Raw genomic sequence first — 72,089 nt, 5'->3', positions numbered from 1 at the left:
ACCTCATAAAACATTACATAAAAGGTGGTTGAAATTGCATATAATAGTATAAATTCATGGATCCCTTTACATTTTGATAATGTGCTTGAAATTGGTCATTTGAAGTATATTGATGCAATTACAGGATGTAATTTAATTTTTTTTGAAATAGAAGGACAATATGATCAATTAAATGATATTCAACATAGTTCTTCTTACTTAATTAACAAATCTCAACCTTTAGATAATGTTCACACACATGAGGAAATACTTCAAAATGAGTTTAGTTTAATTATGGAATTCATAAATGTGTGTGCTGAAATTAATCATGTTGAATTACATGCATTGGTCATTCAAGCATTGTGTGAGGTAACAAATCCAAGCCTACAAGATCTATCTTTTCGTATTTTTATGCTCAACTATATAGATCTTTGGAGGCTTGTGGTAAAAATGCATATTCCTCACATACTCATTGATTTAAGCCCACTATTCATTGAAGGGATTATGATGAAACTCTATGCTTTTGATGGTATCATTTTCATCATCCATATAAGAGTCTCATATTCTATGGTCCTTATATGTAGCTGTTCAAAAGAAAAGAAAAAAAAAAAAAAAAAAAAAATGCAATAATTTCTAACAATGAAAACCTTCGGACATTGTTAGACAACTACAATTTGAAAACCAGTTTCTGGCAGGTTGTAGTTGAAATAAATTCTTAATGGTGAAAATTGTTTTCACAGTGCGGCTAAGTAGTGAGTGACTGAAAATTGGCTTGCCAGAAGTCACTTGTCATTATCAAAAATGCAAAAAAAATTATTTAAAAAAAAAACACAAATTCAATAATTTTTCTTCCTATGGGCTCATCAATTTCCAGGTACACTCAGATGCTTCTATGGTTGTTTCACTCAATTTGAGTGCCTTCAACACCTCTTGTCACTCATTTGTGTAGCTCTAATCTCGGATGTTGCAATCAACATTTCTTTAATCACTATAGGAAGTGCTCCAAATTCAGTTGAGGTGTTACACCAAGTAAGATCAGCTGGAAGCCACATGTTTTATGATGCTTCATTTAGATCAAGATCTTTCATGGTATTGCAATCTACGACCAAATTTTGGGTTCCTTCTTTGCTCGTTGTTCTACGTTGGTATAACTAGACATGCAAGTTGGTAAAACAATCAATTTTATTTTTCATTATTTTATCTCTTAACTTTATTGATATTTCTTATTATATTGATCATATATGCAATATCCCTACCTATCCCCTCCTTGTTTGTTGAGGACGGTCAACCCTTTAAGTTGAGGGGAGGTATACCATCCCTATTACATATCTTTTCACCCTTTATTTCACTTTATCCTTTATCACTCCATCCAATATAATTTGACTTTACATACTCATTTCATATTGCTTATCCTTTCACCCTTCAGATTCCTTATATCATTTCATCCCTCTTATTGCATATCATTTCACCCTTTTCAGTTAGCTCATTCAATTTGAGATAAAAATTTATAATTCCTCCTCGAGATAACATTTCCAACAATAAAGCTATGAGAAATAACCAAATTGAAAATATGAGAAAAGGGAAATGATAAAAAAAATAAAAAATAAATTTGAAGGAGGTATAAATATGCATTATGAAGCCAAGAAAAATGAAGGGCATTATGATTATGTATGAGCTATAATAGCCAGGGGTGACAAAGAAGGCCAAAGATATGAATCCAAAAGGCTACTAGTTCAAATCAAAGACATCTCGATCATAATGATTGCATGAGAACACGCAATATCTTAAGTTGGGATGAATGATGAGAGCCATCCATGTCTCATTTTATGCCACATTTTAGCCATTTTCATATGCCTTCAATCCCATTCTATTATTTCATTTCTATTTCATTCCATACCATTTCACCATTTTATGTTGCATATGATTTAGTATAAATAAGTAATATCTAATTTATGTTTTAGATAAAATATATGAATAATAAATATTAGATTGTATTTACTAATATTCACTTCTATTATGTTGAGAAAATGTATCATGCAACAACTTCATGTCACCTACGTGGGAGCATTTTGCAACACCTTAATTTCAATCATGAAATTATTTGTTCATAAAATAATTTGGTTATATAATTATGACCAATTAATATTTAGTTTTAATAGGTGGAGGATATCTCCTCACCTTCAAACTAATATTCTATTCCTCTATTTTAGGATCCTATATTGTTTCCTTCATTTTAGGGTGATTTGTTTCCAACAAATAAACGAACTAAATGTGAACCACAAAATAATAGAAAAGTGGCATGAAAATAGGAGCAAATGCAAGAAAATAGGTGTCAAGAAAACCATATGAATAATGTTAAAAAAATTAAGGCAACGTGAGAATATAATTAGTTTAGAATTTGTTATATGCCTTCATTATATAAAGGCAATATCATAAAGGAAAGGGGGAGACAACTTGTATCTTTTTTTAATAATAAAATACTATTATTTCATCTCATCCAACCAACGTAGAAAATCTTCTATTATCTTCTATTTCTTTTGTTGTGCAGACCAGGAGTAAAGGCCCACTCCTTTGGGAAGCTCAATCATACTTATTATTTTTGTGTGTGTTATTTTTTTTTTTAATTTTATTTAATTATAATAGACTTTACAATTTAAAGGTAGTGTGATATTTATTATTTTTGTGTATGTTATTTCTCGTTTTAATCTGATTTAATTATGATAGCTTTTAAGATTTGAATGTAGTGTAATTTATATTTTAGTATTTTTACTAAAGTTTAGTTTGATAGGAGATTTTGTAATTTAATTTTGGTTCATAATTTTCATTAATGTTTAATTTGGTGAGGTGTGTTTTCATTTTCATTAATATGTTATTGTTGTTATTACATAATTCTTATTGTAGAATTAGAATCGAAGAACTAAATTATATTTTTATTAATATATTTTTTTGTGTGTTTTATTAGCTACATTTCATCCCCACTCAATTCACTATCTTCATCCCTTCGACAGATAGCCTTAATACCTTTCACAAGTCTATGATCCCCAGATTGACATTTTAGGAACAAACCGAGGAAGTTAATGTAATTTTTTTATAGCAATTTAATCTCAAGTCTTGATCCACAATTTTGTCCATCATCTTGTATGTAGAAGGCCTAATCCATAATCTTTTGAGTGTTGAATAGATGGTTGACATGGGATATGATTTGTAATTCAAGAATTGCAAGTGTAGAATCTTAAGTAGTTCCAGAATTGAGATTGCATCAGGAACAAAGACTAAAGGTAATATCTTTCACTTAAATTCTAGTGGTAAAAGTTGTTTGATTGCTCAGATTGATGAAAGTTCATTATATCATAGAAGGATGTGTCATGTGAATTTTGATTGCATGGTTAAGATAAGTTCTGTTAGGATAATCGGTGAGCAACTAAGAGGGGGAAGGGTGAATCAGTTGTTAACAGATTATGTGAATTAAATAACTTAAAACCTTATACCAGAATAACTTATTAAGCATTAAAGAATAAATGAAAACCAGAGAATCAATACCATGCAACCATAACACATAAAACCATAATTTGTATGTGGAAAACCTCAATGAGGAAAAACCACAGTGGGAAACCCTACCCACAGTCAGATGATACTTTTGTATCAAGTATATGATTACAATAGGGGCTTGGGCATGCAGGAAGGCACACTACCTAGAGCGCGCTGCTCATCACAATGGAGTTTCACTTACTACAGGGATTTCAACCACCTCAAGATATTTGGACTACAATCTAGAAAGAAGAATTCTCAGTGATAGCATCAAATATGCCAGATTACAATTTTGGTTAAGCTCAATACTGGAGGTCTAAAACCTCTTACATAAACCCAACTCGATCACCTATGATCGACCAAATCCTCTGCATAAATGATTATTACATTAAATTCTCTCCTTGTCATTCCCATATATGATCTACAATGAGATCTTACATATATTTATACCAACCCAAGACCTAACCAATTAGGTTGACCACATAAATGATAATACAATAGATCCATTACATAATCCTTAAATAAAATCATAACACATGTTGGCCTAAGGCCAAACAAATATCATCCAATCAATAAAATATCCTGAAAGTGCATCGGAGGATCCACCAACATGTTTCATGCAAACCGGTCCATAACCTAAATAGCACCAGACCTAAATTAGATCCATACACACCAAAGTAATGACACCAATCAGACTAGGCATGAACACAATCACCATCAGTATCCTGAATCCCTTATAGAAGCTGCACCAACACCACTTATGCATTACATCAAAGATCTTCAATAAAGCTTTGCCGATGAAACCCTTATCAGACCTATAAAGAAGGCTTACTAGAACATGAGATAACATCTTATCATTAAGTCAATACCAACTGACTGAAACATACTTCAAAAGCATATGAACCATCCATACATACCTATTCCATCAACCAGATCATATTGGTGACAATTAAAAGATAGTCTTCCCAATCCAATCCATCTACTAGAAGCCGATAAAGAACCATAACAACAAATGTTGACATCAATGACAAAACATCAATGCAACACATAATCAATTCCATCATATAGCCAACAATATCCCCCTTTGGCATTGATGGCAACACTAGATGTGAAAAACATCCAAGTGCTAAGAAAATGCCAAACAAGTCTCCCCTAATGGAAGATAGCCAAAAATATCCCTTGAAATGATGTAGCAATGAAGCTCTGAACCAAATCTGAAACAAAAGACCAAATACCGCCAAACTCCCCCTATGGAGTGCAATGAGTCTGAAAAATAAATAGCAATGGTTTTTCAAATATATTCATCCCCCTTTGACAACAATACCAAAGAATCAAACATAATATGAAAAATCTAAATCTCAAGGCTGACTACTCCCCCTGAGTAGTAGCATTATTTCATCTATTTGGAGAAAAATATAGCTCTAATAATGCATACCAGACTTATGCACATCTACATCAATTAAGTCTCTACTGGAGGGGTAGAAACCCCCAATCTGTCTCTCAAATACTCAAAAGATTCGTGAGACAAAGGTTTAGTGAAGATGTCTACTATCTACTCTTTAGTGTTCACATAAACCAATCTGACTTCTTTTGCTTCCACCTTTTCCTTCAAAAAGTTATACTTGATGGATATGTGCTTAGTCTTAGAGCAAAAAACTAGATTATTTGATATGTCAATAGCTACAGAGTTATCACAATGGATAAAAACTAGATCATTACAACTCACTTTTATATCTTTCAACATCTGCTTCATCCATAGAACTTGAGTACAATTGGTTGCGGCTACAACATATTCAGCTTCAGCAGTAGATAAGGAAATGCATGACTGCTTCTTGTTGATCCATGAAACCAACTTCTTCCTAAGGAAGAATGCTCCACTGAATGTGCTCTTCCAATCATCAACATCACTTGCCCAATCTACATATGTATATGCACATAAAGTAAAGTCATCATCTTTAGGGTATCGTAAACCATATTCAGTCATACCTTGCATATACCGAAATATCTTTTTTATTGCACTTTCATGATTTTCTCTTCGATTACTTTGAAATCTTGATACAATACTGACTGCATTCATTATATCTGGTCTAGTCTGAGTTAAATATAGCAAACCATCAATCATTGATTTATATCTTGTATAATTTACTAAAGGGGATATATCCTTAATTGATAATTTTTCACTTGTAACCATAGGAGTACTAACTGGTTTAGAATTTTCCATTCCAAATTTCTTCAACAATTCCCTTAGATACTTAGTTTGACAGACAAACATGCCTTTGTCAGTCTGAGTAATCTGAAAACCTAGAAAAAATCTTATTTCTCTTGTCATAGACATTTCAAATTCACTCTGCATATTATCAAAAAATTTCATGCACATTTTTTTTTCACCTCAAAAAATAATATCATCAACAAATACTTCAATAATCAAAATATCATCATCAGTGATCTTATAATATAGGTTATTGTCAACATTACCTTTTATAAAATCAAGATTCAAAAGATTACTTATCCAACCTTGCATACCAAGCTCTAGGAGCCTGTTTTAGTCCTTATAGGGCTTTCCTTAATCTGCAAACCATTTTTTTGTCATTTATCAGTAAAAATCTATCTGTTTTCTCAATAAAGACTTCCTCTTCAAGTTCTCCATTGAGAAATAGACACTTGACATCCATCTGATAGATCTTGTAGTTCTTATAGGTTGCATAAGCAAGAAATAGTCTAACAACTTTAATTCTAGCTACCGGTGCAAAAGTTTCACCATAATCAAGTCCTTCCTTCTGAGAATATCCTTTGCAGACCAATCTAGCCTTGTTTCTTACAACTTGTCCATCCTCATTTAGTTTGTTTCTAAAACTCATTTCATTCCAATAACATTCTTATTTTTAGGTCGGGGAGCTAAAGTCCAAGTATTGTTCTTTTCTATCTGATCTAATTCATCTTCCATAGCTTTCATCCAACATTCATCTTTACAAGCTTTGATTACTGATGTCGGTTCAATCTGAGAAATGAAACATACCTCTTGATTTTCCAATTTTGTTCTTGTCATAACTCCCATGTTTTTGTCTCCAATGATCTAATTTTCAGAATGATTTATCTTTACATACCTTGGTTTTCTGATTTTTAGGTTCTCTATGCTGCTTTTCAGTTACAGTTGATTTTTTTGATGATGTCGGGGTAACTGATTTAATATTCTATTTCGGTATAGGCACTATTGGTTTAGTTATGATCATTTCCACTGCTAGTTCATTGTCATAAGATTTAGCTTGGTCTTTGTACGGCTCATCCACTTTCACATTAGTGCTCTCCACAATTCTCTGCAATCTTTTGTTATAACATCTATATGCTTTTCTTTTAGTTGAATAACCAAGAAATATTCCTTCATCACATCTAGGGTCAAACTTTCCAATGGAATCATCTCTTTTGATATAACATTTACTTCCAAAGATTCTGAAATATTTAAGAGTAGGGGAATGACCAAACCATAATTCATAAGGTGTCTTATCGGTATCTCCTTTGATATGAACTCTGTTGAATGTATAAACTATTGTACTTACTACTTCTCTCCAGTATATATGAGACAAATTAGCTTCCATCAGAATGCTTATAGCTGCATCCAAAATGGTTTTGTTCTTTCTTTCCACAATGTCATTCTACTGAGGTGTCCGGGGTGCAGATAACTGTCTCCTAATACCATTTTTCTCACAATAGTTGTTGATCTCACCGGATGTGAATTCACCACCTTGATTTGATCTTAGACACTTTATTTTCATTCATGTGTCTATCTCAACCATAGCTTTAAAGATCTTTAATTTCTCAAAGGCTTCAAATTTCTCCCTTAGAAAAGCAACCCTCATCATTCTAGAATAGTCATTAATGATTAACATTAAATATCTATCTCCTTGAAAGCTTCTTGTATTAGCAGGACCACATAGGTCAATATGAATCAAATCAATAACATCAATAGATTTATCGGGTATACTATTAAAAAATGTTCTGATTTGCTTACCCATTTGACATTCTTTACATACCGGATTATGAGGCTTCACAATCTTAGGTAAATCTCTAACTGCCTTAGTTGAATTGATCCTTATAATGCAATCAAAATTTACATGACACAACCTCTTATGCCATAGCCAACTTTCATCAATATGTGCAATCAAACATGTCTTTTCACCGAAGTTCAAATGAAAGATGTTACCTTTTGTCTATGTACCGGTTGCAATCTCCAATGATTTGCTAATAATTTTGCACTTTCCATCCTTGAATTGTAATTGAAATCCTTTGTCTACCAATTGTCATACACTCAAAAGATTATGCTTTAGACCTTCAATATAATAGACATTATTAGTGTTATGCTTACCATCCAATGAAATGGTTCCTCTTCCTTTGATCATGCATGCCTTGTTATTACCAAATCTGACTCGACCACCATCAAATTCTTGCAGGTTTAGAAACTATCCTTTGTCACCTGTCATATGATGAGAACATCCACTGTCTATTACCCATTCATCTATGTCTTCAACTTTTGTTGCAAGGGCCTTTTCTTCATTTTTGATAACTAGTTCTAGATCATATTCCTTCATAGCATAAAATACACAGTCTTTTCCATTGTCAGATCCACTAGCTGAATCTCCTATCGGTTCTTCTTCCGAGTCATCAGTTACTCCTTCCTCATCAGTATAGTAGCATAAATTGTTTTTTGTATTTCTTGACTTATGCTTGCTCTGATATTTAGGGTTAGGCTTAAAAGATCTTCTTTCTCTTTCTTCCAATTTTGAATTCCTTTCAAGATATCTAGATGCAAAATGACCTATCATATTACATGCAAATTATTTGAAAGGAGATTTTCCTTCATACTTACTTCCTAATGGACCTTTATGTATCCTTATAGAAAATAGGGTTTCAAGTTGCTCAATCTCTTCATCTTCTTTCCTAATCTCTTTCAATTCCTTTTCATACAAAACTTTCCAATCTTGCTTGTTGGTTGATTATGTGGATGCCTTAAATGCAGTATCAATCTTTGTGGCTCTAGGAGGACCAAATACCTCAAACTCAAAAGTAGATATCTTCCCAACAAAAGTATCTCTATTCACATAAGAACTAGGCATGGTTCTTAGCTCATTAATTGCATTTACCTTCATCTAATATGTCGGTGGAAAAACCCTTAACACTTTTGAAACAATATCTTCCTTGCTCAGAGATCCACCACAACACTGAATTCCCAATACAATTTCATTGACCCTTTCCATGAATGCAGAAATTCTTTCATCTTCCTCCATCTTCAAGCTTTCATATCTTACCCGGTAACATTCAAGTTTTTCAATTTTAACAGTAGGATCACCTTCATTCAATGTCTCCAACTTGTCCCATATATCTTGTGTTGATGGTTTGTGTGATATTCCAATGATTTGTTGATCTAATAAGGTGCTTAAGAGGGCTTCTCTAGCTCTGTGGTCATTCTCAATGTTCTTATCCAAGTCTTCCATTGCAAGAATGCCAAATGGTGGATTATGAGGAGTGTAACCATTATGAGTTATTTCCCATATTTCCTTTCCAATTCATCTTAAATGAGTCTCCATCTGAATCTTCTATACTCCATAGTTTGTTCCATCAAGCCTAGGGCTTTCCTTCTAGAAAACAAGGGTTGAACTATTAGTTTCCATAGGATCTTCCTCAAGTGGTTAAGCTTCTGCAAAAAGAGGACCAATCTCTAATACTAATTTTAAAGACAACCAGTGAACAACTGAGAGGGGGGGTGAATCAGTTGTTAACAGATTATCTGAATTAAAGAACTTAAAACTTTATACTGGAATAATGGATTAAGCATTAAAGCATAAATGAAAACTAGAGAATCAACACCATGTAACCATAACATATAACACCATAATTTGTACATGGAAAACCTCAATGAGAAAAAACCACTATGGGAAAACCTACCCACAATTAGATGATACTTCTACAACAAGTATATGATTACAATAGGGGCATGCACATGTAGGAAGGCACATTGCCTAGAGTGCACTACTCATCACAATGTAGTCTCACTGACTACAAAGATGTCAACAACCTCAAGATATTTGGACTACAATCTAGAAAGAAGAACTATCTGCGATAGCATCAAACATGCTTGATTATAGTTCCAATTAAGCCCAATACCGGAGGTCTAAAACCTCTTACATAAAACCAACTTGATTACCCATGATCGACCAAATCCTCTGCACAAATGATTATTACATTATTTGCTCCTTCCCATTCCCATATATGATCTACAATGAGATCTTACATATATTTATACCAACCCGAGACCTAACCAATTAAGTCGGCCACACAAATGATAATACAATAGATCCATTACATAATCCTAAGATAAAATCATAACTCATGTTGGCCTAAGGCCAAACAAATATCATCCAATCAATAAAACATCTTGAAAGCGCATAGGAGGATCCACCAACACGTTTCATGCAAATCGGTCCATAACCTAGATAGCACCAGACCTAATTTATATCCATACATGCCAAAGAAATGACACCAATCAGATGAGGCATGAACACAATCACCATCAGCATCCTTAATCCCTTCTAGAAGCTGCACCAACACCACTTATGCATTACATCAAAGATCTTCAATAAAGCTCTGTCGGTGAAACCCTTACCAGACCTATAAAAAAGGCTTACTAGAACATGAAACAACATCTGATCATTAAGTCAATACCAACTAACTGAAACAAACTTCAAAAGAATATGAACCATCCATACACACTTATTCCATCAACCAGATCATACCAGTGACAATCAACTGATAGTCTTCCCGATCCAATCCATCTACCGGAAGCCGGTAAACAACCATAACAATAAGTGTTGACATCAATGAAAAACATCAATGTAACACATAATCGATTCCATTATATGGCCAACAATTTCTACTCAAGCAGTGAGAGATCTTCCTAAGTTGGTAAAGCCTACTAATCCAATATGTAAGGAATTTCAGTTAGGGAAGCAGACAAGAGTTACTTTTAAAAGATAATAGTATAGTTCTAATGGATTATTGGATCTTGTGCACACTGATTTGTGTGGTCCTTCTAGAGTGAGAAGCTTGTAAGTAGATAGGTATTTCATGTTGTTGATTGATGACTATTAAAGAATGAGGTGGGTTACTTTCTTAAAGGAGAAGTTTGAAGCCTTGGAAAAGTTCAATGTTTTCAAAGCCATGGTTGAGACAGAGACAAGATTCAAGCTAATGTGTCTGAGATCTAAGAGAGGTGGTGAATTCACTTCTGATGAGTTCAACGCTTTTTGTGAAGAGCATGGATTGAAGACACAATTATCTACACCTAGAACTCCTCAATAGAATGGTGTTATAGAAAGGAAGATTAGAACAATTCAAGAAGTTGCTAGAACCATGATGTTGGAAGGAAACATTCTGCATATCGATTGGAGAGAATTTTTAAGTACTATTGTATACACTCTTGTAGCATCATAAAATTGTGACCCTTGTAATTTTTTACTGCATTTGGGTCTTCGCATTAGTGGACAAATCCCCAAGCCTGATCGGATACCCAAAACATGCACATGTCATCAAAAACTTGCATTTTTCATCATTTTGCACTACCTTTAACTGTTGCTTGTCCTAAATTAGGGTAGGATAGGGGCATGGCACCCCTGTCCTCTCAGGACAGGGGGTGGCACCCTTGTCCTAGCCCTATTTTTGCCCCCCCCTTGCATTGGGCCTGTCAATTGTTAAGTGGGAAAAGTTTCTCTATGTCACCCTAAGACAGGAATTTACCTAAACACCCCTAATTGACAAGTGTATAAGGAAAACCTCCCCTCCTATTTGAACAAGTGGATGACAACTTGATGATAAGATACGTTGACCATAAGCATAAGGAGAAATTAAAGGTGATATTATCATTATCAAGCACTAAAGAATTCATTCAAGTATTGAGCATTTCAAGTCTCCTTTCAAGGCTAGGTGTTGCATTCAAGTCAAGGATTCAACCATTGAAGAGGAGATTTCTATCAACATTCAACACATTCTATTTCACATATCCATTCAAGCAAATTCATCTACAAAGGTATCAACATTTCAATTGCATCCCCTTCTTGAGGTGGATTTTACTTTAGACATTTCCTTTCATTTACTTGCATCATTTTAAAACCATTTTCTTAATTCCAAAATGGGGTTTGACCTGAAGGCAAACCCCCAATCCCAACAACATTTTCCTCTCTTTTCTGTGTGTAGCTTGTTGATGCATGACTGTAATTATAGGTTTAGGCTTCATTTTCAGAGATGGAAAAACCCTTTTTGGTGCACGGATTTTTTGGAGGGCCATGCATAACTTACACATGGTCCCTGCAACTTTTTGTCGGATTTGCAGGGAAGCTTCATCTCAACTTTCTATTGCTAAATCCAAGCACAAAACTTCATCCCACTTCTCTATCTCAAAATATAATTCTTTCTTTGTCATTTATGCACTTAGTCTTAATTTTCTTAATTCACTTAGTATTCAATCTCTTACCATTGGGGATTTGATCTAGTGAATTCAACCCCTCTTTTGAATGTAACATGTGAAAAATTGAAGGGAATCCTTTGTGAAACTTTCATCCCTCTTTTGAGGGGAGTAAAGCTTTCCACTTGATCTCCCCTCATCATTTTTCATCATATTACATTTTGGTAAACTTGACATCTTACATGCTTTACATTGAAAATTATTGCATACTTTTCATTTACAAATTTAATTTTCTTGTAATTTACACAAACTTAGTGGTTAATTCATTCAAAAACCTAGTTGCCAAAATTGAAATTGAGCTTGTATTTTTCAAAAGTTGCTATCTATTTTCTTAGATCTAAAAATTGCATTGCTTGTCAAATTCAATTCTTTCATTGTCTTGTTGAATTTGCAAATCAAATTTACAATATTAAGTGGTTAATTGTCAAAACCCTAATTTTCAAAAATCATCTTGAACTTGTGCAAAAATTGGATTTACATTTAATTTTCAGATTTGTGACTGTTTTTAGACTTGTCTTCTTGCATAAAAATCAAATTTTCAATTTCCCTCCTATTCCCAAAATTCAAAATTTCAAAATTAAGTGGTTAGGTCCTAAAACCCTAATTTTCAAATTTAATTGGATTTTGTGCAAATTTCAATCAATTTCAACCAATTTCAGTTTTCTAAATATTATTTAAGGTGGCCCTATTCATTAAATTTGACCTTTTTCAAATTTGTCCTATTTCAACATTCAAACCTTAATTTCACCTATCTAGAGATCGAAAATAAATCAGTTTTTGGGGGTTAGCTGTCAAATCATCATATCTTTCATCCCTAAAAATTTCCAAAAAAGTTGAGAGGACAATGCATAACTTATACACGGTCCCTGGTATTTTTCTTAAAATTTTGGGAGACTGTTATGATTGTATTTAATTGCTTAAATACAAAAAATTAGCTGATTTTGTCAAATTTTGATCCCTCTAAAATTGAAAACATTTCCCAATTTCAACATTGCAAGTTTCAAAGAAACATTTAAAATTAAGTGGTTAATTATAATCTGCCCTAATTTTAAGATCTTAATTTTGTCAATTTTAAATTTGAAATTAAGTGGTATTCCATTGGCCCTAATTTTAAATTTCAATATCTTTTTATTAATTATAAATCTTTCTTGGAGATTGTGTCATTTATTCTTTCCACAAAGTTCAAATTGTATAATCATCATTTTCTTGAGTTCTCCATTATTCAATTTTGCAAACTTTGTTCCCAAAATTCAAAATTAAAATTAAAATTTCAAATTTTCCCTCCAGTGCATGAAGTTTACAACTATTAGTCCTACCTATACTATCCCCATTAGACGAAGCATTAGAATTAAGGCTTCCCAAGGTTTAATTCCCGAAGGGATAGAGCCTAATTTGGGTGACTTCTACAATGAGAATATTGCTAATTCTTCCAATCCTAATAATATCTCTACCTACCTAATTGATTATTCCCATGATGAAGAAGAAGCTTTGACTAGAGTTTCCATAGATCAACTTTCAAAATTGGACAATCAATTTGACAATTTTCAGCAATGGATGTCCCAAGAATATCCTAATAGTGAATCTCTTCCATTAATTGAAGGTCTAAAACACATGATTCAAAGTGATAAGAATGGAATTGATATATTGCATGGTATTTCTCACATTGTTGATTCTAATGTTATGCCTATGAAGTGTTGTGCTAATAACTTAGGTTATTCACAACCTCCTACACAAATCAATCATTCTACTCCTTTGACGACTTTTATGTCTAGTATTCCTACTTTCACTTCAAACATCATGGCTACTTCAACTCAAAATGTCATACCTACAACCATTAGTCATGGTGGCAACCCCTCTTCTTCATTTAATCCTCCATATTTATCTATGCCTTCAATGAGTATTCCTATTGTCTCTCAACCAATCAATGTGACACAAGGGGGTAATTCATTCAATCATTTTACTCTTCATTTTAGTGTTCCATTCCCTACTCAATCATCACCTATGACTAATTACCATAGTGTCCCACCACCTTATTTTCAATCAATGCCTTCTTTCAATAATATCACACCACCTTCTCAATCAAACATGTCTAACATAAATTCTTCAACCGAATAAACCATTAACAACCTTGCTCAAAATGTGTCTTCATTGCAACAACAAATCGCTTCAATGAGTCAATCCAAGTTTAGTGTGCCCACATTTGATGTTGCAAGCCCACTTTTTCTTGATATTGTTAGATTTGTCCCTCCTAAACATTTTGAAGTCCCTCAATTGGAACTCTATAATGGAAAAGGTGATCCTTTAACACATGTCAAAACATTCCAAACTTTGTGTACTGACTTTTCTCACGATCAAGGATTGCTTGCCAAATTGTTTACTAGAACATTAAGAGATAAGGATTTACAATGGTATTGCTCTTTGCCTTCTTATTCTATTACTTCTTTTCAATAATTAGCAAATGCTTTTATTCAACAATTTCAAAACAATATAGGCCCTAAAATCACTTTGACTGATTTAATGCATTGTAAACAAGGTGTTATAGAAAAAGTGACTGATTTCATTAGTAGATACAAGCATTTGTGTTCTCAAATTTATTTTCCAGTGCATGATAATGATATAAAAAGAATTTTCATTTCTAATTTACAAAAATACATTAGGGAAAAACTTCTCTTTTCTATGTTTACTTCCTTTCAGTAGTTGTGCACAACACTTCACAATTATCAACTGATTGTGAGTCAAATTGAGCAATCTACTCCTATGGCTCCGAGTGATAAGGGTGAGAGTGCTCAACAACCATTTGCAGAGTTCAAACTAAACAAAGGCTTCATCAAATTCAATGACACCATCAACAACAACAATGTGAATGCTACAACAGGTGTTCCTCCTATTTCTAAATTTTTTAAAAGAGAGAAAGAATTTACTCCTTTGAATGAATCTTTATATAGCATCATGTCTTGTTTGTTACAAAGAAATGTTATCAAACTTTCTCGAATAAAACTAGTTGACCCCTCCAAGGCAACTTCACCTAACTTTGATATTGATTCTTTTTGTCAATTTCATCATCAACCTAGTCATGATACTAAAAAATGTTTTACATTAAAATGTAAGATTAAAGAATTGATTGATAATAATACTATATTTGTGGCAGGTGTGACTGATAAGGGAAACAAATCAGTAGCTCCTCCTAATCAAAATCTTAATATTTTCACTGATCTGTTACCTTCTCATACCTCTAATGTGATTGAGACTGAACACACCTCTTTCTCTCTCATTGATGTCACTTTCATAGCTCAAGATGTGGTTAATATGGTAGAGAAACAAGAAACACTTAAGGATCCATGTATCACATTTGATCCTAGTGAGTCCATTAGGGAACCTAAGGGCCCTTTATACATAGTTGTGAAGATCTAAGGCAAACCTTGTCGTGGTGTGCTTATTGTAACCTCTTGCATGGTTAATGTCATCACTGAAGAATATCTTTATACTTTACATTTGCATCAACTAATCTATGATGGTACTAATGTGGTCGTTAAGTTATTTGATGGATTTTATTGTCCTACTGTTGGTTCTATCACACTTCCTATTGAGGTTCATACTAAATATATAGATGTCAACTTTGTTATTGTTCCTTCATCTGAACAATTCCGTGTGAATTTAGGTTACCCTTGTCTATCTTCCATGAAGGCTATTGCTTCTCCAATCCATATGTGTTTGAAATTTCCCCACAATGGAGAAATCATAACTATTAACCATAGCTTATTTCGACCAATCCAAAGAAGCCCTGGTGTTCCTATTAATAACTTTTTGCCTCAACAATTTGAATCTCTTCCACCAAGAAGTGATTATCTCTTTCAATCTTATCAAATATGGAAGAAAGATATGATTTTATCTTTAAGCCAACCTATAACTCCAAAAAATGATATTCCTATCATTCTTGAGGATGAAGTTCTTCCCCTAACGGATAGAACTAATCTTCCTCCTAAGGAAAATTCCCGAACTATACCTATGGATGAGACTATTCCTTCTCCTAAGAAAAAATAAATATTCCTCCTACGGTTAGACCTATACCTCCTCCTCATGATGGACCTGGTCTCCTTCCTACACCAAACATTCCTCCTTTATGTGGTGTAGTTTCACCTCCTCCCTCTTATAGAGAGAAGAGACTTGCCTCTCCCCTTGTCCAACCTAAAAGACCTCAACCTAACCATCCAACTACCAATGATGAGAATTGTAATGGTGGGAAAATGGTGAATGATAGATCAAGAAGGAAACTACCCTTTCCCTCAAAGAGAGATGGGAGTTTCTTTGTTGATTACCATTCAAGAGCTTTTCACCATGGTACATTAGAAAGAGGAGAGGATAATTCACTAGATTCAATCTCTCCACATTGTTACCACTTATTAAAATGGGCTTTTCCTTTCCCATAGTTGACTATGATTTTGAAATCTTGAGTAAGGCACATTTTTCAATTACTTCAGCTCTGTGTTAGGTCTTAAGGGTTTAGGGTTTTTGATTTTAAATCACCTAATGTATGATAAAAACCCTCTAGTTTCTATTCTTTCGTTACTTTATCCACTTAAGTAACGAGTCCTGGGATCATAGGAAGTGTCCCCCCTTGTTTTTTTTGCCTAGGTAGTCATGTGAATTAATCGCAAAAATTTATGCCTTATTTGTTTTCCTCCTAAAGTTGTCAGGCCTAGTAAGTAGTGTGCATCTCGCAGATGGATCTATGGCTTTCACTATTTTGCTAGGCAAAGTTGCATGTGGTTTAAAACCCGCGAAGTTGCGAAAAGGCTTTGTGGGCTAAATGGCAATTTTGGTTCGGTCTAAAGAGGTCTCATCTTGTCCAAGATCCAATGGCTAGCATTATTTCGCAGTCTGAACCTGCAAGCAAAATACCTTTTGCGAAATAGCGAAAGCGTTTGGTGGGACCCTACATGCGAGGATTTTCTAAGTGATTAAAAGGTGATCAAGTCCCTTTTGATCTGACGGTTTGCGTTATTTCGCAGGATGAAAATGCTCGATAGTTATCTTTCACGAAGTTGCGAAATGACCTGGCATTTCATGTAGACAGTCCAGCTAGTCAAGAGGGCGAGAAAGATGGTGGCACGTGGCATAAGCTACAACAGTTAACAAGTCAGGATTAAAGGTTAAAAGGTGGGTCCCAGAGGTAAGTCAGGTCAGAGGATAGGAGACGACCTGGCCAATACAGGTGTCAAGAATTAATTGGAACCCAGTGCTTTCTCTCAACAAATGAAAAACCGACATGCTAGCTTTGAAGGTGACTGGACGCTAGGTGTTGAGTCAAAGGGCCCACCCCTCTTGGAGTCTATTTAGATGGTTAAGCACCAAGCAACTAGAAAATGATTTGACGGCCCGTGTGATTTCACAAGGGTAAGATGGTCGTGCTTTATACCCTGCAAAATAGCAAAAGTAAAAGAGAACCATCCATGTGTCATGATAGATGGTAATGTGTCCATGGACACGTGGTTTTAGAAGAAGTCATGGCCCCACCAAGGTGGAAACAGTGGTATAAAAGAAAGACACGCGACCGAGGTTGAGTTGAATGCGAAAGGTTTTTCAAAGCCAATGGTTGAGTGCCATGTGGTAGCACATAGCCAATAAAGAAGCGGGACCCAGTGCAGAGCCAAGGCTGTTAGTTAGTGTAACAGCCGATCAAGTTTCTTTTGATTGGACGGTTGGCGCTATTTCACAGGACTGAACTGCTCGATGGTTATGCTTCACAAAGTTGTGAAAGAGTGAAAGGAAATAATTGTAGGAACGTTGCAGCCCATTGGAGCGAAAAATACGAATTCTCCCATGAATTCAATTTTGAAAGGATGGCCGAAGCATGCAGAATCAATGTTGCAGTTAAGACCTTGGGTACAAATATATGATTTCCTATCAACCAGATGAAGGTATCTTTTTAAAGAATTATTGCAGAGGAGCAGATACAGAGCTATTTTCTTCAGATACAGAGCAAGTCAATTCAGTTGTCGAGCAAATTCCTTCGAGTTAAGAACAAGTTTTCTCATACTCTCATGTAGCAATTTCTGTGTGGTGTGTTTTAGATAAGATATTGATTTGTAATAGAATTATTTAGGGGCAGTATTCATCTCTTACGTTTTCAAAATGGCACCTAAGAGAGAATTTTTTGGGAAAGTCAATTATCCGAAAAGAGCCATCTGTGATGATTTTCTTGAACAGTTGACATTGTCAACTAATCAGGCATCGAACGCAAAAGAATTAGTGCCTAGAGCTCCCCGTTTAAAAGTAGGAGAAGGATTGTATGACAAGGGTAACTAGTTGAGAGACCCACAAGTCGGATTGTCTAGGTTGGGGTTATTTAAGGTTGGATTTGGAATGAGAAATTCTCTGGCCCTGCAAAATAGTATTTGGGAATTAGATGTTGGGAAGTTGGTAGTCCCAGGGGTATTTATGGACATGGATTTGTTGACCCAAATTGCACTCAACTATGATCTAGTCACAAGAAGCATTCGAGACATAAATGGAAAAACCCTTATTGAGATGCATCTATTTATTTTCAAAGGTGGTGATTACTTTGCTAGTGGATTGGATCTTGTCAAAGAGAAAGAAGGAGAAAAGATGCTAGTACAACTATGGAGTACTGTATTGTCATGGGATAGAGAGGATGCCATCTTCTTGAATTTTGACAAATACTTTGCATCCAAGATCAGGACTCTTCTCTACTCAGAGAACCCAAGAATCCCCAAGGTTCTTTTGGAATTCATAAGACGAAAAGAATTTGCAGAGAACATAAATTTTTTTCACAATTGGGGTGACATTTATCTGTACCTAGTCTCAATAGTTTTCAGAGTGTTTGGTTTTAGAGGCACCCCATTCTTGTTACCCTATCAGGTCCCTCTCAAAGTGGGAATTACAGAGATCCTTAGACAAATTGGTGGTGTACAAGAGGCAAAACTGATAGTCAGGGGTAAAGGGACTATTTTCCCTACAGTTACTATATCCCACCAATTTGTAATAACAAAAGGAGGTTGGAATTGCTTTGAGGATTTTCTCAAGCCTTATCATTTGTCTACCACAATATCCAGGTGTGCTGATCCAGAAGACTTCTTCAATGACATGTTTAGAAAGAGAGCAGCGTGCAGAGGTAGGCCCCATCAGTTTTAGTTTCCTGAAGACCTCATCAAAAATGAGTTTGATCTAGATGAGCAGGAGCTAAGGAAGGAAAAATGGGTGGCTTATAAGAAAGCCTTAGATTTTGTGCATTAGTTTGATGCCAACTATGACCTATTGTCTAGCTTTTTCCCTCTGGAGGAGAAAATAAAGTTTTTAATTGTTTGCTTTGAGGATGTGATGTAGACCCTGAAGGAGAAGAGGGAAGTTGTGATTAAAGGCAACCCTGAAAAGGCAAGAGTGATCCTAAGTAGGTCAACTTCCAGCAAAGCAATCCCTCCTGGTGATTATACACTGCACAAGAAATCTAGTTATAGTCTGTTGATGCCTACAATAGGGGAGCCCTCTACCTCTAAAGGGAAGAGGAAGATAGAAGATGTCATTGATATCCAAGAGAGCCCAAAGAAGCAGAGGGTAGGGAAAGAAGTACAATCAGGTGCACCTTTGTATTCTCCATCCCAATCCCCTATCCACATAGGAGATGAGTAGGCAGCAGCTGAGCAACTCTTATAGTTAGGCAATCTAGAGGAAATTGCCTACACTTATGATGAAGTGGAATAAGGAATGCCAGAAGAACCCCTTGCTACTGAAATGGACATTACCACCACTGAACTCAAAGGCCAGGAGTGGGATCCTAAGATAAGGCAGACAAGTAATGTCTTTTTGGCTGACAACAATTTTGTCACATCAGGAGCATTTATGCAATTTATATGGAAACATAACATAGATAAGCACAATGCTAGATGTGAAAAGAGAAAAGGTGAGTAGCCTAATAAAGATCTAGCCCTGGTAGAGGAGGAAATAAAGCAAGAGATGTTGGAAGAATTCAAGACCATCACCCTTGAGCAAGGGAGAGATATGGTGGCACAAGCTGGAGTGCTTATTTTACCTGAATGGGATATAGCAGATGCCCTGGTACTAGACACAGTGAGAAAAGAGACCAAACCCATGGAGGGAATTACTTTCAGTAAGGATAATGCTGCACTTGTCATGTGGTCTCTCAAGAGAAATTAGAGTAAGAAAAGCAGAGATACCCTAGGGTCAAGTTACCTTGGTGGGATGATGGTGAAGAGAGTGCAGAGTACAGGAGTGGTGGAAGCTACTAGTACTATGCTAGAGACTACAAAATTTAGTGTTGCAGTAGCAGAAAAAGAAGCCAAGGAAAAAGAGGTCCTCCAAGTCAAGTTGGAGACAATTTTGAAGGCCTACAATAGTGCTAAGGAGAAGGTAAGAGGTAAGGATAGCATCATTGCTAAGCTTCAGAGCCAGTTGACTGGACAACACCATCAAGGTGAGTCTTCAACACTGATGATCTCCTCTTCTCCTGCAAGACCTCCACCTACTAGCCCTATCATTGAGTTTCCACCATCTCCAGCACCCTCTAGCTCTCAAATGGTTTAGATTACTCCTCAAGAACTAGAAAATTTAAAACAGGCTTAGGCCTTGTATGCAAAGAAGTATGAGGAGAGATTAAGGGCTACAATTTCTAGTTTTGTAGATATGATGAGTGCCTCATTGTTATATAATAACATAGGCAAGGTTTTGGATATGAGAAATGAGCTCAATGGGGATAAGGCCATTTTGGCACCTATTCTTGACAAGCGGAAGCCTAGAGAGTAGGACTTGGAAGCTATTTGTGCATCTTATGATGAAGCTAGGGCTGATCCTTAAATCCACTTGTGACACCACCAAGGATCTATTAAAATTGGTAGGAGAGGTAGACAATGTTGACAGGAAAGTCAACCTATATAAAAAGGAATATACTGATCAGGTTTTTGAATTGATTCTTGAAGTTTTTGCTAGCCCAAATCAACTAAAGGACAAACAAGTATGGCTTAAAGAACTAGAGGCCAAATTGTTAGCCAGAGTAAAAGGAATTGTTGATTTAGATGATGCTTCCTTTTTTGTTGTAACAATTCTGGAGATAGAAAGAGTTAAATCTCATTATGGTTTCCTCAATTCATAGGTGAACAAGATGAGGAATTCCTGGAAAAGGTTGACCAAGGCTAAGACAAAAGTAATTGCTTTCACATGGCCAACTGATGATGTGTACAATGAATGGATGATGAAATATTCCATCCAGGAAGCAGAGCAGTTAGAGGGCGCTTCAGAATAGTTGGAGGAGGTTACAACCAAATAGCAAGTTGAAGAAGCTGCAGAAGTCGAAAAAGACTTGTAACTATTTTGTAAAAGGCTTTGTAACCTCTTTTGGGAAAGAAATGGTTGTAACTAATTCTCCTAGGAAATTCTGAAGCTATGTGCATCAATATTGTTATAAATGGATACCAGGACTATGTAAAAAAGAGATCGCAAAGACTTGTAAGAAAATGATGCAAAAATTTATTTGAACTTTTCTGAGTTTAATGGGGAATATTCAAAAGCTTCTTGTAATACTTTTTTGAAGATAATATCAATATACAGACCATCGGTTTTGAGTAAAGCTTTGTGTCATCTTCAAATATGTTTGCATTTATTCACTATTTCATACTGAATAATCCAAGGTTATTCTGTTTGAATAGGGGTTGTAAGGCAACTTTCAGTAGGTGTGTTTGCTAGCTTTTCTCTTTAGGAGGGAAATTAAATATGCAAGGATCACTTCTACTAGTAAATTACTTGTGAAACATCTTGAATCTTGATGAGCATAGTATGATTTGATATGTATAAATTCTCATGTATGTTAGGCATATATAGGGATTAAAAGAGGTCGAGCCAATGGGATGTATGGAGATATTCTGTTTGGGAGTATTGTTTGAATTTTGGTGACTTTGTGATCTTGGATAAGGCACTGGTATCGATCAAGGTTGTCTATTGCATGTTTTGTTGATCAAAATGCTGAATATAAGTATAATTTTCATTCCTTTGTTTCAGTTAGTTTCAAGGTGAATAGATCCACTAGTTTCTGGACTAGTTTGCTGTGGATTTATCTTTGAAAGTGTGAATTCAGTTCACAAAGGTATACCTGCCCGGACTCTAAATAAGTCCAAAGTGTAGAAGGTTAAATCAAACCTTGTCATATGTTGTCCTAAGAGTTTCCTTCCCCTTAACATCCCTCTTGCACGAAGTTTGATCATCTTATTATAAGGATGTTGAAGTGAGTCAGATTTTGAAGACAACACACATGAAGATGGTATATTGAATTCTAAATGAATTGGGAATGTTAAGTTGATCCCCTCTTCCTTGTTTGAAATGGAAATGAATTGATTGAATTATGTAGTGCAAAAGTGACAAAGAATTGATTATAACTTGAGATCAGAATATGGGATGGAGTTGTGCACCTGGATCTAGTAGTAATATGTTGAGACAAAGTCACCCTACGAATTTGAGGAAAATTTTCCTGGAATGTGGCCGGAATGTACACGGTCCTACGAAAAATCCATGAAATGAAAAGCATTTTTCTACCTCAGCAAATGAAGCCCAAATCCAAAAGTACAGTTGCACACCTGCAACCTCAAGGGAGGTTGTAGTAGCAATGTTGATAGACATGCTTGTGTGGAATTGAATTTTGAAATTAATCTCCTCTTCAATGGTTGAACCCTTGACTTAAATACAAAAAGTATCCTTGAAGGGAGACTTGAGAATGCTTACTACTGGAAAAGAATGCTTGAATTCTTGAATGCTCTTGAATGCTTAATCTCTTGTGAATCTCTGACTTATCCAACTTATTGAATTTCCATATTTTACAAATAAGAGGAAGAATGCCACTTAAATGCATGTTAGTGGATTTGAGTTTCATCATGGGCCGACATCGGGGGAGTTTCCCGTCCGAGGCACAACCAACAATGCAAACCTAGGAAGGGTCCTGCCCCAAAATAGGGCAGGGACAGGGGCACCACGACACTGTCCTAGGAGGAAAAGGGCACAAAAGCTCTATCCAAGGGGGGAAAGTGGTGCCATGCCCCTATTCTACCCCTTTCTCTAGGGAAGAGTGCAGATGGGGTGATGCAGAGGCCAAGGAAGAAGTTATTTCTACAAGATGAGCAATCTTCAGTCTTTGATTAGGCTAGAGGATTCAAATTTGCATGTGTGAGGACCCTAATGCAGTCAAAAATTGCTAGGGTCGCAATTTTATGACCCTACATTTAGCCCTCACTTTAGTGGGATTATAAGCATATGCCAATATTGTCGGTAAAGTTCAAGGAAACAATATTGAAAGACTTTTACCAAGTCAAGGAGGCAAGATGCGCCAAGCCCCTAGTGGACTTAGGATCTTATGACTTCTATTGAAAAAGTAAAAGGGAAGATTGAGAAGGGAAGAACCATGACTGCAAGTAGCAAAGTCCCCTTCACTATAAGTCATGAAAGAAAGATTACACAAGATTACAAAGCAAAATAAAGTTCACTAAGTAATTTTAAGTATCACAAGAAGGAAAATATGAGTTGAGTGTATGCCCCCACATTAAATCGATCACACGTGCCTTATTAGGGATGATTTCTTTAAGGTAGGATACACCCAACAGAGAGAAGGGAGGTAGCATGTTATCACAAGTATTTAGCCCCCAATCAAGGTATAAACCCAAAGATAATGAACACAAAACATGAGGTAGTGTCGCTTTCCTCGAGGTCAGTATGTTGTATGATAACTCATGTATATCATGTATGTATATGCATATAATAATCTTCATTCCCCAAAGAAGGACACTACCTTAGAAGAAAGGGAACAGATGATGTCTCTTGAGTCAGCATGAAAGAGACCATGAAAATATCTCAATGCTTTGCATCATCCCCAAGTAGACATTAAGGGAACAATAGAAGAATAGGGATACACATAGAAGAATGGTCACAAAAGAGAAAGTAAGAAGAGGGAGAAAGATCTAAAATGCGAATATTGGTAATCTAGAATGACATCCACCTCTTGACCTTGCTAATCACTATTTTGGGAAGGTGAGCAACACGCTAGAGGATTGATATCGAGCACAACAAATGGAGCTATCACAAGATCCAAACAAGGACTATGTTCATGTTGTAAGTCACTTTGTTCGATTCTAGGAGCTAGGATTAGGGTTTGTGAAAACTCATCCAATAAATTCTTGTCTATGTCAACATACTCATACTCAGTGTCAGAAGCATTAGGAGTTGTATTCCCATTATGAATAACATTTTTACCCATTTCTTCATCAAATTTTAGAGAAAGAGGAGCAAGAACATGAATAGAAGTAAAACCATCACACGTTTTATGCAACTTATGATTTGGAGATGTAGGTTGAAAATATTGCTTAGGAGAAAAGGGAATCATGTCAACTATTGGAGTCTGAGGAGATTGACTATTTTGAGGGATATCTTCACGAGCTTAACACGACATCTTCATCAGCATTCTCTCGCACAATGATTTCATCGAGTCTTAGTGGAAGGCTGAGAAGGAGGAGGAACACTTGAAAAAGTAGAATATTTCTCTACTTTATAGTGGAAGGTTTAGGTTGAGGTCTTTTTGGTTGAACAATAGGAGAAGCAGGCCTCTTCTCTCGATAAGAGGAAGGAGGTAGAACTGTGCCATAGAAAGGAGGAATATTAGATGTAGGAAGGAGACCAGGTCCATCATGAGGAGGAGGTATAGGTTTAACCTTAGGAAGAATATTGTTGTTCTCCTTAGGAGAAGGTAAAGTCACATCCATAGGAGTAGGTGGGAAATCTTCCTTAGGAGGGATATTAGTTCTATCCAAGAGGGGAAGAACCTCATCTTGAAGAATAATAGGAATATCAAGTGTTGGTGATCTAGGTTGACTTAAGGATACGATCATATCATTCTTCCATTTTTGATAAGATTGAAAAATACAATCACTCCTTGATGGAAGAGATTGAAATTGTTTAGGCCAAAAGAGATCAATAGGAACACTAGGGCTTCTTTTGGATGGACAAAATAAGCTATGGTGCACGGTTATGATTTCTCCATTGTGAGGAAATTTAAGACACTTTTGGATTGGAGAAGCAATAGCCTTCATGGAAGATATGCAAGGATAGCCCAAATTCACATGGAATAGCTCAAAAGAAGGTATGAAAACAAGGTCAATAAGATGGGAGATCCCAAGGAAATGGAAAATAAAATGAACAATTTGGGAAGCAAAATCGATACGCTGGAACTCAATGTTAAGAAGATTGCAAACCAAAATTTTCAGATCCTCAAAGCTTTGGTAGATAACATGGACATCCTAATCAACAGGTTTGAGAACAAAGCTGAGAAGGATGGTGATAAAGAGCAGCCAGACAAGAAGGGTCATGATATGAGGACCAGAGCTAACACTAAGATAAAGGGCAACATCAAAGGTCGTGAGCTGGAGGAATTAAAGACCTTGGTGAACAATATGAAATAAATGGATGTTCATGCTAAGGAAATCATGAAAAGCATTTAGTTCTCTGTCTCTGTTTCTGCAGGGTTCCTTGGGTCCTGTCTTTTTGTTGTCTCTTTGCTTTCCTTTTGTTGTCTGTTATTGTTACTAGTTTCTTAGGTTATTATGTATGTTGATCCCTTTGGATGGGATCTTTTTGTCTTTTTGAAGTGACCAAGCACTTTTCTTTCTTATTGCTCGGTTCTCCTGGCTTGTACAAGGTTCAGTTACCTTTCAAATACCTACTTTTACTTAATCAAAACAAAGTCAACATCCATGGATTTAGCATGAACTTCAAGAGGAAGGGTGTTAGAACCAATGGTAGGACAAGAGTAGCCATCAAATAACTTCACAACCACATTAGAAGCATCAAATATTTGTTTATGCATTCATAAAGTGAAAAGATACTCTTTAGTTATGACATGAACCATGCAAGAGGGATCAATCAAGGCACCATGGCAAGGGATATCCTTAACCTTCGCCACTATGTATAAAGGGCCATTAGGTGCTCTAATGGTCTCACTAGGGTCAAATGTAATACAAGGATCCTTAGGCATATCCCATGTCTCTACCATATTAACCAAGTTTGGAGCCATAGAGGTGAATTCTTCAAAAGAGAGACAATTAGGCACAAAATCAATAACGTTAGAGGTATGAGTTGGCAAAGGATCAGTGAAAATCTTAAGATTTTGATTAGGAAGAGAAACTAATTTATTCCTTTATCATTCACACCTACCACATATATAGTATTATTATCAATCAAGTCCTGAATCTTATTCTTCAATGCAAAATATTTTTTAGTATCATGACCAGGTCGATGATGAAATTGGCAAAAGGAATTGTTATCAAAATAAGGAGATACAATTTTGGAAGGATCAATTTGTTTTATAGGAGGAAGTTAGATAACATTTATGTGTAACAACTGAGACATAATACTATGTAAAGATTCATTCAAAGGAGTAAATTGTCTTTCTCTTTGGAAAATTTAGAAATAGAAGGCACACCTGTTGTAGCATTCACATGGTTGTTGTTGATTGGATCATTGAACTTGATGAATATTTTTGTTGGTTTGAACTTCACAAATGGTTGTTGAATACTCTCCCCCTTATCATTTGGAGCCATAGGAGTGGATTGCTCCATTTGACTCATAGCCAGTTGATAATTATGGAGTGTTGCGCACAACTACGGAAAAGAAGTAAACTCAAACAAAATAAGCTTTTCCCTAATATCTTTTTGCAAATTAGAAATGAAAATTCTTTGAATATCATTATCAAGTACATGAAAAGAAATTTGAGCACACAAATGCTTATATCTACCAATGAAATCAGTCACTTTTTCTTTAACACCTTGTTTACAATGCATTAAATCTATCAAAGTGATTTTAGGACCAATGTTGTTTTGAAATTGTTGGATGAAAGCATTTGCTAGTTATTGAAAGGAAGTGATAGAATAAGAAGGCAAAGAGAAATACCATTGTAAAGCCTTATCTCTTAATGTTCTTCTAAACAATTTTGCAAGGAATCATTGATCATAACCAAAATCAGTACATAAGGTTTGAAATGTTTTGACATGTGTAAGAGGATCAGCTTTTCCATTATAGAGTTCTTATTGAGGTATATCCACATGTTTAGGTGGCATGACTTTAACAATATCAAGAGAAAGTGGGCTCAGAACATCAAAGGTGGGCACACTAAACTTGGATTGACTCATATAAGCAATTTATTGTTGTAAGGAAGACATGGTTTGGGCAAGATTGTTCATTGCCATTTCGGTAGAAGAATTGATGTTAGACATAGGTGATTGAGAAGGTGGTGCGATGTTATTGAAAGAAGGCATGGACTAAGAATAAGGTGGTGGGACATTATGATAAGTAGGCATAGGTGATGATTGGGTAGGAAAAGGGACACTTAAAGGAGGAATAAAGTTGTTGAAAGAATTACCCCCTTGTGTCACACCGATTGGTTGAGGAATAATAAGAACACTCATGGAAGACATAGGTAAAGATGGAGGATTAAATGAAGACGAGGGATTGCCCCCATGACCTATGGTTGTAGGAATGATATTTTGAGTTGAAGTAGCCACGATGTTGGATATGGAAGTAGGAATACTAGTCATAGGATTAGTCAAAGGACTAGAAGAATTGACTTGTGTTGAAGGTTGTGAATAACCTAGGGTTTCGACACAACTCTTGATAGGCATGACATTAGAATCAACAATATGTGCAATACCATGCAATATATCAATTCCATTCTTATCACATTAAAGCATGCACTTAAGACCTTCAATTAATGGAAGAGCTTCACTATTAGGGTATTCTTGGGACATCCATTGTTGAAATCTATCAAATTGATTGTCCAATGTAGGAATTTGATCTAAAGAAACCCTAGTTAAAGCTTCTTCTTCATCATGGGATCCATAAATGGGGTGAATAGGTACATGATTAGGATGGGAAGAATTAGCATGATCCTCATTAAAGAAGTCACCCAAATTAGGCTCCATCTCCTCAGTAATGAAACCTTTGAGAGGCCTTAATTCTTGAAATTTGAAATGTTGAATTTTGAAGGTATTTTCGATTCTAGAGGGATCAAAAATCATTAAAATTAGCCAATCTTCAGGATTTAGGTTAGTAAATACAATCATAACAGTCTCCCAAAATTTTAGGAAAAAAGTCGAGGACCGTGGCGGGAACGCTCATGGTCTGAGCAACTTTTTTGAAATATTCAGGGATGGATATTATGTTGATTTGAAAGCTAACCCCAAAAAATTGGCAAATTTTATGATCTCTAGATGGGCGAAATGAAGGTTCAAATATGAAAATAGGACCCTATTAGGGTTTTGAAGGAATTGAATTGTAATTTTGAAAAGGGTCAAACCTAATGGATAGGGACACCTTGGAAAATGTTTAGAAATCTGAATGCAAATGAAATTGATTTGAAATTCACACAAAATCCAATTAAATTTTAAAATTAGGGTTTTATGACCTAAACACTTAATTTTGAAATTTGAATTTTGGGAAAAAGGGGGGGAAATTAAAAATTTGAATTGTAGGATTGAAGAGAAATCTGAGAACAATTAGAAATTTGAAAAATTAAATTAAAATCCAATTTTGCCACAAGTTCAAGATGATGTTTGAAAATTAGGGTTTTAACAAGTAACCTCTCAATTTTATAAACTTTATTTGTAAATTGAATTTGACAATCAAAACAATTTTTAGATCTAAGATAACTACAAACAATTTCTACGAATCACAAGTTCAATTTTAATTTTTAAAAGTAGGGTTTTTAATGAATTAACCACTAAGTTTGCATAAAGCTGAAACTTGTAAATGAAAAATATGCAATGTTGTTCAAAGGAAAGAATGGATGATGTCAAGTTCACTAAAATGAAATGGTGGGAAAATGGTGAATAATAGATCAAGAAGGAAACTACCCTTTCCCTCAAAGAGAGATGAGAGTTTTGCTATTGATTACCATTCAAGAACTTTTCACCATGGTACATTAGAAATAGGAGAAGATAATTCACTAGATTCAATCTCTCCACATGAAGATGGTAGATTGAATTCTAAATGAATTGTGAATGTTAAGTTGATCCCCTCTTCCTTGTTTGAAATGGAAAGGAATTGATTGAATTATGTAGTGCAAAAGTGACAAAGAATTGATTATAACTTGAGATAGAAATATGGGATGGAGCTGTGCACCTGGATCTAGTAGTAATGTGTTGAGATGAAGTCACCCTGTGAATTTGAGGAAAATTTTCCTAGACCATGGTGGGAATGTACACGGTCATTCGAAAAATCCACAAAACGAAAAGCATTTTTTCACCTCTACAAATGAAGCCCGAATCCGAAAGTACAACTGTGCACCTGCAACCTCAAGGGAGATTGTAGTAGCAATTTTGATAGAAATGATTATGTGGAATTGAATATTGAAATCAATATCCTCTTTAATGGTTGAATCCTTGACTTGAATGCAACACCTACCCTTGAAGGGAGACTTGAGAATGCTCAATGCTAGAAAAGAATGCTTGAATGCTTGAATGCTCTTGAATGCTTGATCACTTGTGAATCTCCCACTCATCCAACTAATTGAATTTCCACCTTTTACAAATGAGAGGATGAATTCCCCTTAAATACATGTTAGTGGATTTAAATTTCATCACGAGCCAACATAGGGGGAGTTTCCTGCCTGAGGCACAACCAATAATACAACCCTAGGAAGGATCCTACCCCAAAATAGGGTAGGGACAAGGGTGCCATGCCCCTAGTCTAGGAGGACAAAGGAAGCCATGCCCCTTTCCTACCCCTTTCTCTAGGGCAGAGTGCAAATAGGGTGATGTAGAGGCCAAGGAAGAAGTTGTTTTCACAAACTAAGCAATCTCTGGTCTTCGATCAAGATAGAGGATTTGAATTTGCATGTGTGAGGATCCTAATGCAGTCAAAATTTTCTAGGGTTTCAATTTTATGACACTACAAGAATATTCCTCCTTCAACAAATATACCTCAATCTTCTCAGCCTTCTGCTAAGACTAGACAAAATTGTTGTGTGAGAGAACGTCAATGAAAACGTCGTGCTAGAGCTCATGAAGTTGTTTCTCCAACTATTCAATCTCCCATAACAGCAACAGTTGATATGATTCCATTTTCTCCTAAGAAAGATGTTGAACCTAAATCTCCAAATCATAAGTTGCAAAAAACATGTGATTGTTTTACTTCTATTCATGTTAGAGCTCCTCTTTTTATAAATCTTGATGAAGAAATGGGTGAAAATGTTATTCATGATGGCAATACAACTCCTAATGCTTCTGATAGTGAATATGAATAAGTTGATGTTGACAATAATTTATCTACAAAATTTTCAAAAGCCTTAATCCTAGCTCCTAGAAATGAACAAAGTGACTTAGCACATGAACATAGTCCTTGTTTGGATCTTGTGATAGCTCTCTATTTTGCTCGATGTCACTCCTCTAGCATGTTTCCTGCCTTCCTGAATAGTGATCAACAAGATCGGGATGCAGATGTTGTGCTAGACTACCATCATTAGTATCGTAGATCATCTACCTCTCTCCTTTCTTTCTCTTGTGTGACCATTCTTCTATGTCTATCCCTATTCTTCTATTTGTTTTCCCTAGTGATGACTACTTGAGGACGATACAAAGCATTGAGATCTCTTTTGGTCTCTTTTATGTTGAATCAAAAGACACATGTGTTCCCTTTCTTCCAAGGTGGTTTCCTTTCTTTGGGGAATGAGGACTATTCTATACATATATATGCATGATATACATGAGTTATCATACAACATACTGACCCCAAGGAAAGAGGAGCACCTTGTTCTTTGTGTTTTGTGTTCATTATCCTTGGGTTTATTCCTCGATTGGGGGCTAAATCCTTGTAATAGCGTGCTCCCTCTATTTATCTCTCTTTGGTTTATCCTACCTTAAAGCAATCGCTCCTGATAAGGCATGGACAATCACTTTAACATGGGCGCATACACTCCGCTCATATTTTCCTTCTTGATAGTGAAAGTTACTTAGTGAACTTGGCTTTGCTTTGTAATTTTTGGTATCCCTTCTTTTCATGACTCATAGTGAGGGGAACTTTACTACTTGTAGTCATGGTTCTTTCCCTCCTAATATTCCCTTTTATTTTGTCAATCAAAGTTGTAAGATCCTTAGTCCACTAGGGGCTTGGTGTATCTTGCCTCCTTGATATGGTGAAAGTCATTCAATCTTGTCTCCTTGTACTTTACCAGTAGTATTTTCATATGCTTATACTCCTGTTAAAGTGGGGGCTAAATGTAGTGTCATAAAATTGTGACCCTTGCAATTTTTGACTGTATTTGGGTCTTTGCATTAGCAGACGAATCCCTATGCCTTATCGGAGACCTGAAACATGTTCATCTCATAAAAAACTTGTATTTTTCATCATTTTACACTGCCTTTTGTTGTTGCCTATCCTAAATTAGGGTAGGATAGGGGTGTGGTGCCCCTGTCCTAGCCCTATTTTGGCCCCCCTTTGCTACCCCTTGCATTGGGCTTGTCAATTGTTGAGCGGGAAAAGTTTCTCTATGTCAGCCTAAGATGGGAAATTATCTAAACACCCCTAATTGGCAAGTATATAGGGAGCACTTCCCCTCCCATGTGCATAAGTGGATGACAAGTCGATGATAAGAGAAGTTGACTATAAGCATAAGTAAAAATTACAAGGAGACATTATCATCATCAAGTACTCAAGCATTCATTCAAGTATTGAGCATTTTAAGTCTCCATTCAAGGCTAGGTGTTGCATTCAAGTCAAGGATTCAACTATTGAAGAAGATATTTCTATCAACATTCAAGACATCCTATAAATTCATCTACAAAGATATCAACATTTCAATTGCATCCCCTTCTTGAGGTGGATTTTACTTCAGATATATCCTTTCATTTACTTGTGGCATTTTAGAACCACTTAGTTAATTCCGAAATAGGGTTTGACCTGAAGGCAAACTCCCAATCCCAAAAACATTTTCCTCTCTTTTTTGTGTGTAGGTTGTAGGTGCACTGTTATAATTGGAGGTTTAGGCTTCATTTTCAAAGACGAAAAAACCCTTTTTAGCACGCAGATTTTTTGAAGGACCATGCATAACTTACACATGGTCCCTGCAACTTTTTCTCAGATTTGTAGGGAAGCTTCATCTTGACATTCTACTACTAATTCTAGGTGCACAACTTCATCCTACATATCTATCTCAAGATATAATCATTTCTTTGCCATTTCTGCACTTAGTCTCAATTTGCTTAATTCAACTAGTCTATTACAAAAGAGGGCTAATTTACTTTCCTAATACTTTCCAAATTCACTGCAATTCACTTAGTATTCAATCTCTTACCATTGGGGATTCGATCTAGTGAATTCAACCCCTCTTTTGAATGTAATGTTTCAAAAATAGAAGTGAATCCTTCGTGAAACTTTCATCCCTCTTTTGAGGGGAGTAAATTTTTCCACTTGATCTCCCCTCATCATTTTTCACCATATTACAACTCTTAACTGGGTGTATATCAAAGGTGATATGGGTAAGACTCCTTATGAGTTATGGTTTGGTCATGTTCCTACAGTTAGATATTTCAAAAAAATTCTAAATAAATGATATATCAAAAGAGATGAAGATCTAGGGAATTTTGATGCTAGATGTGATGAAGGAATTTTTCTTGGTTATTTTACTAAGAGCAAGGCCTACCAGTGTTATAATAAGAGATTGAGAAATATATTTGAAAGAGCTAATGTGAAAGTTGATGAAGGTAATGAGTACTAGCCCAAATGTTATGGATATGATTTAGATGATGAGATTATTAGTTCTGATAAAGGAAAGCAAGTGCAAACCCAAAATATAATTCAGATTATTCTGAAAAAAACTAGAAAATCAAGGAGAGACTAGTGCTAGTGCAGAAGAAAGAACTCAAGAGTCTTAAAGTCAAGAAAATCTTAAAACTCTCAGGTATGTGAGGTTGAATCATTCAAAAAATCATATCATAGGAGATAAGAATAGAGGTGCAATGACTAGAAGAAGAATTGCTGAAGAATTTTGCTTTATTTCTAAGATTGAACCTAAATATGTTAATGAAGCATGCAAAGATGAAAATTGGGCTAAAGAAATGGAAGAAGAACTGAACCAGATTGACAAGAATGATACATGGATTCTTATTTTCAGACCTAAAGATAAAAATGTGATTGGAACTAAATGGGTCTTTCAAAATAAATTGGATGAACAAGGTGAAGTTGTTAGGAATAAAGCAAGACTTGTTTGTAAGGGATATTCTCAGATGGAAGGAATTGACTTTGAGGAGAATTTTCTCTGGTGGCAAGGATTGAAGTTGTTGGATTATTTCTGGCTTATGCTACTTACAAAGATTTCATGTTTATTAGATGGATGTCAAGTCAACCTTTCTTAATGGTGAGTTGAAAGAGGAAGTTTATAATGAGCAATCAGATGGATTTCAGTTCACATATCAAGAAGATATGGTATGCAGATTGAAGAAAGCACTGTATGGATTGAAGCATGTCCCAAAAGCCTGGTATGCCAGATTGGATAAGTATTTCCTGAAGCTTGGGTTCAATAAAGGTATTGCTCATAGTAATCTATATTTCAATATTGATCATGATAATATTTTGATTGTTGAAGTTTTTGTTGATGATAATATTTTTGGAGGAATGATAGTTTGTGCAAGAAGTTTGTTGATGAAACAAAAAATGAATTTGAGATGTCTATGATTGGTGAGATGAAATTCTCTTTGGGATTGCAAATTACTTAGTTGGATATAAAGGCATTTCTATATCTTAGTCCAAGTATGTGAAGGAATTATTGAAGAAGTTTGGTTTAGATGATTCAAAGCTAGTTGGTACCCCTATGGTGACCAGATGTAAGTCGACAAAGAATGATGATTCTCCAAAAGAAAATCAGACTAGATACAGATCTATGATTGGTGGATTATTATATTTCACTTGGACTAGACCAAATATTATGAATGTTGTATGTCTTTTTTCTAGATTTCAAGATGATCCTAAGGAATCTTATGTTGTATAGTTGTGAAAAGGATTTTTAGATATTTGAAAGGGACAATTGATTTTGGTTTGTGGTATCCTAAAGATGATGATTTTACTTTGAGTGCTTTTATTGATGCTGATTGGGTCGGGGATGTGGATGACATAAAAAGTACTAGTGGTGGTGCATTTTCCTTGGGAAAGAGATTGGTTTCTTAGATGATTAAGAAGAAGAATGCTATATCTTTATCTACTGCAGAGGTTGAGTATATTGTTTCTGCTAGCAATTGTACTCAAGTGGTATGGATGAAGTAGATGTTAAAAGATATCAGAGTTGTTTGTTATGAGCCTACTACTATATATTGTGATAATTCAAGTGTTGTCAACATTTCTAAGAATCCGGTGTTGCATTCAAAGACTAAGAATATATCATCAAGTTTCATTTCTTGAGAGAAAAGATGAATGAGAAGGAAGTCAGGTTGGAGTAAGTATCTACAATCAAAGCCTAACCACAACTATACTTTGACATATATAGATGATACACTTGAGTTCAGATACTATAGTAATCATTTTGTAATAGCATGTAAGGCAGTGCACCTTCCTCAAAGTTGTATCCCTTTTGTAATTAAGTAGTGACCTCTAGGTAGTGAGCCTGAATACAACTGCATTCTGCTTTTGTAATATTGATTTACTACTAGCCATAGTATAATAATATTGTGGGTACTCAATCTCATGATGGTTTTTCCCTTTTCGGGTTTCCACATAAAAATCTCGGTGTTATGGTTATGTGGTTGTTCATTTTATGTTTCTACACTTTGATTACTTTCTCATGCATCTCGTGGTTTAAGAATCACCTTGATTAGTTTGCAAATTATAAAATACCGGTTCAACCCCCCCTCTCAGTGTTCATTTATTCCAACACCATTTGTGTTAAGGATTGTATTACCAAGTGTTGGCATATGATGAACCGGTATGATGATAATGTATGTTGTCATTGATGTCAATAAGTGCAGGTGAACCGGTATGAAGATTGGAAGAAGTTGTTATTGATATTCAAGTAGGAGAACTAGTATGAAGGGATGAAGTGGACCGGTGTCAAGGTTTCACTAAGTGTGACTACCAATTGATAGTCTCAGCTCTAGGGTTTCCGATTTGGCAATCTAGCTTGTGCAATGCAACCGGTGACATTCTGTGATGAGTTAGCTAAGAGATAAGGATGAGATCAAGATTCCACATCAGTTTTGTGCATGTGAAGGATTTCCTTGAGGATCTTGCATGTAAAGATTGATTGCATTAAATTTCTACCTCGAGAATGAACATTCTTCTTAGTGGCATGTAAAGAGAGTGTGATGGGTTACTAATTTCCATATACAGTGAAGAATGGATGATGCTGAATGACTTGTGATCTGTTTGAGATTATTTTGTTCTATGCAAAGTGTTTGAACGGTCAGGATTGGACTGCTTGTAATTGTAAACCTAAAATGTTTAGGGTTTAGGGTTTATGCTACCAACCTAATTTTTGTCTCTAAAGTCGATGATGTTTGTTATTTTTTGTGTTGGCAAATGTTGTGTTTGTATCCAAGTGATGAGATGCTTGCTAGACCAGTGACTGGAAAATTGCAGAGTGTGATTGCAAAGTAGAGGAGCTGAAAAGTATCTACCTTAGCAAGTAGTGTTGTTATTAGATAAGATCTTTACCTGTTGTCTTCTAACCATTTCAACAGTAGGAAAATCCCTTTACTGGGTAGCTTTAATAGGATTATTGCAAATCCTCTAACCAGGTGACTCAAGATCATTGAGTTCTTCAAATCCTCTAGCAAGGTAACCTTTAACAGGGTATATAGCCATCCCTTAACCGTGTGATCTTTAATAGGATCGGTTCCTAATAGAACATTATTGTAAAGTATTTAACCGGACTAGGCTCCTAACAGAGCGGACTTCAAAAGAGTTCAAAAAAGTCTTGTGGGTATTCATCCCCACCATGGTTTTTCTCATTTGGGTTTCCACATGAAAAATCTGTCTGTCATGAGTTGTGCATTTTTCATGTGATGATAGAGTAGTCTTTGTTTAGGTGAATATGCATGCAAAGCTAATGGTTATGGTATTACTGATACAACACATGCATGAGTATATTGGTAAAGTAGTTATCAAGTGTTGAATGTTATTTGAAGTATTCAGTTTTACTGGTTTAGCTGTCTGAAGTCTTACTCTGTTTAATCGGTATTGCCATGGTTAAGTTCAGTGATGAAGATAACTGGTTAGAATTATTTTAACTTGATAAGTTGTTGAGAAGTTTTTGTATTTACTGATTCACACCCCCTCTTAGTACTGACTAGGGTATTTGTTGTTCATCATTATTCATCTTTTGAGATCATTATTACCGGTCTATGCAATCAGTGTTGCTTCTATTCAGGAGCTAAGGTCTATCAACAAAACCAAGGCATCCTTATACTCTATCATTGCAAAGTTGATTGCATATGATTTGAATAGCTATGATGGCAGTGTTCAGAAGACTGAGTCAACCTTTAGAGCATCTGCTACACCAACTAGAAAAGGCAAAGAAGTAAGTATCAGTTATGAATCTAGGCAATGTAGAGATATGGATGATGAAGAGATTCTGATGGATTTTGAAGCTCTTCTTGCCAAGAGACTTCCAAAAGGAACCAAAAAATATAGAGGTAAGCTTCCTTTAAAATGTTTTTCCTGCAAGAAGATAGGACATATAGCTATTAACTGTCCTAACAATGACAATAAGGATAAACTGAAGAGGTTTAGAAAGTATAAAGGAGGAGGTAGGAGAAATTGTCTTGTTGCAGTGGATGAAGGTGTTCCTGATGAAAAATTTGAGGATGAAGAGAATGAGGACATAATGTTTGTAGCTATAAAGGAAGAAGTGTTTGATAAGAAAGCCCTTGTCTCTCGCATTGACAACTCTAATGAGTGGATTATTGATAGTGGGTATTCTCACCACATGACTGGTGACCAGAGAAAGTTTCTCTCTCTGGAAGAATATGATGGAGGTGTTGTCTGGTTTGGCAATGATGCACCATGCTTGGTGAAAGGTAAAGGATCCATCTCACTGAATGGAAAGAGAAGTGTGGATTGTTTCTACTAGGTAGAAGTTATTAAGTATAACCTTTTGAGTGTTGCTGAGCTAAATGACAAAGGACTTATTCTCGAGTTCAAAGGTGGAGTCTGCAGTATAATTGGAAAGAGTGGTGAACTTATTGCCACCGATAAGCAGACCAGAGGTAACTTATTTTAGTTGAATGCCAAGATTAGTAAGTGTCTGATGGTGAAGTTTGATGACAGTTGGATATGGCATAGGAGACTTTATCATATAAACTTTGACAATATTGTAAAAGCCAGTAAGACAAGGCAAGAAGAGGATTGCCTTTGCTGAACAAACCATAGAATTCTTTGTGTAGAGAATGCCAACTTGGGAAGATTTCTTCCTCAACCTTCAAAGGTAAGTCTTTTTCAGAAGAGAACTTACTTGATCTATGCATACCGATCTGTGTGGTCCAACGAAAACTAGAAGTATTTAGGGAGATAGGTATTTCATGATTCTTACTGATGATTGCTCAAGAATGATGTAGGTCACATCCTTGAAAGACAAGTCTGAGGCATTTGGAAAGTTCAAAGCCTTTAGAGAATTGGTAGAGAAGGAAAGTGGTCAAAGTATAAAATGCCTAAGAACTAATCAAGGAGGTGAATTCACTTCTGATGAATTCAACAAGTACTGTGAAGAGAACGGTATCAAGAGGCAACTATCTGCCCCAAGGACACCACAACAAAATGGCATAGAAGAAAGGAATAACAAGACTGTAGTTGAAGTGGCTAGAACAATGCTGATCCAAGGAAAGGTTGCTCACACTTTTTGGAGAGAAGCGATGAGCACTGCAGTCTATACTATGAACCAAGTACTCATCAAGAAAGGTAAAGATAAAACCCCTTATGAGTATTGGACCGGGAAGACTCCCATTGTGAGTTATTTTAAAGTATTTGGTAGTAAGTGTTATATCAAGAGAAGTGAGCATCTGAGAAAGCTTGATGCTAAATGTGATGAAGGAATATTTCTGGGATATTCCACTAAAAGAAAAGCTCTCAAGTGCTGCAACAATAGGACTTAGAAAATTGTTGAGAGTATCAATGTCAGGGTTGATGAATCCTATGAGAAACCTAAGAAAATCAACAATGAGCAAGTGGAAGATGAACCATGTGTAATCTTCTAGGAACAGGTTAAGAAAGTAACAAGCAAAGACTTCAGTGTTCCTATATCGGTAGAAGCTGCAGTAGGTGAAGAAGAAGATGGAGAAGAAGAAGAAGAGGAAAAGAAAGAAGAACTAGCTAGAGTCATTCCTAGATATGTGAAACTACATCATGATCTGAAGTAGATCATAGGAGATAAAGATGCAGGGATACTCACAAGAAGAAAGGTGAAAGAAAACTCTTGCATGATTTTTGAATTTGAGCCTAAGACCACTAGAGAGGCACTTACCGATGAAGAATGGATAAAGGCAATGGAAGAGGAGCTAGACAAGATAGAAAAGAATGCAACATGGTCTTTGGTACCCAGACCAAAACACAAGAATGTAATAGGTACCAAATGGGTCTTCAGGAATAAGCTGAATGAACAAGGCACAGTGGTAAGGAACAAGGCAAGACTTGTATGCAAGGGATATGCTTAGGAAGAAGGAGAAGACTATGGAGAAACCTTTGCCCCAGTGGCTAGACTAGAAGGTGTCTGAATGCTTCTTTCATTTGTAGCATTCAAGGGATTTAAGGTATACCAAATGGATGTGAAGTCTACATTCTTGAATGGAATCCTAGAAGAGGAAGTGTATATTGAGCAACCGGATGGGTTTGCCTTATCAGAAGATAGTAACATGGTGTGTAGATTACACAAGGCTCTATATGGATTGAAACAAGCACCAAGGGCATGGTATGAATGGTTACACTCTCATCTTGTGAAGATAAGATTTTAGAGAACAAGTGAGGACAACAACATCTACCTAAAATTTGAAGGTGATCAGATTCTGATTTGTGAAGTGTTTGTAGATGACATAATATTTGGAGGAGATGATGAAATGAGCCATGCATTTACAGATGAAATGAAGAAAGAGTTTGAGATGTCTCTGATTGGAGAGATAAAGTTCTTCATTGGTCTACAGATTCAACAGATGAAAGAGGGTATCTTTATTACCCAGTCCAAGTATGTCAAAGAGGTATTGAAGACCTTTGGCATGGAGGAGAGAAAATCGGTTGGTACACCAATGGTGACCAACTGCAAATTGACTAAGGAAGATGATTCAACTTTGGTGAATGAGAAGGAGTATCAGTCAATCATCGGTAAGCTAAACTATATGGTACACAGTAGACTGGATATTGCTCATGTAGTGGGCATTGTGGCCCGTTTTCAGAAAAGTCCAAGAGAATCCCACTTGGTAGAAGTCAACAAGATTCTTAGATACCTGAAAGGGACAATTGATTATGGATTGTGGTATCCATATAATGGTGATTTTAATCTCAAAGTATTTACCAATGCATATTGGGTAGGTAATGTGGATGACCAAAAGAGCACAACTGGTTGAGCATTCTTCTTGGTGGAAGACTAGTCTCAGGCACGAGTAAGAAGAAGAGTTGTATTTCCTAGTCTATAGCTAAAGCGGAGTATGTGCCAGCATTTATGAACTGCACTCAAGCAATCTGGATGAAACATGTATTGGATGGTTTCAAAGTACCTATATCTGAACTGATGAGTATATTTTGTGACAACACAAGTGCAATAAATATTTCCAAGAATCCGGTATTGCATGCTAGAACTAAGCACATTGATCTCAAGTATCACTTCTTGAGAGAGAAGGTTCAAAACAAAGAGGTTGTATTAGAACATGTTTCCAGTAAGGAGCAACTAGCAGACATATTCACTAAGCCCTTATCGAAAACTACATTTACCTATTTGAGAGGTGAATTAGGGGTTTTGCCCCTTCATGAAGTAAATTAAAAATGTGTGCTCCACATCAGTCAAGTACTATAGTGTCAAATATTTCAAGATTGATGTGTTGAAGGTTGCTACTCCATAGGGGGAGCAACATAGTGGAGAATGGAAGCTTGTGCCTCCACTTTGGAATTGTTGTCAAAGGGGGAGAAGATATTTGAAGTGATGAAGATATATGACATGGGAAAAGATATATGCTATAGTTGCACTGGTCTATGTTGTATATAGTTCCAATACTACACTGAGTATTGCCATCAATGCCAAAGGGGGAGACTGTTGGCATATGATAAACTGGTATGATGATAATGTATGTTGTCATTGATGTCAATAAGTGCAGGTGAATTGGTATGAAGATTGGAAGGATTTGTTATTGATATTCAAATACGAGAACTGGTATGAAGGGATGAAGTAGACTGGTGTCAAGGTTTCACTAAGTGTGACTACCAGTTGGTAGTCTCAGCTCTAGGGTTTTCGGTTTGGTAATCTAGCTTGTGCGATGCAACCAGTGACATTTTGTGATGAGTTAGCTAAGGGATAAGGATGAGATCAAGATGCCACATCTTTTTTGTGCACGTGAAGGATTTCCTTGAGGATCTTGCATGTGAAGACCGATTGCATTAAATGTCTACCTCGGGAATGAACATTCTTCTTAGTGGTATGTGAAGAGAGAGTGATGGGTTATTGATTTCCATATGTGGTGAAGAATGGATGATACAAAATGACTTATGATCTGTTTGAGATTATTTTGTTCTATGCAAAATGTTTGAACAATCAGGATTGGACCACTTGTAATTGTAAACCTAAAATGTTTAGGGTTTAGGGTTTATGGTTTATGCTACCAACCTAATTGTTGTCTATAAGGTCAATGATGTTTATTATTGTTTGTGTTGGAAAATGTTGTGTTTGTATCCAAGTGAGGAGATACTTGCCAGACCAGTGAGTGGAAAACTATAGAGTGTGATTCCAGAGTAGAGGAGCTAAAAAGGATTTGCCTTAGCAAGTAGTGTTGTTATCAGATCAGAGCTTTACCTGTTGTCTTCTAACCATTTCAACAGTAGGAAAATCCCTTTACCGGGTAGCTTTAATAGGCTTATTGCAAATCCTCTAACCAGGTGACTCGAGATCATTGAGCTCTTCAAATCCTCTAGAAAGGTAACCTTTAACAGGGTTTGAACCTTTAACAAGGTATATAGCCATCCCTTAACTGGGTGATCATTAACAAGATCGATTCCTAATAGAACCTTATTGTAAAGTCTTTAACGAGAATAGGCTCCTAATAGAGCGAACTTCAAAAGAGTTCAAAACAAGCTTGTGGGTATTCATCCCCACCATGGTTTTTCCCTTTTGGGTTTCCACGTGAAAAATTTGTGTGTCATGAGTTGTGCATTTTTAATGTGATGATTGAGCAGTCTTTGTTTAGTTGAATATGCATGCAAAGCTAATGGTTATAATATTACTGATACAACACATGTATGAGTATATTGGTGAAGTAGTTATCAAGTTTTGAATGTTATTTGAAGTATTCAGTTTTATCGGTTTAGTTGTCTGAAGTCTTACTATGTTTAACCAGTATTGCCATGGTTAAGTTCAATGATGAAGGCAACCGGTTAGCATTGTTTTAACTTGATAAGTTGTTGAGAAGTTTTTCTATGTACTGATTCACTGCCCCCCTCCCAGTACCGATTAGGGTATTTGTTGTTCATCATTATTCATCACCGAGCCTAAGTCCAAGTGAAAATGCATTCACATTTTTAAAAATAAAAAATGTGTATGGGTTTTTAAAATAAAAAATGTGTACTGGACTTTAAAAATAAAAAAATGCGTACGAGTTTTTAAAAATAAAAAATGCATGTGTTATGTTTAGTAAGAAAAACACATGCATATTTTTCTTACATAAAGTTAGATTTCTAACATGGACTTATATGCAATTCATTTAGCATTCCCTTAGTTTTTTCATCAAGATATATACATAAAATAGTCTCTTTATCTTCCTCCATCTCTTTGTCTTTTATCTTTCTTATCCTTTAAGTTATATTTTATGTATATATTGTTAGGATGTTTGATAGTGGTTTTAGATCTCTAGGAGTCATAATGAAGATTCTAGATTTTAAGAGATCTTATAATTTTTCAGACAATCAAATTTCAGTAATCAGTGGGCTTATATCATCATTCACTTGTTATCTCTCTATCTCATGCTCTTTGTCTCTTGTAAGCTCTAGACCTATGTATTTTCCTATCTCTCTTCTTTTGTCTTCAGTGTATTCACCTCTCTTTATCTCACTCTCTCCTCTCTCCCCAAGCTCTAGATCTTATAATTACTTAAATATAATCAAATTTCAGTAATCACTAAGCTCTCTCTCTCTCTCTCACACACACACACACACACACACATTAAGTCTCTTTATCTTCCTCTATATCTAGACCCATCTCTCTATCCCCCTCCCCAAATCTCTCTCTCTCTCTCTCTCTCTCTCTCTCTCTCTCTCTCTCTCTCTCTCTCTCTCTCTCTCTCTCTCTCTCCCCTCCCCCCTATATATATGTGTGTGTGTGTGTGTGTGTGTATCTTCTCTTTGTCTCCCTACATACATCCCCTCTCCCTCTCTACCTCTACTTCTCTACATACCTCTCTCTCTCTCGCCCTTTATCTTTGTCCCACCATGACATGCTCTATCTTTACTTTCCTATCTCATCTCTCCCTCTCTCCATATACCTCTTCCTCCCTTCCTCCCTATCTCTATTCTTCATAAATCTTGCTCTCTAATTTTGTCTTTCTCTCTTCCTCCCTCCATCCTTCCCTATCTATTTTTATTTATCTCTCTTTATCTCCCCTGTCCTTATCTCTACCTACCTCTCTTTTCATCCCTCACTAATTTTAACTCCCCTAACTCTCTACCTACTTTCCTTCATACTATTCTCTCTCTCTCTCTCTCTCTCTCTCTAAATGTCACTGCCACTTCTATCTATCTAACCTCTCTATATCTCTCTCCATCTCTTTACACCTCTCTCTCTATCTATCTAAATAGGTATTTAGATAAATAGTTTATTGGGGAGTGAAAAAAGGTGGGTAGATGTAGATAAGTAGACAAAATTGAAAAGAGAGAGACATAGAGATATATGTTGAGAGGTAGAGAGATGTAGGTTGAGAAAGTGGTAATAGAGAGAAAGACTGGGGAGAGAGTGAGATTGACAAAAGTGGTAAGGGAAAGTTTGGGAAATAGAAGAAAAGATAGAAATAGAGGTTTTGTATGGAGGGAGATATATATATATATATAGAAAGAGAGAGAGGAAGAGCGGAGATAGTGATAAGTTTAGAGGGGGAAATAGATAGAGAGAGGTGGAGAGGGAAGGAGAGAGATAGAGAAAGGTGATATATACAATAGTGGAGGGGAGACTTGGAGTGAGGGAGAGAAGGAGAGGTATTTAAAGAGAGGTCAAGTAGATAGAGATAAAGAGAGGTAGGTAGAGAGAGGGAGAGGGGAGATAAAGAGAACAGGAGGGAAGATATATACCCATAGAGAGAGAAACATAAATACATAAAGGGAGATGGGAGATAGAGAGTATAGATAGATGGGTACTTGATAAAGAGGTGAAATAAATAATACCTCTACTTCCCTCCCTCTCTTTGAATACCTCTCCTTCTCTTCCTCATTCCAACTCTCCCCTTCACTTTTTTATATCTCAGCTGTCTCTATCTACTTCCCACTCCACCTCTCTTTACATATTTCCCCCTCTCAACTTATCACTATCTCCCCTCTTCCTCTCTCTCTTCCTCTTTCTCTATTCATACATCCCTCCCTCCTTCCCTCCACCTCTCCACTTACCCCTTAGGACACCATATGACCCCTTTTAATATCCTATTACATGACATGACCCCTTAGGACAATATGTGACCCTTTAGGACAATATGATGTACTAAAGGGGTCATATGGTATTCTAACACGTGTGGCCCCTTAGGACCTTATATGACCCCTTAGAACACCATATGACCCTTTTTAACATCTTGGTATGTATGACATGACCCCTTAGGACACCATATGACCCCTTAGGACAATATGATGTCCAAAGGGGTCATATGGTGTTCTAACACATGTGTATCCCCTTAGCACCCCATATGACCCCTCAGCACACCATATGACCCTTTTTAACATCATGGTATGTATGACATGACCCCTTAGGAAACCATATGAGTCCTCAGGACACTATACAACATCCTAAGGGGTCATATGGTTTCCTAAGGGGTCATATGGTGTCCTAAGGGGTTATATGATGTTCTAACATATGTGTGGCCACTTAGGACCACATATGACACCTAACAATACCATATGACCCCTTCGTACCATATGATGTCCTAATGGGTCAATGGTGTCCTAAGCGGTCATATAGTGTTCTAACACACGATCCCCCTTACATCTACATATGACCCCTTAGGACACCATATGATGAATAACAACACCATATGACCCCTTAGGACACTATATAACCCCTCAAGACACAATATGACCCCTTAGGATACTATATGACCCCTTAGGATAGAATATGACCAATTTTAACATTTGTGTACATGACATGACCCCTTAAAACACCATATGACCCCTTAGAACACCATATGACCCTTTCGGACAATATGATGTTCTAAGGGGTCATATGGTGTCTAAATGGGTCATATGGTGCTCTAATACATGTATGACCCCTTAGGATCCCATATGACCACTAACGAAACCATACGACCCCTTAGGACCCCATATTGCCCCTAACAACACCTTATGACCCTTTAGGAAACCATATGACCCCTTTTAACATCCTAGTACATGGCATGACCCCTTAGGACACCATATGACCCCTTAAAACATGATATCAACCCTTAGGACAATATGATGTCCTAATGGGTCATATAGTATTTTAACATATTTGTGCCCCCTTAAGACACCATATGACACCTTAGAACACTATATGACTCCTAAGGACAAAATATGACCCCTTAAGACACAATATGACCCCTTAGACCACCATATGACCCCTTACGACAAGATGATGTCCTAAGGGGTCATATGGTGTATAAAAGGCTCATATGGTGTTATAATAGATGTGTGGCCCCTTAGGACCCCATATGACCCCTAATGACACCATATGACCCCTTAAAACACCATATGATCCCTAACGACACCATATGATCTCTTAGGAGACTATATGACCCCTCAGGACACCATATCAACCATTAGGACACCATATGACCCCTAACGACACCATATAACCCCTTTTAACATCCTAGTACATGACATGACCTCTTAGGATAACATATGACTCCTTAAAATATTGTATGACCCCTTAGGACACCATATGATGTCCCAAGGGGTCATATGGTGTCCTAAACTATCATATATTTTTTTAACATACATGTGGCTCCTTATGACACCACATGACTCCTAACGACACCATATGACCCCTTAGGACCATATGATGTCATAATGGATCATATTGTGTCCCAAGATGCCATATGGTGTTCTTGGTCCCTGAGGACCCCACATGACCCCTAATGATGAGACATGACCCCTTAGGACACCATATGACCCCTTAGGACAATATGATGTCCTAAGGGGTCATATGGTGTTCTAACACATGTGTGGCCCTTTAGGACCTCATATGACCCCTAAAGACACCATATGACCCCTCCAAACACTATATGATCCCTAATGACACCAAATGACCCCTTTAGACACTATATGACCCCTAAGGACACCATATGACCCATTAGCACACCAATGGCACCATATGACCCATAGCAACACCATATCACCACTTTTAACTATTGGCCATTTGGTGGAATTGGTTATGTGTTGCATTGATGTTTTTTCATTGATGTCAACACTAGCCATTTGGATGCTTTATCGGCACCCTTCGGGTCCCGATAGGTTGAGTGGTTTCTGGTTAACTTGGATCTGATATGATCTAGCAAGCTCCGATATAATCTGGTGATGGAATTGGCTTATTCATGATACTTATACTCATATTTGGTCAGTTGGTTTTGGTCTGGAGATCGGATGCTATATTTGGTCAGTTGGTTTTGGGTTTTAGAAGATTGTTTTCTGGTTCCAGTGAGGGTTTTACTAGTAGAGATTTTGATTGAGGTCTTTGATTAATTGCATAAGTGGTGTTGGTGCAACTTTTGATGGAGTTTCAGGATGTTGTTGGTGATCATGTTCGAGACTTGGCAGATGGAGATCATTGCTGAAGCTTGTCGACCTATAATTGGTCCCGGTTGATCTAGGTTATGGACCAACTTTAATTTAAGATGTGGATAGGACCTATTGATATATTTTTGGGATATCTTATGTATTGATATTATTTGTTTGGTCTAAGGCCCACATGGTTTGTAATTATGTAATCTATTTATTATTTGGTGGTCGAACTGATTGTTTATGGTTGAGGGTTTGTATATATATACATGTAAGATCTTTTTGTAGATCATCATGGTTATATGTAAGAGGTCATGGTCAAGGAATGTAATGTGCGAATAATATAATATCATTCATGAAGAGGAGTTGGTCAATCATTGAAGATTGAATTGGGTTTATGGAAGAAGATTTAGTCCTCCAATATTAAGCTTAACTGAAACTATACTCAGGCATAGGAGATGTTACCTTTTACAGTTCAACACTTCTCCAGATTGTAGTCTAGATTTATATGTAGTCAGTGAGGCTCCTTTTATGATAAGAAGTGTACTCTAGGCTATTGGCCTTCCTGAAAGTGCAAGCCCCTTCATTGTAATTCACATACTTACTATAGAAGTATTATTTGACTGTGGGTAGGCTTCCCACCATGGTTTTTCCATTTACCAAGTTTTCCACGTATAAATCTTGGTGTTGTGTGGATGGCTTTTATTCTATGATTATTGTTTATGCTTAATTGATTAACTGATATTCTAGTAGTGTTGTTTTGGGTTGTGGTATTAAAGTTTTAATGGCTGAATGTTCCTGTAATCTATGAAAACTGATTCACTCCCCCCCCCTCAGTTGTCTTCTTGTTATCTGAACTATCTAACAATTGGCATCTGAGCTTTGGTCCTCTTTGCAGAAAGCTTAACTGCTTGAGGAAGATCCTATGGTGACTAACAGTTCAAGTTCATCCATTTCTTCTAGAGCTATCTTTTGAAGGGATATTCTGAGGCTTGATGGAAGAGATTACACAGTATGGAAGATTTAGATGGAGACTCATCTGAGATGTCTTGGCAAGGAGATTTGGGAGATCACACATAATGGTGTCACACCCTATAATCTGAGATCTGGCAATCCTCCTTTGGCTAACCTGGACAAGGAGATTGAAAATGATTGTAGAGAAAGAGAAGCCCTTTTGTGTGCACTTTCTAATCAGTAAATAATGGGATTAATAGACAAATCATCCGGAAAGGCTATATGGGATAAGTTGGATATTGTTAATGAAGGTGACCCTACAATGAAGATTGCTAAAATTGATGGTTACCAGGTGAGATATGAAAACTTGAAGATGGAAGAAGATGAAATCATTACTGCATTCATGGAAAGGGTAAATGAGATTGTTATGGGAATTCAATGTTGTGGTGGAACTCTGAGCGAAGATGAAATTGTTTCTAAAGCCATCAAAGCCCTACCACTGGCTTACAAAATGAAGGCCACTTCTATTAATGAATTGAAAACAATGGCTAATACATCTGTCAACATAGATACCTTGGTTGGGAAAGTATCTTCTTTTGAGCTTGAGGAAATTGGACCTTTTGGAGCTGTGAAGACTGAACCTGCTTTTCATGCATCTAAATCTACAACCGGTAAGAAATATTGGAAAGCTTTATATGTAAAAGAGTTAGAAGATATGAAGAGAGAAGATGATGAGTTTGAGCAACCTGAAGCACTATTTTCTAGAAGAGTACTGAAAGGACCGATAGGAAGTAAGTATGAAGGAAAAGCACCTTTTAAATGTTTTGCATGTAATAAGATTGGTCATTTTGCATCTAGATGTCCTGAAAGGAATTCACAATTTGAAGAAAGAGTTAAAAGATCATTTAAGCCTAACCCTAGATATTAGAACAAATATAAGTACAAGAAAAATAGAGACAAATCATGCTACATAGCGGATGAGGAAGGCATTACTGATTTAGATGATGAACCAACAGAAGACTCTGCTAGTGGATCTGACAATGGGAAGGAATGGGTGTTCCTGGCTATCAAGGAAGATGATCTGGCACCAGAAGAGAATGTACCTAAAGAGAAGGAACTTGTTGCTAAAATTGAAGACAAGGATGAATGGGTAATTGACAGTGGCTGTTCACATCATATGAGTGAAGATAAAGGGAAGTTTTTGTCTTTGCAAGAATTTGATGGTGGTCTAGTTAGATTTGGAGATGACAAAGCATGTATGGTTAAAGGAAAGGAACTATATCATTGGATGGTAAGAGCAATACTAACAATGTTTATTATGTTGACAGTTTGAGTCATAATCTTTTGAGTGTAGGACAATTGGTAGATAAGGGATTTCAATTATAGTTCAAGGATGGAAAATGCAAAATCATTAACAAGTCTGGCTTGGAGATTGCAACTGGTACACAAACAAAAGGTAATATATTTCACTTGAACTCTGGTGAGAAGACATGATTGATTACATAGATTGATGAGAGTTGTATATGGCATAAAATGTTGTCTCATGTGAGTTTTGATTTTATTGTGAAGATCATTTCAACTAAGGCAGTTAGGGATATACCTAAGATTATGAATCCCTATAATCTGGTATGCAAAGAATGTTAAATGGGTAAACAAGTCAAAACCTCCTTTGGGATTATACAAGATAAATCAAATGATGTTCTTGATCTTATTCATAATGATTTATGTGGCCCTGCTAGAGTTAAAAGTTTTCATGGTGATAGATATTTCATGCTAATCATTGATGATTATTCTAGAATGACCTGGGTTACTTTTTTGAGAGAAAAATTTAAAGCATTCAAAAAGTTTAAAATCTTTAAGGCTAAAATGGAAACTGAGGTAGGATTGAAGATTAAATGTTTGAGATCATGATGGAGAATTCACATCCAGTAAGTTTAATAACTTTTGTGACAAGCATGGTATAAGAAGACAATTTTCCGCTCTTTGGACACCTCAGTAGAATGGAGTTTTGGAAAGGAAGAATAGAACTATCTTGGATGCTTCTAGAATAATGATGATGGAAGCTAATCTACCTCATATCTATTGGAGAGAAGTAGTGAGTATAATGGTTTATACATTCAATAGAGTACATATCAAAAGAGAAACTGGTAAGACACCTTATGAATTATGGTTTGGCAATACACCTACAGTTAAGTATTTCAGAATTTTTGGTAGTAAATGTTATATAAGGAGAGATGATATTATTGGGAAATTTGATTCTAGATGTGATGAAGGCATATTTCTTGGTTATTCTAATGAAAGAAAAGCATATAGATGTTATAATAAGAGATTGCAGAGAATTGTGGAGAGTGCTAATGTCAAAGTAGACGAGATGAACAAAAGCCAAATCAGAGTTTATGAGAAGGAACCGACAGTGGAAATGATTATATCTGAATTGGTAGCACCTTTATGAGAATAGAGAGTTGAACTGGTTACTCTGGAAACATCAAAGAACTCTACAGTAACTGAAGAATAGTGAAGAGGAACAGAGAGTCAGAAGACGCCTAGGTATGTGAAATTGAATCATTCTAAAGATCAAACCATTGGGGATAAGAGTAATGAAGTGATGACAAGAAGAAGAATAGCAACTAATGAGGTATGTTTAATTTCACAAGTTGAACCAGTATCAGTAATTGAGGCATGTAAAGATGAACATTGGTTGAAAGCTATGGAAGAAGAATTAGATCAGATTGAGAAAAATAACACATGGACTTTGGTTCCTTGGCCTAAAAATAAAAATGTTATTGGAACTAAATAGGTTTTTAGGAATAAAATGAAATGGTGAAGTTATAAGGAATAAGGCTAGATTGGTTTGTATAGGATATTCTCAAAAGGAAGGAATTGATTATGGATATACTTTTGGACCTGTAGCTAGGATTGAGGCTGTGAGATTATTTCTTGCCTATGCTGCTTACAAAAACTACAAGGTCTATCAGATGGATGTTAAATGTGCATTTTTGAATGGGGATCTTGATGAGGAAGTTTCTATTGAGCAACCTGATGGTTTTTCACTATTAGATGATACAGATATGGTTTGTAGGTTAAGGAAAGCTTTATATGGATTGAAACAAGCACCTAGAGCTTGGTATGCAAGGTTGGAAAAATATATTTTGAAGCTTGGTTTTACTAAGGGCGGTGTTGACATTAATCTATATTATAAAATCACTAATGATGAAATACTGATTGTTGAAGTATTTGTTGATGACATTATTTCTAGAGGTGAAGATAAGTTATGCATAAAATTTTCTAATAATACGGAGAAAGAATTTGAGATGTCTATGATTGGTGAGATGAAATTTTTCTTAGGTTTGCAGATTGCTCAGACTGACAAAGGTATTTTCATCTACCAAACTAAATATGCTAAGGAATTGTTGAAGAAATTTGGCATGGGAGATTCTAAACTAATAAGTACACCTATGGTTATAAGTGAGAAATTGACAAGAAAATATGTTTCTGCACCAGTAAATCCTACAAGATACAAATCTATGACTGGAGGTCATCTTTATTTGATTCAGACTAGGCTTGACATTATGAATATTGTTTGTATTATTTCAAGATTTTAGAGTGATCCTAGAGAAAATCATGAGATGGTGGTGAAAAGGATTTTAAGATACTTGCAAGGTACACCAGAATATTATTTAGGATGATAACTTCACTTTATGTGCATATGCAGATGCTGATTGGGCTAGAGATGTTGATGACCCAAAAATCACTTCTGGTGGAGCTTTCTTTCTTGGAAACAAGTTGGTTTCATGAATCAACAAGAAACATTCATGTACTTCTTTATCTACTGTTGAAGCTGGGTATGTTGCTGCTGCTACTAACTATACACAAGTTTTATGGATGAAGAAAATGTTGAAGAATATAAAGGTGGATTGTGATGCACCGACAGTTATTCATTGTGATAACTCTACTACTATTAATATATCAAAGAAACCATTATTTCATTCTAAAACAAAGCACATATCTATCAAGTATAATTTTTTGAAGGAGAAGGTGGAAGAAAATGAAGTTAGACTGGTTTATGTGAACACTAAAGAGCAGATTGTAGATATTTTCACTAAACCTTTATGCAAGGAATCCATTTGAGTACCTGAGAGATGGACTGGGAGTTTCTGCCCCTTCGGTGGAGACTTGATTGATGCATTTTGGCATTAGTTGAGCATGCATTATCTAATATACTATTCATTCTAGCATTGGTGTGGGATGCTACTGCTCAGGGGGAGTAGTCATCTTTGGAATTCAAAGGCTTATGTTTTTGCTTTGATATCTGTTAGATTTCTGGCATTGATGACAAAGGGGGAAAGATATTAATGTGAAAAAGTTAAAGAAGGAAAAATAAAAAAAGTCAAAGGGGGAGAGATATGAATAATAAAAGTAAAAGGTAGAGTTATTCAGAGCTATATGCAGGTGATTGTTGGTTGTCTTCCACAGGGGGAGACTTGTTTGGCATTTCTTGGTACTTATATGTTTTTCACATCTAGTGTTGCCATCAATGCCAAAGGGGGAGATTGTTGGCCATTTAGTGGAATTGATTATGTGTTGAATTGATATTTTGTCATTGATGTCAACACTAGCTGTTTGGATGCTTTACCAGCACCCTTCTAGTCCTGGTAGGTTGAGTGGCTTTTGGTTAACTTGGATCTTGTATGATTCAGCAGGCTCTAGTATAATCTGGTGATGGAATTGGCTTGTTCATGATACTTAAACTCATATTCGGTCAGTTGGTTTTGGTTTGGAGATCAGATGTTATCCTGCTTGTTTAGAAGATTGGTTTTTGGTATTGGAATCCAAGAACACGAGGAGGGGGGGGGAGGGGGGTGATTCAGTGTTCTATCGGTAATGTAAGATTTTACCTTATTATAACATACACATATAAACTAGTAAATGAAGAAACATATGACATGAAGTAAATAAACCAGCCACATGAATGAACACCATAACACAGAGATTTAATACATGGAAAACCTCAAAGAGGAAAAACCATGGTGGGATTTGTGACCCACAATATCAATTGACTGGCCATATGAAAGATATTACATAGCATGGGGGCCTGCACACTTCCTATAGCACACTGCTTAACAAAAAAGAGTCTCACTAACTACAAGCTTCTGCTAAGATAAAATAGTATTGGTGAACTCAAAAAATGCATCTGCAATGCCAAAAAGAGTTTCGGTTAAAGCTTTGTTCCGTACCAGTTCATAAACCCTAAATCCTTCTACCGGTATCACCTTTCCTCCAAGAATGCTTTACAAACCATCTACTGATCATTGAATGATATTACATTCACATACAAATGACCTACATACATATCCTTCACATTACACAATACTACTACCTAGTCATATATCAAAATGACCTAACAGACTGACTTATATACCCTTTACAAACAATATGCCTTATGTCGGCTTACAATACAAAAGATATTCAATGTCGGCCCTTATACAATAATTATAAAATGATTTTACAAATAAAACCCTTTGGATCCCAAATTGATGTCGGCTTCACTAAAGTGCTGGATGTCGGTGTTGATGTCGGTGATGACCCTTAAAGCTCCAATGTCGATATCCACCGATGTATGCCTTCAAATGTTTGTTTATGCCTTCAATAGAATCTTGTTGCCATCAATAACAACATATGAATCCATCGAGTGTCAATTGCAAACATCTAGTTCTAGTAAGGGTTTCACCGAGAAAGCTTTTGATGGAGATCTTTGATGAATTGCATAAGTTGTGTTGGTGCAACTTCTGATGGAGTTTCAAGATGTTGTTGGTGATCATGTTTGAGACTTGGCAGATGGAGATCATTGCTGAAGTATGTGGACCTATACTTGGTCCCGGTTGATCTAGGTAATGGACCGACTTTAATGTAACATGTGGATATGACCTATTGATATATTTCTAGGATGTCTTATGTGTTGATATTATTTGGTTGGTCTAAGGCCGACATGGTTTGTAATTATATAATCGGTTTATTATCCGGTGGCCAACCTAATTGTTTATGGTCAAGGGTTTGTATATATATAGATGTAAGATTTTATTGAAGATCATCATGGTTATATGTAAGAGGTCATGGTCAAGGAATGTAATGTGTGAATAATGTAATATCATTCAAGCAGAGGATTTGGTCGATCATTGAAGATTGAATTGGGTTTATGTAAGAGGATTTAGTCCTCCTGTATTGAGCTTAATTGGACTTGTACTCAGGCATAGGAGATACTATCTTTTGCAATTCAACACTTCTCTAGATTGTAGTCTGGATTTATATGTAGTTAGTGAGGCTTCTTTTGTGATGAGTAGTGCGCTCTAGGCTGTTGGCCTTCCTGCAAGTGCAGGCCCCTTCATTGTAATTTACATACTTACTGCAAAAGTATTATTTGACTGTGGGTAGGCTTCCCACCATGGTTTTTCCCTTTACCGGGTTTTCCACATATACATCTTGGTGTTGTGTGGATGGCTTTTATTCTGTGATTATTGTTTATGCTTAATTGATTAACTTCTATTATAGTATTATTGTTCTAGGTTCTGATATTAAAGTTTTAATGGCTGAATGTTCCTATAATCTATGACAATTGATTCACCCCCCCTCTCAGTTGTTTTTCGGTTATCTGAATTGTTTAACATTAACATTCTAGTACCCGACATGACCCAATAGGATAGTATATGATCCCTTAGGACACCGTATAAAATCCTAAGGGGTCATATGGTGTTCTAACACATGTGTGGACCCTTAGGACCTAATATGACCCCTAACGACAACATATGACCCCTTAGGACACCATATGACCCCTTAGGAGCACATATTGTCCTAATCGGTCATATGGTGTTGTAAGGGATCATATGGTGTTCTAATACATGTGTGACCCCACAGGACCCCATATGACCCCTAATGACCCAATATGACCCATTAGGACACCATATGGCCCCTTAGGACAATATGATGTCTTGAGGGGTCGTATAGTGTTATAACACATGTGTTGCCCCTTAAGAAACCATATGACACATTAGGAAACTATATGACCCATTTGTACACTATATGACCCCTCAGCATACCATATCACCCATTTTAACATCCTAGTACACACCCCTTAACACACCATATGACCCCTTAGGACACCATAAGACCCTTTGGGACAATAGAGTGTCCTAAGGGGTCATATGGTTTTCTAACACATGTGTGGCCCCATAGGACCCCATATGACTCCTAATGAGACAATATGACCCCTTAGGACACCATTTGACCCCTTAGCACAATATGATGTACTCAATAGTAGTATAATGTTATAACACATATGTGGCCCTATAAGACACCATTTGATACCTTAGGACACTATATGACCCCCCCCTCAAGACACCATATGGCCCCTTAGGACACTATATAACCCCTTAGGACACTATATGACACATTTTGACATCTTAGTACACAACATGACCCCTTAAGATACCATATGACCCCTTAGGACACGATATGACCCTTTAGGACAATATGATGTCCTAAGGGGTCATATGGTGTCTAAAGGGGTCATATGGTGCTATAACACATGTTTGGCCCCTTAGGACCCCATATGACCCCTAATGACACCATATGACCCCTTAGGACCCCATATGACCCCTAACGACACCATATGACCCCTCAGGACACCATATGACCTCTCATGACACCATACAAACCCTTATAACATTCTAGTACATGACATGAACCCTTAGGACACTATATGAACCCTTAAAACACCATGTCAACCTTTAGGACAATATGATGTCCTAAGGGGTCATATAGTGTTCTAACACATGTGTGACCCCTTAAGACACCATATGACACCTTAAGACACTATATGACCCCTCACAACACCATATGACCCCTTAGGACACCATATGACCCCTTTTAATATTTGAATACACGACATGACCCCTTAGGACACCATATTACCCCTAATGACAATATGATGTCCTAATGGGTCTTACGGTGTATAAAGGGCTTATAGGTGTTCTAACACACGTGTGGCCCCTTATGACCCCATATGACCCCTAAAAACACCATGTAACCCCTCAGGACACCATATGATCCATAACGATACCATATGACCACTTATGACACTATATGACCGTTCAAGACACCATATCACCCATTAGGACACTATATGACCCCAAACGACACCATATGACCCCTAATGACACCATATAACCCCTTTTAACATCCTAGTACATCACATGACCCCTTAGGACACCATACCACATCCTAAGGGGTCATATGGTGTGTCTAACACACATGTGGCCCCTTATCACCCCAGATGACTCCTAATGACACCATATGACTCCTTAGGACACCTTGTGACCCCTTAGTACCATATTATTGTTGGCATTATGTGAACTGGCATGAGCCTTATGTAAACTAGCATGAAGACATAATGATATTGTATGTTGTCATTGATGTCAATATGAGACATGGTAAGAACCGGCACATGTGATAGGTGAAGAGAGAGGAACCGGCATATGTATGAACCAATTTATATGCCAAAGTGAAGCAGCACATTTGTTCAAGGTGAACTGACATGTAGTTATGTGAACCGGCACATGGAAGCACTGTATGGTTACCGGGTTGTAGGTAGCTTCCACTTTAGGGTTTCTAGTTGGAGCAACTCAAGTGACTCAATCGGTAATCTTCGTGTGATGAGTTAGCATTATGATGGAGGACAGATCATGTTGCCACGTAAGCTCTATGTGCATGAAGGATCTTGCATGAAGAAGACTATTCCTATCCACCTCGGGAAAGTGTGAAGTCTATCAAATGGTGATAATGCATGATGGGTTATCAGCCGCCATGAAAACGGTGGATAATGGACGATGGAGAATGTCTTGAGATCGATTCAAGAATGTTGCATTTAATGTAGTATGATTCAACAGTCAGGATCGAACCGTTTGAATTACTTAACCTAATAGGTTTAGGGTTTAGGGTTTTTACTACCAACCTGTATGTTTCCTATAAGGTCGATATTGGGTTTCTATCTAAGGCTATTCGCAAAAGTTGTGAGTGTGTATCCAAGGAAAGTGATATGAGATTCTTGCTAGACCATAGGAGAGAAGAGATACCTACAAAGTGAATGTGCAAAAGGAAAAGAGGAGCCTAAACAGATCTGCATTAGCATTAAGTGTTGTTAACAGATCATTGTAATACCTGTTGATTTCTGACCACTTCAACAACTGTAAAATCCCCTAGCAGGGTAGCCTTAACTGGCTTGATTCAAAATCTCTTAAATCAGGTGGTCTTAACTGGCTTGTTTCAAATCCCTTAACCAGGTAACTCGAGGCTAACGAGTTTTGAGAAGCTTGAGAAGCTTACGAGATCCTTTCAACTATTGAGTTCTTGAAATCCTCTAACAAGGTAACCCTACCAGGTTTAACCCTTAACCGGGTATCCCTTAACCAGGTGATCCCTAACAGGATCCGTTCCTACTAGAACCTATTGTAATGTCCTTAACCAGACAAGGCTCCTAACAGAGTAGACTTCTAAAGAGTTCAAAAAGAAGCTTGTGGGTATTCATCCCCACCGTGGTTTTTCCTAGTTGGGTTTCCACGTGAAAAACATGTGTGTCATGTGAAATGCTTTTGTCTTGTGATGCTTTGTCTTACCTGTTAAGCATATGAAGCTTCTATGTTTTATGCCTATCTATAAAACACATTGAACTCACTGTTGTGAAGATCTAATGGTTAAGTTTACTTATTTATGCATGAGAATATAATGATACTGTGCTATTGAGCCAAGAGGAAAGCTTATTGAGTGACTGGTTCATGACTGGTTGAGCTATACTGGATGTTGCCGGTTGCACTCTATTTTACCAATATCCCTATTTGTTAGTCTTTTGGAGTATTTGTTGTCAAACTGGTTTTGGATGATATTTGTGTTTGTACTGATTCACCCCCCCCTCTCAGTACCGGTTTGGTACTAGTGGTTCATCATTGAGTTATCAATTATGTCCTAATGGGTCACATCATGTCCTATTGGGTGATATGGTTTCTTAAGAGGTCATATGGTGCTCTAACACATGTGTGGCTCCTTAGGACCCCATATGACACCTAATGACACAATATGACCCCTTAGGATACAATATGACCCCTTTGAACACCATATGACTGCTTAGGACAATATGATGTTCTAAGGGGTCATATGGTGTCCAAAGGGGTCATATGGTGTCCAAAGGGGTCATATGGTGTTCTACAACATGTGTGGCCCCTTAGGACCCCATATGACCCCTAACAACACCATATAACCCCTCATAACACCATATTATCCCTAATGATACCAAATGACCCCTTAGGATACTATATGACCCTTAGGACACCATATGACCCATTAGGACACCATATGACCTCTAATGATACCATATGACCCTTAGCGACAACATATCACCCCTTTTTAACATCCTAGTACACGACGTGACCCCTTAGGATAGCATATGACCCCTTAGGACACCATATGAGTCCTAAGGGGTTATATGGTGTTCTAACACATGTGTGGCCCCTTAGGACCACATATGACCCCTAACAATACCATATGACCCCTTAGGACACCATATGACCCCTAACAATACCATATGACCCCTTAGGACACCATATGACCCCTTAGGACCATGTGATGTCCTAATGGGTCATATGGTGTCCTAAGGGGTCATATGTTGTTCTAACACATGTTGGCCCCATAGGACCCCATATGATCGCTAACAACACAATATGATCCCTTAGGACACCATATGACCCCTTAGGACAATACGATGTCCTAAGGGATTGTATAGTGCTATAACATATGTGTGGCCCTTTAAGACACCATATGACCCCTTAGGATACTATATGATCCTTCAGGACACCATATGACCCGTTATGACACTATATGACCCCTTAGGACACCATATTACTCATTTTAACATCCTAGTACATGACATGATCCCTTAAGACACAATATGACCCCTTAGGACACCATATGACCCTTTAGGATAATATGATGTCCTAAGGGGTCATTGGTCTCTAAAGGTGTTATATGGTGTTCTAACACATGTGTGGACCCTTAGGATCCCATATGACCCCTAACAACACCATATGAGCCCTTAGGACCCCATATGACCCCTAACAACACCATATGACCCCTTAAGACCCCATATGACCCCTTAGGACACCATTTGACCCCTTTTAACATCCTAGTACATGACATGACCCCTTTGGATACCATATGACCCCTTAAAACACCATATCAACCCTTAGGACTATATGATGTCCTAAGGGGTCATATAATGGTCTAACACATGTTTGGCCCCTTAAGACACTATATGACATCTTAGGATACTATATGACCCCTCAAGAGACCATATGACCCCTTAGGACAATATATGACCCCTTAGGACACCATATGACCCCTTTTAACATCCAAGTACACAACATGAACCCTTAGGACACCATATGACCCCTTACAACAATATGATGTCCTAAGGGGTCATATGGTGCATAAAGGGTCATATGGTGTTCTAACACATGTTTGGCCCCTTAGGACCCCATATGATCCCTAACGACACCATATGGCCTCTCAAGACACCATATGATACCTAGTGACACCATATGGCCCCTTAGGACACCAACTGACCCCTCAAGATAGTACAACACCCATTAGGACACCATATGACCCCTAACAAAACCATATGACCCCTAACAACAACATATAATCCCTTTTTAAAACTTAGTACATGACACAACCCCTTAGGATAACATATCACCCCTTATGATAACATATTATGTCCTAAGTAGTCATATGGTGTCTTAAGGGGTCATATCATGTTTTAACACACGTGTGGCCCCTTAGGACCTCATATGACCTATAACGACACCATATGACCTCTTAGGACACCCTATCACCCCTTAGGTCATTATGATGTTCTAATTGGTCATATTGTTTCCTAAGGGGTCATATGGTGTTCTAACACATGTGTGGCCTCTTAGGACACCATATGACCCCTAACAACACAATATGCCCCCTTAAGACACCATATTACCCCTTAGGATACCATATAAACCCTTAGAACAATATGATGTTTTGAAGAAACATATGGTGTCCAAAGGGGTCATATGGTGTTCTAACACATGTGTAGCCATTTAGGACCCCATATGACCCCTAACAACACCATATGACCCCTCAGGACACCACATGGTCCCTAATGACATGAAATTACCCCTTAGGACAATACATGACCTGTTAGGATACCATATGACCCATTAGGACACCATATGACACCTAACAACACCATATGATCCCTAAAAACACCATATCACCCCTTTTAACATCCTGATACACGACATGACCCCTTATGATAGCATATGACCCCTTAGGATACCATATGATGTCCTAAGGGGTCATATGGTGTTCAAACATATGTGTAGCCCCTTAGGACCTCATATGACCCCTAAAGACACCATATGACCCCTTAGGACACCAATGACCCCCTAGGAACATATGATATCATAATGGGTCATATAGTGTCCTAATGGGTCATATGGTGCTATAACACATGTGTGGCCCCATAGGACCCCATATGACCACTAACGACACAATATGACCCCATAGGACACCATATAACTATTGACATAACTGATGATGTTGGTACAACCGGTTCATCAGTTAGTATTTTTATTGATGACCAACACTTATCGATGAATAAGGCCAATCTCATAGGTAAGGAGGTGTGGTAGACCTAAATGGTTTACTCATGGCTATAAATGGTATGGATAATTCAATGCTTCCCTAATATGCATTATTGACACACTTAAGCAGTGTGTTGGTTGAAGACTAATCGGTTGAAGGATAAACAGAGTAGTTGATTAGTCAGTCAAGCATCTGATAGGTGTTTAGATCAGTTTCTTAAATAGGCAGTTGAAATGATGATGTGGTCACAAGAGGTGACTTAGATTATGGTTTGGTAATCTTATGCATGACAGGAACACTTTGGAAAAATAGTTGATTAGACAAATTGATGATTAGTGACTGGTGGCAAAAGGTGAAGAGTTACACCAGTGAATAGGTGATACAAGTTGAAGGATGATATCCACCGAGAATCTCAGAGCAGTGACCGGTAAGTTGGATGCAATGACCAAAGGTGAGTCAGTCAGGATGAGATATCATAAAACAAATTGCTAGTAAAGTCTACAACAGTTAACAACTAGTTAAGGCGAGATTTGTGCAGATTTTTTGGTTCGCATTAAAAAGACAGAACACGACCTAGAGGTTGGTGAAATTATGAGTTGCAATGGCGGATAAGGATGAGTTGCTGGCAAGATTGATGGACAGGGTGCAGAGAAAGTGCGGGAAGATTTTGGAAGATTTGAATTTCAAATATACCAAGTGTTAGGTGTAAACTCATTTAGGAATCAATAGGTATGTATTGACAAACCATGGTATAAAGGTTTTTGGTGAAAACCAAAAAGTTTGATTGTAAAATTGCTAAGTGTAATTTTAAAGAGAGGTGATCCAACAAGGTGAGAAGAGAAGAGTGCAAAACTACTAAGTGAATAGTAGAGTGGTGAGGAGAGTGTGAAAATATTGGATAGTGTGAGGATTAAAGAAAGAATGTAGAGCAATTCAAAGGCAGAGCACCAGTAGAGTGCAGAGCAAGTATAATGCAGAACACCAGGAAAGTGTAGAACAAGTCTAACTAGTGGTCAAATCAGAGAGCTTCGATTGGATCTGATTAAGCTAAGAGTAGCTATTATAGTAGATCATTCTCTCTATTATTTTCTAATAAGTACAATGGCAAAATCCCTTAACTGAGTGGACTTTAATAGGTCCCTTTGTAAAATCCCTTAACCGGGTGACATCTTAATTAATGATCCTAAGTCCTTTAACAAGGCTACCTCTAACATGGTAAAGGTTCTAACAGGCCTTAAATAAAATCCCTTAATTGGGTGGCACCTAAATGTGTCTTTGTAATCTCCTAGTAGGGATGGATCCTCACTAGGCGTACTCTAGAAGAGTGCAAATTTGGTGAGTTTCTACTCACACCATGGTTTTCTCCCATTTTGTATTCCACGTGATAAACCTTGGTGTTCATGTGTGATTGATTTTATGTGTGCATGTTTCTTATTAATGTTTCTTATACTCATAAGTGTTAAGTTTGAATAGAAACTTTGATTAAGGTTAAATCTGGCAAAACCTGGTATAGTGTTGATTCACCCCTCCCCTCTTAGCACCGGTTGGGACTAACAATAACCCCTTAGGATAATATGATGTCCTAAGGGGTCATATGGTGTCCAACGTGGTCATATGGTGTTCTAACACATGTGAGGCCCCTTAGGACCCCATATGACCTCTAACGATACCATATGACCCTTTAGGACCCCATATGACCCCTACTGACACCGTATGGCCCCTTTTACCATCCTAGTACATGACATGAGCCTTTAGGACACCATATGAGCCCTAAGGACACCATATGACATCCTAAGGGGTCATATGGTGTCCTAAGGGATTATATTGTGTTATAACACATGTGGTCCCTTAGGACCCAAAATGACCCCTAATGATACCATATGACCCCTTATGACACTGTATGACCCCTTAGGACACAATATGATGTCCTAATGGGCGATATGGTCTCCTAAGGGGTCATATAATGTCCTAAGAGGTAATATGGTATCATTACAGGTCATATGGTATCTTAAGGGGTCATATGGTGTCATTAGGGGTCATATGGGGTCCACACATGTGTTATAACACCATATGACCCCTTTACACACAATATGACCCCATATAACATCATATTTTCCTAAGGAGTCATATGGTGTCGTAAGTGGTCATGTGGTGTCCTAAGGAGTCATATGGTGTCCTAAGGGGCTATATCATGTCATTAGTGGTCATATGGGGTCCTAAGGGACCACACATGTGTTAGAACACAATATGACTCATTAGGACACCATATGGCCCATTAGGATATCACATTGTCCTAAGGGGTCATATAGTATTGTTAGGGATCGTATGGAGTCATAAGGGGCCACACATATGTTAGAACACCATATGACCCCTTAGGACACCATATGACCCATTAGGACATCATATGATGCCCTGAGGGGTCATATAGTGTTGTTAGTGGTCATATGGGGTCCCAAGGGGCCACACGTGTGTTAGAACACCATATGATCACTTAGAACACCATATGACCCTTAGTATGTCATATAGTTTCCTTAGGGCTCATATATTGTCTTAAGGGGTCTTATCGTGCACTATGATGTTAAAAGAGTCATATGGTGTCCTAAGGGGCCATATGGTGTTGCTAGGTATCCTATGGTATCTTAAGGGGTCATATGGTGTCATTAGGGTTCATATGGTGTCATTAGGGGTCATATGGGGTCCTAAGGGGCCACACATGTGTTAGAACACCATATGACCCCTTTGGACACCATATGACCCCTTAGGATATTATATCTTCCTAAAGGGTCAAATGGAGTCATTCGGGGTCATATGGGATAGTAAGGGGCCACACATGTTAGAACACCATATGACCCCTTAGGAAAACATATGTCCCCTTAGGACACCATATGACCCATTAGGACATCATATGATTGTTGGCTCCAAACAACGTCCTAGCAATTTAGACACATATCCTTGACTTAATGGTTCAATTCTCTGTATGACACAGTTACTAACTCATTAATAGAAACTCATTTACTTATCAACCTAGGAACATATAGCTTGAAATAGGTTTGTACTATATGTGCACTAAAAAATTCACGAGTACTAGTTTAACTTGAAGGTGCTAATGAGAAATTAACAGAAAGCATTGAATTCTAATGCTACTTTACCAAAATCAATCTAGTCTATTATATATCAAACCTATATCTTTATGGAAAATGAATTGACTAGCTGGTAACATAATACTCTATTTTCACTTGGTTGTAGGAACAAACACAGAATAGAATTTTTGTGGCTACAAGGCAGTCAACTGAAAGAATTTAAACAACAAAAATGAACTTAATAAATTAGTGAAGATGGAACACTCCCTAAGTGGCCCCCCTTGGATGAGCTTCTAGAAACATAACCAGATTGAAAAACTATAATAGCATCAGTATCACATTGATCTCTCAACAACAGTGATAACATAAATGGAATCTCCTTTTCTTTATTCACACTATAAAGCAGAGTACACTAAGTTCAAAAGAGATAAAATTATATTAGCTATTCCATCCTTTAACCAATGGATTTATAAGATTATAATAAAATCCATAACTAGCTCATCACTCAGTCGATCCACTCCTACGAGACTAGGAGGACAACTTTTATTGAAAATAAATACACAGAAAGATGAATCATATCAAGACTCAGTCCTTCGCACAAATATAGGACTAGGTTTTCTTTAGATTTCATCAACTATCTGACACATGCTTTGAAGAAAACAACTATCTTAACTACAACTAAGACACTTATTATGCCATCAGTTACTGGTTTGACCAGTTCAACACATTTAATCTAATCGCGAGTGCAACTCCACAAAACAACAACATATGTCCCTTGCTCACTTAGTCTCACTTAATAGCTGCATACACCAAAGTTAACGTACACAACATACATATGTATAATAGTACTATTGACTCTAAATTTTACCTTGGAAACAAATAGTCTTATGGGAAATTCAATGACGGGGGACTAACTGCACAGGCTTCACTGAATGACCTCCGGATTGAGAAGTCGGCTCTTCTTTGGTTTTTTGAGGAAAGGGAAAGAAGGAAACACTAAAGACAGTAAAACTAAACTACCGAGGCGAAACGCCAGAGCATATTTTAAGAAGACATAAGCAAGCAAAAACCCAAATCTATATGATTTTTGAGCCCATTCAACCCTCTACAATTCTGATTCAGAAACACAACCAAGATACAATCAAATTTCCTTGCAACATAATGAAATATTTATCATGCATTCACTAGATAATAAGTACAAAACATATTTTAATCGATGAAGTCTTAGATATATATATTCCCAAAGTTATCATAATTCTAATAAAAAGCATAGATAAGACTATCAAAGCATACTGAGAGAAGCATCACAAAATCCATAGGCATAGTTTGATTGATCTTCTTCAGAAACACAGTCATAGCTTCAAAGGCTGAAATTACTACTTAGAAACTTAATTGTTTTTCGGTCCCAAAATTTTTGAACCCTCACTATAGGGAAAAAACCAAACTAAATAGAGCCTCAGGCTCCCTAACAAGCTGGACTCGTGGACTCCAACACCTTTCCATTTTATGTTGTGGCATGCCTGCATGTCATGCCAGACAAACCGCTCCTGAAGTTATTAGTCCCATGATGCTCTGCTCTGCAAACCTATGACAAGAGAGTCGTGACCAAAAATGATGGGCGGAGAGACCAAAAAGATGTCACTACATGAGAACCTGCGCCATGTGGTAGCTCGACACTACTGCAAAAACAAGAAAGGAAAAGCGAGCGAACAAAACCCCCACCGAGCTAACAACTGTCTTGCCTAATGCATGTGAGAGGGAGGAACAAAAAGAGGTGGGGCCACCAAAAGGTAGAAAACTGCCGCTCACGGACAACCTCAAAATAATGTTAACATTTCTTGGTGACTAAAAGGGGAATTTTGCCTACAGAAAGCTAGAACCCAAAAACTTTGGTTCGCAGACCAGGCCTTATGTTGAAATAGGGTGGAGTAGGTTGAAAGCCTGCTACAACAACAACCATTCATCTTCAGGGGGCAACACCCGCACTTCTAAATTCTAGAAATGCTAATCCAAACGAATCACTTTGTCAAAAGGCAAGGGTGTTGGCTCATCTTGGACTAGCTTTAGGAGAGCAGAGAGTTGGGCCAAAGGGTGTAAAAGATGTTCGACCTCATCCGCTAAAATAGGATTGCCTAGGTGTTGCAGGAAAGCTCTATCTTGTTGTAAATGCTCAACCTGGCTCTATATTTGCTCAATCCCTAGCATAGTACCATCTGTGAGAAAAGGAGAAGGCGAGCCCAATGAAACAAACCTCTTTATATGTTGCTTGATGTTCAGAACTGAAAACTGTAGAGGCACAAGAGCTGCCAAAGTCTACATGATTTCTCTATGCCGGTTGATGAAAAAAATTATTCTTCTGATCAATTGCCGATGGTCCGCAATCCCTTTTATCCTTAATTCCTTCTCTTGAGTAGAGTACAACAAATGGATAAGATCCTGGGCCATTGGAATTTTAGGACCAATGACAAGCATAGAACTGCTGATGAGGGCATTGGCCTTGACACGAAGGGATTTTGCGTCATTGAGGAATCTTAGTACAGGTTGTAGCGAAGGGTAGTACTGCTTTACCTTTTCCCAATGAGAAACATATAAATCTATTAAAATAGGAGAAAAGTCTTGAGAAATCTCCATAGCAGGAGGAATGTTTAGCAATCGCGAGACCTCCTCATTCTTAGTTGTTACTTCACTTTGTAGCTCTCTGCACCTATTTTGTTCGGCGACCACCTAGCTCTCTAGCGTGAGAATCTTTGCATCACCATCCTGCATCGCTTGCCGAAGTCACGCAACACCATCGTATTCTTGATGAAATAGAAACTCCATATCTTGCAATTTCTTCTTGGCTAGCTCCTTTTTCATACAACTTCACTTCAAACTTTGATTTGCCTTTCAAGAGCATAACTTGGGCGTCGCTCAATTATTGAGCATATTCCTCTTTTAGGCATATCTCCTCATGCAGTTGTGCCTATATTTTCATGGCATCTCTAGAAATTGCTATCAGCTGTTGAATCTCTTGATCTCTTTCCTGTAATTCTTTCAAGGCCACATCCCTAGTTGCTTCCTAACCTTTCAGCTGCGAGCTCACATTATTGAGGGCAAACTGCAACTTTCCTTTTTTGGTGTTGGCCTGTGTCAGCAATCCCTGCAAATGATTGATCTCGACACTTCGAGCTTTGTCTTCTCTTCTCTGTTGGGTTATAGATTCTCAGAGTTTAGCATTTTCTGCTTGGGCTTTCTCCAGGTGATGACTATTTTTGATGAAATCTGAAGAGACAGCTTTTGATGTCTCCTCCATCATTTCGACCTTATCAGACACCTAGCATTCAAAAGGTTAACACTGATAGCGTGCAGATCATAATCATTGGGCCTCAATTCTAACTCTGGTTTGTTGACCTTGGGGAACCTAGTTGCAAAGAAAAATTTATCCTTTTCCTCACTGAAATGAGTTTGTAGGTATAGGCGGGCTGACCTAGCACCTTCTTTTTCTTTTCTTTTAACCGTTTTGCCAACACAGGTGATCTTGGAATAAGTAACTTCTTGTTGGCAGGCATCTGGGTTGGCAATAGCTTGACCTACAAATGCAGCACCAGGGGGAATTGCAAAGGGAAACTAGGAAATGGGGCCACCAAAAGGGGTCTGGATAGGGTGCGATAGTGTTGTGGGAGAAAATAATGGGATGAAGGGAGAGGCTCCTGGGAAAAAAGAATCAACAGATGCTGCTCCAACATCTGGGGGAGGAATGGACTCTCCAAAACCAAGCCTTCGTGAGACAGTGGCTGCTTCAGGCATCTGGGCAGAAAAAGCTATGGGTACAAAGACTACGGCTTGAAAAAGGGCTAAAACCTGTGGGAGTGTATCATAGGGACCAACTGGGGTTCCGGTTGGTGCTAGGGTAAGGGCAGGGGAATCTGAGCATGCATTCCTATGACGTGGGCAGCAGAAGAAAAATCAGCTTGAGAAGAGGAAAATGGTGAAGAAGAGCATACCTGGACCCCATGGGTCGGCAACCTCGGGGGGTTTGGGGGCTTGTCTGGGACTTGAGAGGATGAACCCTTCATTTTGAAACCCAAATACTACTTTTTGCTAGGAGGGTCCTCAATATTCTTGTCAGCTTGTCTTTTAACCGTTTGGGAGTAGGGCCTACAAGCAGAAACGTTGAGAGGGAGGAGAGTATCAGGCTCACTGCCCCTGTCTTCACTACTTATAATCTCAACATCTCACTACTGGGAAACCTTGGGAGATGAATACCCACGTGGCAAGCTATCGCATGTCCCCTCGTCAGATCCGTTGTGCTGGCACCATTCAAAATCAAAACGCTCATCCAAAGGAGCATTTCCAATGTTTTCTTTGGGTTGACTTATTTCCTACTGGTAGATCCAGAAATCCTCCTGTTTTCTCCATGACCAATCATTTGCCACCATGGTCTCGTGCATAGCCCAAGGAATGGGCTTTGCAAGGTTGTATCTTTGTAAAACAGAGTAAAAACTCAACCAGGGAGGGCACTCAAGCATGGGAAAATCGTTAAGACCCACATACAAGCTTGGGTCATCCGCCTATGGATTAGCGTGTCCCTCCATTACACTCTCTAGCTCATGTCTAACTACACTCTTCCTACGAGACAGACACCCATCTGGGTCATAACTCCAAAAGTCAACAACCCAAGCTACACTAGCTTTGATGTCAGGACATTCTCCATGATACCCCACTGAACTAGGGTGATAGGACCGACAACCTTGTTGTCTTCGGTGATTGAGGTATCGTGTTTTCCGGACCCTATAGCTTTCTCCACCTTTACTAGCTAGCGAGAAATCTCAAGAGCAAAAGTCCTCTTTGTGACATATGTAGGTAGATGAAAAGGTTCCTCAGAGAAACTGTGGACTCGGACAAAAGAGAAATCACTGCCTATAAACTAGTTACAGGGGGGCCGTTCATTGCTCATCTAGTTCATTTGGACCTGTGAAAAATGGGAGAGTGGCTCACTAGAAATGGTGCCAAAATCCTTCAATGCGGGAGTTAGGAAATAGTCATAAAATTGATAAGCATCATAGGACGACAAAATAACGGGCGTCCAGTCTAAAACTAACGTTCTATTTCCTGCTTCATCACTGCTGGCTAGTTTCATAAAGTGGCTGAAGAAAGCTTCATTCTGATGTAGGAGCAGGTGAACCAAGACTGAGGAGAACTTAAAATGCTGAAGCTAGTGGAAATTAGATAATTGCTTCATCATTTCGCTGGCTATTAGGACAGAGAAGTCGAAGTGGAAAGTTTCTTTCTGTTTTCTGCATTTAAATAGAAAACCCATCATTGAAGCCATAATCTCTCTATCATTTTCATGACCGCACAACCAGGCTAGAATGGATGAAATGTATTTAAGGTCTTCATGCCTTATGTCACTATAAGACAATGGTAGTTTTAGGGGGCCTGTTGACTGGCTCTGGTTCAGGGCATTGTTACAGAAAGAGATTACATCTCTTCTTGAGTTCCAATATGCCTCCATAATAGCATCTGAGAAGACTTTCGTCGCTTCAAAAATAGGACAGCACATCATGTTCCTTATGGCATCTGGTGATATGACCACCCTCAAAGAAAAGCTAATGGTAGAATAGGAAATGGGGTCAAAACCATTGGCAATCACTGCCACAAGCTTTGGGTAGTGCGGGACCATTGAGATTATAAATCAAGGAGCTCCACTTTACCAAAAATGGGGTGCTATGGAAAATGGATCCACTCTATGGTAAATCATCCTGTTGTATGCAGCCTCCCTTAGGTTCTTAGGCTGCTTGCGGAGGTTTGGTTCCATGATGTATTCGAATGGATCTATTACTATTGCGGTATTGCGGGTAATAGTCTTTGATTTGGCTTTGGTCCTTGGATTTTCTGACTTGGGTGGAAGAGCATGAGAGGCGTATGAAAGTTCTCCAAAGACATCGACCCATAATGCTCCCTGAGCAGGGACCGAAGGGGTAGCTTCAACTTCCATCTTTTACTTGTGAAAATCTATTTTCTGAATTCTCTGCCCAACTATGACTAAAGGATGAGTTGATAGAATGATATTAAATCTGGCAGACCTTTCTCTTTAATGCATGGCATGCCTAGATCACTGCAAAAGAAAAGTACTTAGGAATGGACGCCCACTTCGCACGTATGCTAGCTCATTTTAGGGTTGAGAATACCTATGAGGAGGACTAGCACCATCATTTGTGATTACCAAGAGAATGCTTGTGCTACTCGCCATTAGTCGAAGCCACTTAAGATGATTTGCTTGTACGAAGGACTTATCCCTTAATTAAGAAAATCTCGTGACAACCGGGTTGGCACAAGGTGAGGCAGTCTTGCGGGGATTTTTCTTTAAATGTGATGTACCTTTAACAAAATGCATGGCACTTAGGTATATGTTCATTTCAATTGAGGTATCAGTCTAGTAGCTCTCCATTTATGAAGACTTGTTAGTAGGTACCCTTTTACTTGTGCCAATTTATGCAGAAAGGTGGGTGCATTGGAGATCAGGAGTACTGGCATCATCATCAATCATCACCTAGATCTGAAATTTTTTTATAAATATGTCTTTCCAGACATTCCTGTTTATATCACCAGCTTCAATGACGGACCTTCTCAGAGATGGATACTCCTGTTAGACTCATCAGTAGTAAGGTGCAGGTTGCTTTTATTGGCAACATCTCTGATCAGAGGCTACGGAGGATGATGAAGAGGAAGAACCCTTTGATCATCACCGCCATAAAATGGGTACTTGGTGAGGATTTCATAGATGATATAGACTACTACCGAGTAAACTCAAATATTTGCTTATGTTTCGTGGCTTCTCTGCTCGATGTTGGGGTTGGTGGATACGAGGCCTCAGAGCTTACAAGAGCTCTCTTCTTGGGAGATTATCTCAGAGGTTTGGAGGAGGTTGTAGCCTACTACATTCCTTTTCTGGGTTTACCTCTAGGATCAAACCTATAGAGGTTCCTCACATCTAGGGAAGAGGTGCCCTAGCATCCACTCATCAGTGGACTTCAGACCATGTTTCTATCATCTCATCACTTTCAGACGAAGCTCGCTGTTGAGTTTCTCCTCCACATCTACCTGATCAGAAATGTTCCAGCTGGGACTGAATGGTATACTAACTTCATGGATTATATATTCCCATGGGTTCTGACACTAGACGTTCTTCCTGACTTGGTCCTCATGATCACGACTAAAGAATTTGGCATTTCTTCAGACCAGGAGTGGTCGGGAGGGGATGATATAGAGGACGATATTGAAAACTCTGACTTCCTCATGGGGGAGGAAGAAGACAACGATGATTCTGCCACAACATAGCCTCCATTCTTCTTTCTCTACTTCTTGCTTAGAGATAGCCTCAACTTCTCTCTATTTTGTTTTTTGACAAATGTGGCCGAAGGCCTTTCTCTATTCTTTGTAAATCTCTATAGACAAATTTGAAATATGATAATCTTTTCTTTTCTTTAATAATGGCATATTTGAGTTGGCAAATAAACTGAAGAGAAAGCAATAAAATAAAATCACACACGAGAGCACTAATTACATTATGTACATCAGAGGCGCTAAGTTAATAAAAAGGTTTTAAGTAGAACCTATTAATTGGGATTGCAAGAAGATCTCCCTGCATATCTTCAAGATTGAAAGCATTATAACCTTTACAACTCACTATACGCATAGCCCATCAAATTTAGCATGCTGACCAGGTTTGGCAGCCCTTTCATTGAACTTTAGAACCAGGTCGCCGTACTGGAATCGCGGGGCAAATCTTTTTTTGTTGTCAAACCACCTTTTTATGATTTGCTGACCTATTTGGAGAGAGGCGAACACAACTTCCCTTGCTTCCTCCAGTTCCATAATTTTAGCCAACCTCACGTCCATGGGGCCGTTCTCCGTTATCTCAAAAAACTTAAGCAATTGCAAGGCTGGGATCTCCAGGGATATGGGGAACAATGTGTCCTTCCCATAAACTAGCTTATATGGGGAGGTTTTTAAAACCTTCTTTAGTGTTATCCGGTCTGCCCATAGTGCGCTCATCAAATGGTGATGCCAATCCCTTTTGTGTTCTGAGCCTATCCGCTTGATGAGTTTGATAAGATTCTTGTTGGTAGACTCCATGAGTTTGTTTCCTTGCAAATAATAGTTTGAGGAGGTCTTTAGATAAATACCTTTGCTAAGGGAAAACTGGGTGAGTTGTGAGCCCATGAATGCATGCGCATTATCTAAAATTATGGTCTTTGGGGAACCATAACAACATACTAGATCTCCCAAGAAAGCTAGGATTTTGGACTCGGATGAATTTTTTAAAGGGACGGCCTCGGACCATCGGGTGAAATAATCAGTAGCGGTCAAGGTCCACTTGTGTCCAGCTAAACTTGGGGGATTGATCATCGCTATGAAGTCGAGTCCCCATTGTGCAAAAGGTTCCTCCACCACTATGGGTTGAAGTGGCATCACTGCTTTCCTGCATCTGCCAGTATAATACTGGCATTCCTTGCACATTCTCACCATGGTGCGAGCCTCTTTAAACATAGATGGCTAGAAATATCCGACACGTGTGATTTTGATAATGGTAGTCAGCACCAAGAAGTGACCTCCTGGTGAACTGTGATGAAATTCATGTAAGATTTTGTTAGCTTGGCTTCGATTCACATAACAGACCAAGACTCCATCAAAATTTCTTTTAAAAGGGACATCAACTATCAATCAGAAACTGCTATTATGTAACCTATAGAACCTCCTTTTTCAGGGGGGAGACCCTCAAGAAAAATTCTTGTCTTCATGAAATGTCTCTCCTCTTCTAACCAACATGCCTCCCTTGGCTCTGAAACGGCCATGATAGATTCATTTGTGGCTATCTCGGGATCCTAGGGACCGAGATCCTGGGCTAAGTACTCACACAAACCTCTGCTATGGACTGTCTTGGTAGGCCTAACGTCAATGTCATACTCCAAGATTTTGGTGATCCAATTTGCTCTCTTCTTAGTGATGTCGCCCTCCATGATATACTCTCTGACTAAAGGGTGAGTGACATACACTGTGGTCTTGTTGCAGGCGATGAAATGCCTAAATTTCTTGAGGCCCTTGACTATAGCCAGAGCTTGTTTTTCGATGAAGTTGTACTTTGCCTCATATTACTTTAGAGTCTTGGAGTG

This window comes from Cryptomeria japonica, chromosome 8 (assembly GCF_030272615.1).
Source record: "Cryptomeria japonica chromosome 8, Sugi_1.0, whole genome shotgun sequence".
In the NCBI taxonomy this organism is placed as follows: domain Eukaryota; kingdom Viridiplantae; phylum Streptophyta; class Pinopsida; order Cupressales; family Cupressaceae; genus Cryptomeria; species Cryptomeria japonica.
Note: the sequence above shows the minus strand (reverse complement) of the source record.